Source organism: Benincasa hispida, chromosome 9, assembly GCF_009727055.1.
Source record: "Benincasa hispida cultivar B227 chromosome 9, ASM972705v1, whole genome shotgun sequence".
Taxonomy (NCBI): domain Eukaryota; kingdom Viridiplantae; phylum Streptophyta; class Magnoliopsida; order Cucurbitales; family Cucurbitaceae; genus Benincasa; species Benincasa hispida.
The window spans coordinates 82,110,223-82,182,311 of record NC_052357.1 but is presented as its reverse complement, the minus strand read 5'-3'; the positions used below and the strand labels follow the sequence as shown (position 1 = coordinate 82,182,311).

The window sequence follows — 72,089 nt, the reverse complement described above, 5'->3', positions numbered from 1 at the left end:
ATAATTCCCGATTAAACTACTTAGAATTCTCAGCAAAATACCTCAAAATAGTTCATTTACTAATGGAACTTCTATCACCAAAATCAGTATTACTAGCGAGAAATTCATCATGAGCGAGATCACCCACATGAGTGAGATCATCCCTATGAGCGAGATTTACCATTCCCAGCGAGATTTACCATTTCCAACGAGATTTGGCACTTTCCAGCGAGATTTAGCGCAAAGCCAACGAGATCCAGTGCAAACCAGCGAGATTTCCGTCCCTAGTGAGATCCACCTCTCGCTCTCGCTCTCGCTTCCTCTTGCTCTCTCTCACTCTCACTCACTCTCGCTCTGGCTCACTCTCACTCTCTCTCGCTCTCGCTCACTCTCGCTCTTGAGCTACTTGCTTAATCCTCCTAAGCAGTTGTCTGCTTATGCCCAAATCCTCTATTACAACTTCAAAAATTCATAACTCAGAATCCAACCCTCTTTTGAAGAAACTTCCTTCTACAAACATGTTTAGAATTGAGTTAGCAACATTAACTTAAAATTTCAGCTCAAAATTCTTCGTCATTTAATTGGATATTCAAAACATCATCATTGGCCCCAATTCAAACAGCTGCCTGCTTGTTCAACAATTTCCAGTTCAACTTTCAAAATTATATAACTCGATTTCCATGCCTTATCTTAAAAAGTTTCATTCTATAAAGTTGTTTATAACTGAGTTAACAATATTACCTCAAATTTTTAGCTCAAAATGCTTTGTAATTCGTCCTGGAGCTTCAATTTTTCACTGATGGCCTAGATTCACCCAAGAAACGAATCCTTCGTCTTTATTTTGCCCCTCTGGCTTTATTCCGGCGAGTTTTCATTCCAGCAGCCTAGCCATAGAAAATAAACACATAGAGCTTTCGAATGCCACTAGAATTATACAAATAGCCTAATTAGTCTATCCAAACCGACCCAATGAATTCGACCTTCTTGCTTATATTACCGCCCAAAATCCAGCATGAACCCTCCTTATGCCACCTGGCCCACTAATGGTGATGAAGGGCTAGGATTTAGCAAATTTCCTTTTGTAACTTCACTTACAATATTACTTCAGCACTACTCCCCATTAGATGGCATGGTCTCATTCATATGCTTATTATGCATTCCATATTCTATCCTTCCTGAGACATGGCATTATTTAGCTTATTAGAAGACATCACATTAATTAAAGTAATTAGGGTTCGGGTTTTACAGGGGGGCCCAAATCGATGAACATCAGACTCTTACCCTCTGTTCTTTGTGTTCTCTGACGATCCTCTCCTCAGAAAGCAACTTCCTCAGTAACCTGCCCATAAGCTCCAATTGACTTTGCTTTGTCTTTTTCTTCTCTGGTCGCCGCTAAGGTGGAACTTTTGTTGGGTTTTATGCTCTAAAACTCATAGATAGTAAGTGTTATTAATTGACCATCATCAATAAAGAGTTATGGATGTTAATTCAATAAATGTTATTGTATTGTTTTCTATTTTGTCTTAATAACTCTAAATCCAATAAATTAACATTCAAGGCTGCCTTATGAGTCTTGAACTATATGTGGAGACATATAGGGATCAATGTTCAAGATACAGCCTAAAAGGTCTATAGTATAGGGATAAGGTTGGGTACCTTATTCTGGTAACACTATGGATACGACCCACTTTGTATTTGATACAAACACAGTGATCCAACGCATTCGTATAGGTGACATGAGAGTGAGGGTATCTTATGCAATGAGTTTGCATAGATCGAACCACGAAATAGTAACTACTAGATATAACACCGTTGATTAGTTAGGTTTCTATTTCACTAGGATGACCTAGTCAACTTAGTCTTAATCCTGAGTATATTATGAACTCTTGTTCATGAGGGATTGTCCTTTGACTTGTATGGGTGAGAGTGGCCAGTTCGTCGACTCAATAAGCCTACCAGTTTGGGGAAAGACCGAGTGGGGAGCTAGGAACATAATAATACAAGATGGAATTCACTCTTTACTGTCTTCAGGGTAAGTAGACGAGTGTTCCCTTAAGTGGTGTCTTCGGGATTTGAACAAATGGCCCTACCATCTCATTGGTTCGAGAGGGGTTTCTATTTATTGGTTGAACCATAAACAGGTTGTTCATTAGAGAAGCACTGATACTTCAGAGGTAACCCAAGGTAAAAAAGATAATTTGACTCAATGGGAGTTACGAACACTTGTGAAGGACTAACTTGATGTTATTGGTCTATATCCATGGACACAAAATATATCTGTAGTGAGAAGAGTGTAGTTGTGGATCTTTAGTGGAATGTACCCACAATTAACGAATATTGATTAACTTGGTTAATAAGTTTAGTCAATTAATCTTATATCATTGAAGCTTCTAATCTACAGGTCCACCACATCCCATTGTTAGCTCACTAAAGGATGTTAAAGAGGAATGATTTGAATTGTTCAAATCAATTTGAGGAAATTATATACTAATATGATTAATATGTAATTGATTGTGGATGTGATCTATAATTCAAATTAAGTTGGAAAGAAACATTGAATGAGATTCAAATAATTAATTCAAGTGAATTAGATTCACAAAAAATTAATTAATAAATATAAAGGTGTTGCACATAGACATACGATGTTTATAATAATCAAATATATATAAGTTAAATTGGATTAAACGTATATGTAGTTATTTAATTAATGTGCTAATTAATTAAATAAGTATTATTTAATTAATTGTGCACAAGGAAAAATTGGAAAAAGACTTGGAGAAGAAGATTGACCTTTCTCTATATAGAGTCTTCCTTATGGTCGTTTTAGGGAAAACATTCACTGTGCAAAATTTTCCTTAAGCCACAACAAGAAATCCTCTCCACTCTCCCAAAGGATTTTTCTCCTCATTCTCTTCCAATATTTGGATACCATCTATCCTTCTATTAGAATCCTTGAGAATAACAAGGTTATTTCTCGTGGTTGGGTTCAAGATTCTTCGAGGAGACATTCGTGTTCAAGATCATTGGAGGAGTCGTTTGATGGAATATCGAGAGGATCGTTTTAGGAGCTTAAAAATCTACAAAGGTGAGAATGGTTCTTTCCTTTCACTAAAGCATGCTATTTTCCGTTTTAGTACATTTATTTTGTTTATGTAAAAATTGATTTGCAGAATGCAAGGCGTTCACACGCTTCCATTGGGATTTGAATCCCATCAATTGGTATACGAGTCCAATTTCTTGAATCTTTGTTCTTCGTATTTTTTGAAACAAAAATCAGTTTAAAGGTGGGTTATTAAATCTACATTTTGTAAAAAAGTTTGCAAGATTGGATTTTTTTTTTTTTTTTGCACTTAGATTACTGTTAATATTACTAAAATATAAGGGGTTGTTTTATTTTTGGGCAAATTTAGTTCTTTTTTCGAGTATGTACGTCCATATCGATTGATAGAGCAACTGTTGCTAAAGAGATTGAAAGAAACAGAGGTGTTTGGGGCAAGTTCGGAGACGAAAATGGGCAAAACAGAGGCATTCTGCCTTTCAGTGTTGCAACGCTGCTATCATCACGACGTTGCCCCTTGGCGTTGTGAAAGTACGAACTTTGACGGAATCATGGCGGCGTGCACGCGAGGAGTGATGCAGCTGCTGAAGCATTTGACCTAATTTTGCTTTTTTATTTAATTAATATCCATTAATTCAATTGATATAATAGTTATATTAATTTATTTAATTTTTTTTGCATTAGGGTGCCAAAATTGGTCTGATTTTTGTTGGTTAAATTAATTTAATTATGCATTGGATGCATATTTAAATTAATATTTGAATTCATATACATATTGTATGTCATATAGATTCAAAATACCCACTTTAGGATAAACATGTAAATGCATCATAATTAAATATAAGGGTTATTTTATGGATGCATGATTAAATTAGCATGCTCGTACATCATGATATATGCATCCTGCTATATTAAAATTTTTATAATACATAGCGAATGATGTATGTGAATGCTTGATTTTCATGTATGGTTTATATAAGTGTTATATTTATCAAATGAAAATGGAATTTGCATTGAGCATGACATTACTTAAATAAATATAATTATTGTATTTAATCAATGTCATTAGACACAAATTTATAGGTTTTAATAAAACATTAAAATATAAGTAAAACGGTTTAATGAGATAGTTTAAATTCTATAATCAAGAGTTACATACAAACATAGGTCTAAATTAATTTTTAAATTGTTTAAAATTGATCAACCTAGACTTATTTTGGAGTTATTTCTAATGCGATTAGAAATAGGTTAATCTTTTTAATTTATTTTAATAGGATTAAAATGAATTTAATCAAGATTAAATTTATAAAATAATTACCCATAAGGGATCTTTGTCTAAGAAACGTTCTGTCTAGATGTAGGTATTTAAGCTGAAGGAAATGGAACACTTTCACCTGGGAACCGACCTAAAAGGTGAATTGGGCAAATATTTTATAAGCATGCAATAAATGATTGGTTTTATTAAGAGTTTAATAAATGAAATAAAGTATTGATAAATCATTCAATATAAATGTTAAATTGAGCAAATTAAAAGGATTTAGATAAATTCATTAGCTGGTTTTTTTAAACTAAATATAATAAAACCCGAAAAATATTAGAATACTTTAGTGGGAGGAAATTGGTATATGTGATATATCAAACTTCAGCTCTCACGTCCCTAGGAGTTCACATCTTGAGATCCATGCTTTGCTTCGTGTCGCCCTGGGTGCGGCCTCCCTTCGAAAAGTGTTTGCATGGGTTAATAACAAGGTGAATAGGGAAGGTGTTCATAGTAAGTGGATAAGGGACACGTGTCAACATATCATATGGTCTTCTCCATTATGTTGCACCGTAAGATTCCTATGGTCTATCAACGTGTCATCCTGGAACGACCATCCCTTCGGAAGATCTAATCATAGAAGTCGGAACAACACAAACTTCAACAATGGATAAGGTTTTTTAGGTTAATCTTTAACAGTTGTCTTTCCTTTCAATAGCCCGTTGAAGCGTACCTCTGGGATCTGAAAATGAGAGGGTCACACTTATGGGATGAATTAAACTAGTTAATGAATTCTCGAACGAAAAAACGGTAGCTAAAAACTATAGGAATAAGAGTTATTCTGATATTAGTGATTGACTGAGATTGTCTCAATTTAGGGGAAAGTAGCTGATCACCTTTTGGTGGTTGTTACTCTAAGCCTCTGAAGTATCGTTGCAAAAACTAAAACCAATAGTTTAATTAGGGTTCTATGATTACATGTGTTTTTGCTAAATTTATTGGATAATTATGTAATGGTTAAGACAAATATAACTAATACAGTCAATTGATTGTCATTTGTTTCAGCATGTCTTCTACAATCATTTCCTTGCTTAAAAACGAAAAATTAACCGGTGAAAACTATGCGATGTGAAAACCTAACCTAAATAAAATTATGGTTATTGATGATCTACGATTCATCTTGATGAAGGAATGTCCTCCAGTCGTCATTCACAATGCATCCCAAGCCTTGAATGATGCTTATGACCGTTGGACAAAGGCCAATGACAAGGCCTAAGTCTATATCTTAGCAAGTCTGCCTGACGTTCTTACCAAGAAGCATGAGGTCATGATGTCTACGTGTCAGATCATGGAGTCCTTCCAGAAGATTTTTGGACAACCGCCCATTCAGATCCTGCACGAGGCCCTCAAATACATTTATAATGTGTGCATGAAGGAAGATCAATCAGTGAGAGAACATGTTCTCGACCTGATGGTCCAGTTCAATGTTGTCGAAATGAATGGAATGGTCATCGATGAGTAGAGTCAGATGTCCTTTATTTTAGAATCTCTTCTAAAGAGTTTTCTTCAATTCCGTAGGAATGCGGTTATGAACAAAATACAATACACTATGACTACCCTTTTTAGTGAGTTACAAACTTATAAGTCCCTTATGAAAGGTAAGGGATCACTAGAAGAAAAGACAAATGTTTTCTATTCCAGAAAGTTCCACAAGGGTTCATCCTCAGGAACTAAGTCTGTTCCTTCATACTCTAGTTCTAAGAAGATCCAGAAAAAGAAAGGAATGAAGGGGAAAGATCTCGCTACTGGGAAGGGTAAGGGCAAGGCTAAAGCTGACAAGGGCAAATACTTTCACTGCAATGTGGATGGTCACTGGAAACACAATTTCCTTAAGTACCTTGCTGAGAAAAAAAAAAGAGAAAGAAGATAAATATGATTTACTAGTTTTGGAAACTTGTTTAGTGGAAAATGACCATGATGCTTGGATACTTAATTCAGGAGCCACTAATCACGTTTGTTCTTTTTTATAGGGAATTGGTTCCTTCCAGCAGCTCGAGGAGGGTGAAATGACGATCAAGATTGGAATAGGAGACACCATTTCAACTCATACAGTGGGAGCTGCTTAGTTATTTTTTGGAAGTAGATTTCTGTTTTTAGAAAACTTATACATTGTTCCCAAAATGAGGAGGAACCTTGTTTTTATTTCCTTTTAATTGAAAAATCCTACTTTGTTTCTTTTTTTTTTCTTCTAGTGAAGCGTTCATTTTGAAAAATGGTGTGACTATTTGTTAAGATAAACTAGAAGACAACTTGTATGTGTTAAAACCAACTGAATCAAAAGCACTTTTAAATGATGAGATATTTAAAACTGCGAATATTCAAACAAAAAGGCGAAGAGTTTCTCCAAGTAATAATGATATGTACCTTTGGCATTTGAGATTAGATCACATAAATCTCGATAGGATCGAGAGGTTGGTAAAGAATGGACTTCTAAACAAGTTAGAAGATGACATTACCTCTATGTGAATCCTATCTTGAAGGAAAAATGACTAAAAGATATTTTAGTGGAAAAGGTTATAGTGCCAAAGAGCCCTTAGAGCTCATAAATTTGGATCTTTGTGATCCAATGAATTTAAAGGCTAGAGGAGGGTACGAATACTTCATTTCTTTTATAGATGATTACTCGAGACATGGTTACTTATACCTAATGGAATATAAGTCGGAAACCCTTGAAATGTTCAAAAAGTATAAGGGTGAAGTTGAAAACCTATTAGGTAAAACAATTAAAACACTTCGATCTGATCGGGGTGGATAGTACATGGATTTAGAATTTCAAGACTATATGATAGAACATGGAATTCAATCTCAACTTTCAGCACCTGGTACACCTCAGTAGAATGGTGTATCAGAGAGGAAAAATAAAACCTTATTAGATATGGTTTATTCTATGATGAGCTATGCTCAATTTCCTAACTCGTTTTGGGTGTATGTAGTAGAGACTGTTGTTCACATCTTGAACAATGTTCCCTCGAAGAGTGTTTCTAAAACACCTTTCGATGGAGGGGGCATAAACCGATTTACGTTACTTTAGAATCTGGGGTTATCCTACACGTGTGTTAGTGAAAAATCCTAAGAAGTTGGAACCTCGTGCAAGATTATGATGTAAGGAAACAAGAGGTGGTATGTTCTATGATTTAAGAAAATAAGATGTTTTTATTGACAAATGTTACATTTTTAGAGGAAGACCACACGAGAGATCATAAACCATGTAGCAAAATAGTATTAAGTGAAGCTACTGAAGCATCAACAAAGGTTGTTGATGCAGCTGGTCCTTCATCAATAGTTAATTAAGAAGTCAACACTTCAGGTCAGTCTCGTCATTCTCAATCGTTGAGAGTGCCTTGACGCAGTGGGAAGATTGTGATACAACCTGACTGTTACTTGGGTTTAACTAAAACTCAGGTTGTCATACCAAATGATGACATTGAGGATCTGTTGTCCTATAAATAGGCAATGAATGACGTAGACAAAGACCAATGAGTCAAAGTCATGGACCTTGAAATGAAGTCTATGTACTCCAATTCAGTATGGGAGCTTATAGATCCACCTGAAGGGGTCAAACTGATAGGGTGTAAATGGATCTATAAAAGAAAGAGAGATGTAGTTGGAAAGGTACATACCTTCAAAGCTAGACTATGAGGAAACTTTTTCCCATATTGCTATACTTAAGTCTATAAGAATTCTCTTATCCATAGCTACATATCCTCATCATTCATGTGGAGACATTGGAATGGGGGTATCCTATGTAAGGAGTTTGTATAAGATTGGACCACGAAATGACTAGTCTCATAATATAACGCCGTTAATAGTAGAGACTTACATTTCACTAGGATGACCATATGTGACATGACCTAAATCCTGAGTGAGTTGTGAATTCCTGCCTATGAAGGCGGTCCTTTGATTTGCATGGCTGAGAGTGGCCAAATCGCCGACTCAATATGCCTACCATTATAAGGATTCGTCTGATTGGGGAGCTGGGAACACAACTACACAAGATGGAATTCACTCCTTCCCTGATGTCGGGGTAAGTAGATAAATTTCTCTCTTAAGGGCTGAATCCAGGACTTGAATAATGTGGCCACACCCTCTCTTGGCTCGAGAAGGATTTGGTCATAGTTGGACTATGACTTATTGTTTATTAGAGAGTTTAGTGGTACTTAAGGAGTTAGATGTAACTATAGGGGCAAAATGGTAATTTTAGTCCAATTGTACTTACGAGCAATTTGTGAAGGGTCATCACACTATTGACTGATTATATCCAATGGATACAAAAATATATCTATAGTGCGAAGAGTGCAGCTGTCGGTCTTTAGTTGAGTGACCAATAGTTAATGAATGTTGGGTAATTTAATTAAAGTGTTTAATTAATTATCCAAGTACCATTGGAGCTTCAAACTACAAGTCCATAAGGTCCCCTATGTAACTCAACGAAGGATTATGAAGAATAATTTTTTAATTAATTTGAATTGTTTAAATTAATTGAGGAAATTAATTATATATGATATAGTTAATTAAATTAATTATATGTGATATAATTAATATAAAGCATTTGATACATTATAATATAAAGTTTATTTTGAGAGGAATTAAATATATTTGAATGTGATTCAAATACTAATTATATGGATGAGATTCATATAATTTAGTATAAATGTTGTTCATACATACTATCATGATTAATTGAGAAAAATATAAACTATAGGTTATATTGTATTTGATACAATATAAAAATTATAGGTATATGTTATATTTGATATAACATATAGTTTAATATATATTGTATGATAAGTTGATTATGATATAATATATATTTTTTTTATTAAATTTTGAATTTAATAAAAGGAGGGAGTTATAATTCCCTCCCCTTTTTCTCTCAATTAAGACATGTGACATTGTGGGGTTTATGATTTTTTGTCTTCCTTTTGCATTTGATGCAAAGATATTTTACGCTCTTCTCCCTCTTCCCAAAATTTCAACAAAGTCCATCACTCCTACTTATTCTCAAACCCTAACCGAGAATATAGGAGGTTCTCTTGTGGTGGTGGCCATTTGGGATCTCAGTTCTTGGAGATCGAGATCGAAGCATTCGTGATCAGATCGAGGGATTAAATGGAGAATTATTTGGCTTCAAGGGTAAGTCCTATTTTCTCCTTCTTCCTTCTTGAATTAAGCATGTTATAAATACCTTTTTTGAATGCATAATTTGGATATTTAATTTTCATTTCTGTGAAATATTGAAAACTGGGACGATCCCTGTTTCCGCTCAGGGCCTTCACAGGTTTCTGCATCTTGTATCTACAAGAAAATCATCAACGATAAAGTAGCTTTCTTAGTACTTTATGTGGATGATATCCTACTAATTGGAAATGATGTGGGTATCTTACTGACATTAAAGAAAGGCTGGCAGCCCAATTCCAAATGAAAGATTTAGGAGAGGCATAATATGTACTTGGGATCCAAATCATTAGAGATTGCAAGAATAAAACGTTGGCTATGTCCCAAACAACTTATATCGACAAAATGTTGACTCGATATTCAATGCAAAACTCCAAAAAGGATTTACTACCTTTCAGGCAAAGAGTTCACTTGTCTGAGGAACAGTGTCCTAAGACACCTCAAAAAGTTGAGGATATGAGACGTATTCCCTATGCCTTACCTGTGGGCAGCTTAATGTATGTTATGCTCTGTACTAGGCCAGGCATTTGTTATACAGTGGGAATAGTCAGTAGGTACCAGTCCAATCTAAGGTTATATCACTGGACTGCAGTTAAGAAGATCCTTAATTATCTTATGAGAATGAGGGTCTACAAGCTGGTGTATGGAGCTAAAGATTTGATCCTGACAGGATACACCGACTCTGATTTCCAAACTAACAAGGATTTTAGAAAATTTTCGTCAGGATCAGTATTTAACCTGAATGGGGGAGTTGTAGTATGGTATAGCATCAAGCAAGGATGCACTGCAAAATTCCACTATGGAAACTGCTTATTTAGCTGCTTGTGAAGTAGTAAAGAAAGCAGTTTGGCTCAGGAAGTTTCTAAGCAATTTGGAAGTAGTTCCAAATATGAACTTACCCATCACCTTATACTGTGACAACAGTGGATTGATAGCCAACTCTAAAGTACCTCACGGTCACAAATGAGGAAAGCATATTGAAAGGAAGTATCATCTGATACAGAAGATTGTGCAACGAGGAGATGTGATCGTCACAAAGATTGCCTTAAAGTACAACATTGTTGATCCATTTTCAAAGGCTCTCTCAGCTAAAGTGTTCGAGGGTCATGTAGAGAATCTAGGTCTACAAGACATGTACATTATATAATCTAGGACAAGTGGGAGATGTGTAATGGTTATATGGATACACTAGTTTATTATATTTATTTACCATAATCCCGACTTTTGAATTATGATATCATGTACAACCCACTGACTAGAGTTTTAGTTCAAGTGGGAGTTTGTTGGATTTTATGCTTTAAAACTCGTAGATAGTAAGTGTTATTAATTGACCGTCATCAATAAAGAGTTATAGATATTAATTCAATAAATGTTATTATGTTGTTTTCTATTTTGTCTTAGTAACCCTAAATCCAATGAACTAATATCCAATGTTCAAGATACAATCTAAAGGGACTATAGTATAGGGATAAGACTGGGTACGGAGACATACAGAGATCAATGTTCAAGATACAATCTAAAGGGACTATAGTATAGGGATAAGACTAGGTATCTTATTCTGGTAACACTATGGATACAACCCACTTTGTATTTAATATAAACACAATGATACAACATATTCATGTAGGTGACATGCGAGTGAGGGTATCCTATGCAATGAGTTTGCATAAGATCGGACTGCGAAATAGTAACTACTAGATGTAACTGTTGAGGTTGATGCCCTAAATATCGTGGGTCTTGTAGTTTTTAATTGTATTGTACAAATAGTTTATTTATTTAATAAAATTGAGGTATTTATTCGACATTTAGAAACATTAACCCACAAAACCAATAAACAAACATCCAAGGTTATCTTCTAAAGCTTAAACATGTATGTAGAGACATATAGGTGGATTGTATTTAAGTGATAACCTAAAGGGTCTGTAGTAGATGGATAAGGCTGAGTACCTTATCCTTGTGACACTACGAACATGACCCGCTTTATAGATGTTACAATTGTTGTAAAGTTCTACAAATGATCTAATCTTGATCATTCATATAGAGACATGTGAGTGAGAGTGTTCTATACAAAGAAGTTTGTATAAGACCGGGCCAAAAAAGGAATAGTTTCATTATATAACATCGTTTACATTTTACCAGGATGACCATAGGTGACATAACCTGAATCCTGATTGAGTTTTGAAGGTGGTCCTTTGATTTGCATGGGTGAGAATGGCCAGTTCGCTGACTCAATATGCCTATCATTTTGAAGATTCGTCTGATTGGGGATCTGGGAACACAGCTACACAAGATGGAATTCACTCCTTCCTTACTGTCAGGGTAAGTAGATAAATTACTTCTTTAAGGCTGATTCTGGAGCTTGAACAATGTGACGTTACTCTCTTGGCTCGAGAGAGGTTTGGTCATAGTTGAACTATGACTTATTGTTCATTAGAGGGATTAATAGTACTTAAGGAATTAGATGTAACTACAGGGGCAAAACAGTAATTTTGACCCAACTATACTTACGATCAATTTGTGAAAGGTCATCGTACTGTTGACTGGTTATATTCAATAGACACAAAAATATATTTGTAGTACGAAGAGTGCAGTTGAGTGAAATTCCCTTTTTGAATAATAGAGTTAGGTTAAGAAATGCTCTTCGTTGTGGCTCGATCTTTAGTTGAGTGACCGACAATTAATGGAAATTGATTGATTTAATTAAAAGGGTTTAATTAATTGATCAAGTACCATTGGAGCTTCGATCTACAGATCCATAAGGTCCACTTTGTGGCTCTACTAGGATTATTGAGAATTAATTTTTGATAAATTTGAACTGTTTAAATTAATTAAGGGAATTAATTATATATGATATAGTTAATATAATGTATTTGATACATTATAATATAAAGTTTATTTCGAGAGGAAATAAATATTTTAATATGATTCAAATATTAATTATATGGATTAGATTCATATAATTAAATTGAATATAAATTTGATTTATATTAAATACCGTAAATTATTGAGAGAATTCAAACTATAGGTTATATTGTATTTGATACAATATGAAAACTATAGGTTATGTGTTATATTCGATATAACATATAGTTTAATATATACTATATGATAAGTTGGTTATCATATATATATATATATATATATATATTAAATAATTTATTAAATTATTTTTTGAATTTAATTGAGGAGGGAGTTATAACTCCCTCCCCTTGTTTCTCTCTTTAGAAAATATGAAGAATGTGAGGTTACATAGATTATCCTCCTCCTAAAGCCACAGACGGTTTGTGATTCCAGTGAAGGTCTCTCCCGGTGAAAAATTACTCTCTTCTAAATTCTCTCCCACTTCCAAAATCAACAAAGCCCACACACTCCTGTAATTCTCAACCTGTAAAGGAGAATACAGAGGATTATCTATTGGTGGTGTCCATTTTGGTTTTTGTTGAAGAATTTCAATTGAAGAGTTTGTGACCAGTTACAAAGGATTTTTGTGAAAATATCAGGACTTCGAGGGTTAGTATCTTTGAACCCTAATCTCTTCTCCTCTGTTTAGCCTGCTGCAAATTTATTGAAAATGAATATTTTTTTTCTCTGTAATTTTTTTTTTTGTGTGAAAAATCAAACTTGGGACACAATTCCACTTTCACTTCAGACCTCATAGTTCTTCAGTAACACCATTGACTAGTTAGGTTTCTATTTCACTAGGATGACCTAGGCAACTTAGTTTTAGTCTTGAGTATATTATGAACTCATGTTCACAAGGGATTGTCATTTGATTCGTATGGGTGAGAGTGGCTAATTTGCCGACTCAATAAGGCTACTATTTTAGGGACAAGACCGAGTCGAGAGCTGGGAATATAATACTACAAGATGGAATTCACTCACTCCCATCTTCAAGGTAAGTAGATGAGTGTTCCCTTAAGCGGTATCTCCGGGACTTGAACAAAGAGCGCTACCCTCTCATTGGCCCGAGAGGAGTTTTTGTTTATTAGTTGAACCATAAACAGGTTGTTCATTAGAGGAGCACTGGTACTTAAGGAATCAGAGGTAACCTAAGGGTAAAATGGTAATTTTATCCAGTTGGAGTTACGAACACCCGTGAAGGACTAACTTGTTGTTATTGGTTTATATCTGTGGACACAAAAATATATCTGTAGTGAGAAGAGTGCAGTGGTGGGTCTTTAGTAGAGTGTACCCACAGTTAACGAATATTGATTAACTTGGTTAATGAGTTTAGCTAATTATTCTCATATTGTCGGAGCTTCTGGTCTACAGGTTCACCACGTCCCCTTGTTAGCTCATTGAAGGATATTAAAGAGGAATGATTTGAATTGTTCAAATCAATTTGAGGAAATTGTAAATTAATATGTTTAATATGTAATTGATTATGGATGTGATCTTAATTCAAATTAAGTTGCAAAGAAACATTTGAATGAGATTCAAATAATTAACTCAAGTGAATTAGATTCAGAAAGAATTAACTAATAAATAGAGAAGTGTTGCACATAGACATACAATGTTTATGATAATTGAATATATATACATTAAATTGAATTCAATGTATAAATAGTTATTAATTAATGTGCTAATTAATTAAATAAGTGTTATTTAATTAATTGTGTACAAGCAAATAGGAAAAGAACTTGGAGAAGGGGGTTGACCCTTCTTTATATAAAGTTTTCCTTGTGACCCTTTTGGGGAAAGCATTTATTGTGCAAATTTTTCCCCAAGCCACAAAAAGAAATTCTCTCTACTCTCCCAAAGGTTTTTTCTCCTCACCCTCTTCTAATAGTTGAATACCATCTATTCTTCTATTGGAATCCTTAAGAATACTAAGGTTATTCTCGTGGTTGTGTTCAAGATTGTTCGAGGAGACGTTCATGTTCAAGATCGTTGGAGGGATCATTCGTTGGAATATCGAGAGGATCGTTCTAGGAGCTTGGGAATCTACAAAGGTGAGAATGATTCTTTCCTTTCTCTAAAGCATGCTATTTTTTGTTTTAGTACACTGACTTTATTTATGTAAAAATCGATTTGCAGGATGTGAGACTTTCATATGCTTCGGCTCGGGATTCGAATCCCATCAACCTCAAACTCCAGCCGACCTACATTCTTAATCTCTTCCTCTTTCTCCCTCACTTTCGTTGTGGTTTGTCCTTTCATGTTAGCTTCCTTGTTAGTTCCCTCCTTTTCGATTTGGGTTTCTGCATCATCCCTTCACTTCTACTCACTCAAGTCATGGTCTTCATTAGCTCTCATCATCACTCATTCAACTCTATTCAGACTGGATCCTCTGTCTCTCCTTCTTCCCATAAGACTTGAATCTCTTGGCTTCTATTTTCATCCTTTGGAAATCCCGTTACTACTTTAAGTATTTCTAAGCCAAACTCCAAATTTTCGATCTTTCTCATTATGGGTGTTATAATGATCCGACAACCCGTACAACTTGGATTATCCAACTCCTTTTGTTGAGTTTGGTTTTTTTTAAAAAAAAAAATCGATGTGGTTGGATTGAATTTTTTATATTTTTTAGGGTGGGTATGGTCTGGATTACACTTTTAGAAATTCGAGTTGATCCAACCAAACTGAATTTCTAATATTATATATATATATATATATATATACAACTATGTAATATATATATAAAATAAAACTTATAAATATTGTAACTCATATATATTTTTATGCTGTTTGTATGAAGTTGTAATAGATATCTTAAATTTTGATATTTAACATTTGAGTTTTATGAATTTTAATTATTTGTATGTGTTGTATACAAATTAAGTATTTTAAGTTAATAAAAAAAATGTAATAAAATAATAAAAGAAAGAAAAAATAACCCGACAATCCAATCCAACCCAACCCGAATTTTAAGGGTTGGGTTGGGTTAAGTTGGAGACTCTATTTGGGTAGCCAACCCGACCAACCCCAATCTTCGGGTTGGTCCAAAACATCCCCCCAACCCAACCCAACCCTTATACACCTCTGTTCCTCGTTCCCATTGTCTTTTTGTTTGCATTCTTGGACCACATGTCCCAGCTTTCCACAGATGTAATAGAAGTTGGGGAGTTTTTCATAAGTGACTAAAATCTAAGTTTTATCTGCCATAACGCCTAATTTAATGTTTGTTCCACGCCTCAGAGAGAGCTGAACATCAACTTTCACTTTGACCCTCAAAGTTTCAACTCCATAATGTCTAAATTCGTTTTTTTCTAACATGTTCAAAAGCCCCTATGTAATTTGCTAAAGCAATAACATATTTTTTTTTTTTACTAAAACACACAAGAGACAGCTTATGGAAGTGAACCCAAAAGGAACAATACTTGAAGTTTATGTTTGTTAGTGTGTAGTTCCCTCTTGGGTGCTCAAAAAGAAGCAAAACGTTGTCAAAACACCATGGTCCTCCTTTAGTCACTCTACTTTTATCTCTAGCATTCTAGAATTTGCAAAGATGGAGGTTTCTTCCCGCTTTCTCAAAGGAGACATGTTCTCCAAGACCACAGATCTTTGGCATAACTCCTTTAAAAATATCACCATTAATGTGCCTAATCGTGAGGATTTTGCAAACAACTTCATTTTGAAGATATTTATCCAAGACATCGATGTCGTTGTCTTCAACCGCTACAAGCCTCTTTTTTCCTTCATCCATGAGGCTAAGATTTTCCAGCATTCTACTCATCGGATCCATCACGAACTGATCCCCTAAAACAATCACAGATGGATCCCCCAACTAAACTAGACCCAGCTTCTTAAACGCTCATGAAGCTCCCAACGAGAGAGACCAGAGCCAGATTTTTTAACACGTCTTACTTGGCTTAAAGATGATGATCAACTGATGCATTTGTTGATGCAAGATGATAGCTCCTAAAATGAGTTATCTTTTCCGATCTAAATTAGGTTAGTTTCTAGGAATTTAATGTTTATATAGGAAATCGGGTAAAATAGACTTTTGGGATGTTTCGAGTGCAAATACGGGCCAACATGGTGAATTTAGGAGTGAAATAGAGAATTCGAGCACGAAAGAGGACAAAATAACAAAATTTCCCTTACAAGATCTCGAGATGCAGCGCTAGGCAAAGCGTTGAAAACAGTAATTGTGCAAGGGGATGGCGCTGCAGTGCTATCATGTGGCATAGTAGTGCCAGGAAATTAAGGAAAATATCTTTGCGGAAGGAAAGCCCATAGAACCACACCGTCGCCCTATGGTTGTCACGATGCCAGTGAGACTTCTATATATATGTGTGATGTTTTCTTCAAGGGTTTTGAACAACTAGGAGAGGAGGAAGGTTTCTAAAGGAATTGAGTTCCTCATGGAAGTGTGTGAATGTCGTGCTATTGACAGTCAATTTTGTAAAACTTAAAACACAGAGAAACATAGGATGAACATCTATAACTATACTGCATGCTTTATGGAGAGGAAGAGGGAAAGAGAAAGACGTACCATTGTAGATCTTTCTTCACGTATTTACTCTCACAAAATGATCTCCGCACACGAATTCTTCGTATTGCAAAGCTTCCTTCAAGAACACGAACACAGGTACAGTGAACTTCTTTGGACACCACCACTTGGAGTTTTCACTATTCTCGGGTAAGGAATGAAATGGTGGATCATTTTTGTGTTTTGGAACAGAAGAGAGAATTTCAGAGAGATTGAGAGAATTTTGTTGCTTGAGAGAGATCTAATATTTTTCTCACTACCTTCAACCTTCTCTTTGTATTTTGAATAACAGATGATGAAGAAGAGGGAGGGGAGTTACCATAACTCCCCACCCCGTGTAGATACTAATTCCCCTACAATGAGAAGTTAAAATTAATATTATATTAAATGTAATATAAATAATAATTAATTAACTAACTAACCATTAATCTGCATTTTAATCATCTTAAAATGCAAATCTCTTTTATAACCTACATTTTGAATATGAATGTCATTCATTAACTTTAAACCTACACTATATATATGAATCTCATTCATATAATTAATATTCGAATCTCATTCAAACATATTACTCTCATAGTTTTAATTATAAATCATGTATAATTATCTATATACTATAATGTATCAATATACATCATACTTTATATTAATCATATAAATATAATTAATACCTTTATTTTCCTTAAATAATTTGAATAATTCAAATTGTTCTAAAACCATTTATTCCTTGTTTTATCCTTAATGAGCCAACGAAGAGACCTTATGAACCTATAGATTAGAAGCTTCGATGATAGAGATTAATTAGTTAAACTCTTTAATTGAATTAATCAACATTCATTAACTGCAGGTCTCTCCACTAAAGACCTACAGCTGCACTCTGTAGATATATTTGTGCTTCCATGGATATAACCAGTCAACTGTAAATCGACCATTCACGAATTTCCGTAACCACAGTTGGGTCAAATTACTATTTACTCTTGTAGTTATATCTAACTCCTTCCACTAATCCCTCTAATGAACAAACACTTTATAGTCCAACTATAAACTAATCCTTCTCGTGCCAGTAGAGGGTGAGGCCTCATTATTCAAAACCCGAAATCAGCTGTTAAGGAAGCAATTAATCTACTTTCTCTAAGACGGGAAGGAGTGAATATCATCTTGTGCAGTTGTATTCCTAGCCCTTTACTTGGACAAATCCCTAAAATGGTAGGTTTATTGTATTGGCAAATCTGGTCACTCTCACCCATATAGATCAAAGGACCACTCTCATAGATAGAAGTTCACAACTCACTCAAGATTAAGATTGCGTCACCTATAGTCATTCAATTGAAATATTAATCTATTGAATTAATAGCGTTATAAAGAGAAAATAATCATTTCGCGGTTCGATCTTATACAAACGCTTTGTATAGGATAACCCATTCACATGTTTTCACGTGAACGATTAGGATCACATCGTTTGTAACACTTTACAACTATTATAACAATTCCAAAGTGGGTCGTATCCATAGTGTCACCAAGATAAGGTACCCAACCTTATCCATATACTATAGATTATTTAGGTTATTACTTAAACATGATCTACCTGTATGTCAACCACATACATGTTTACATTACATAACACAACCTTGGATCTTAGTATATTGGATTGGGTTAATGCAAATTAAATGTCGAATAAAATAATTTCTTATTTCATTAAATAAATAGATCATATATAAAATTTACAAACTATGAGATCCATAAGATTTAAGGCACCAAACCCAACAATCTCCACTTGTCCTCAAATTAGTGGGATGTACAATACAAAGTATAAAACAAGTAAGGTACATAATACAATAAACTAGGGTATACACTATACCCTATAACATCTCCCGTTTGTCCTAGACAAGATGATGCATGTCCCATAGACCTAGAATCTGCAACATTGTGCTCCGATATACATGATCTCCCATATAAGATGGTATTTGCATTCTACGTGTTTTCCTCTCGTGTGGCTCCTAGGCTCCCTGAAATTTGCCACAACACCACTATTATCACAATAAAGGGTGATGGGCTTTGACATGTCAGGAACAACTTCAGGGTCTGTCAAAAACTTCCTGAGCAAGATAGCTTTCTTAGTAGCTTCACAAGCAGCTACATACTCTGCCTCCATGGTAGAGAGTCATCAATGTAGCCTGCTTTGTGCTTCTCAGACTGCAGCTCCTCTGTTAAGAACGAACACTGATCCTTATGAGGATTTCCTATAATCCTTATCAATTTGAAAATCAGAATCGGTGTATCTTGTAAGGATCAAATTTTTAGTACCATACACAAGCATATTGTCCCTCGTTCACTGAAGATACTCAAGGACGTTCTTAACTATGGTCCAATGATCAAATCTTGGATTGGACTAATATCTACTGACAATCCCTACTACATTGTCAGGCCTTGTATACCACATGGTATACATAAGGCTGCCTACAACCGATGCATAGGGAATTCGTCTCATTTTTTCAACCTTTTAAGGATTCTTAGGATACTGATTGATGCAAAATAGATGTCGTTAATTCTATCTTACCCAAATAAATGAAATTTATAATGCTCGAACAACTACTAAAACTAATACATAATTAAAGTGGAAGTAGGAGGTCGATCCCAAGGGAACCTCTATAATTGGTCGAGAATAACCTTTGAATTAAAAAAGATAGCAATTTGGAGGGGGGAGAAGGTTTGTTTTTTTTTTTAAAAAAAAAAAAAAAATCCTAGAATGAAGCATGAAAACAATTTGTAACTCAACTTACTATTTTTTAAAAGAGAGTTGATAGAAAAAGATTCTTGGAAATCTTGTTACTAGGTTTAATCTTACAATGATAAGGAAAACTCAATATTCCATAATCCAATAAGGAAAGACCCTTAAAGACCCATATAGCCAATTAACATGAATCATATCAATTAGTCCTAATATGAGTCAAAAACACTTCTATATAGAATTTATCATGTTCTTTGCTTAGATTGCTTTAAAGACATGGGTTATCATGATTATAACATTCAAGAAACACATTAAAGTAATTTTCGAGAATGATTGAATGAATGTTCTAAATTAAGAAATTCAAGAGTTAAATTTGCAAAAATTCCTATTTAACACAAGAAAACTTAATTTTTGTACCCTATCTCATCATTATGCAATAATGTCAAGCAAGAATTACATTCATGAAATCAATAGAATCAAAGCGTCAATTATCTTCCATTAATTTCTATTTAAATTCAAGAATGCTGACAATTCAAGAACATTCAAGAATGCTGACAATTCAAGAAAATATACAAAAGAACTCAAGAAATTAAACATAGAATTAAGATTTCCCAAGAAATAGAATTATCTAGCCATGGGAATGAGAAGTCTTGAAATAAATCTTTGAAGATATGATGAAATCCATGAAGCAATTCACTAGGGAATTGTCAATTTTGCAAGAAATCTCTCAATTCAAGAACAAATTTTGTGAAATTTTCTCTCTAATTTCAATCTAAGCTCTATATATCAACAAAAATAATGAGTTTTCCTTCTCTCGTTGTTCTGAAGAGGGTCGCAGTGTTGCAACTCTATGCTGAAGAAGTCCAATGCTGCGTTACGCAGGCACGCACGTGCGCTTCTATTTTTTTGTCAACTTCTGGAGCATTGCAATGCTGCCCTGTTTTGCAGACAAAATGGTGCATTCTGTTCTCCAACATCGAGCTTAGTGTTATGGGAGCATTGCGATGCTCCAAGCATTGCTGAAATGTGTTAACTTGTTCCTTTTGAGGGGCAAAGTGGTAATTTGTCTTGGCTATTCTTCTTAAGTGATTCTTCAGTGTCATTTGGCTTGATTTAGCTCCAAATTCTTCGAAGTAATTCCATTTGTATCGGGATTAAAATTTACCTATCAAAATAGACATTTTAAGGAAATAATTGAAGTAAAATTGAGGAAATTATTATATAAAACATAGCTCTTTACAAGTCCTATCAGATATTGTTCCTTAGACAATATAATTTCATGCTTGAATGGTAATAAACCACTCTTTGAATTTTGCATCAAATATCTGACAAGTATCTTGTTAATATACGATGCCTAAGACAAGGCCAACACTTTGTTTTTACGATCCATGATGATCTGGTTCCCTAGAACAAACTGTGTCACAACCAAATCTTTCATTTGAAATTGGACAGCTAACAATTATTTTTTATCGACCAAATGTATGAGAGGTAAAGTACTTCAGATGAGTGAGGTAAAGTACTAAAGTAACTTTAGTTTAATCAAGGCTGCAACTCGATGAAACCATAGGTAACTAAAAATAAATGGTGATGTGAATGGGTTAAAATGCAAAGAAACAATAAACAACGGTATCAAACAAGGGCCAATTGTGCTTCAACCCTTCAAACCTTACAGCAAAAGTGATATGGCTGCATCACACTAAGACAGTAAAATATACATGGGCAGAAATCTACTCCTATTCGATCTGGTGTACAACTCCTTTAGAAGGTCTAAGCAGATACTACCTAATGTTCCCATGGGTAGCTGAATCCTAGATTGATTAAAGTTCAAGTTTTTCATCCTATGGTGCCTCTTATTCCTAAGGTGGTGCGACCTTCCTATTTCTAGGCTTTCAGTCCCATATCTCTCTGTAAGTTCCGGTTACACTCTAGCCTTCTCAGTACTAAAGCTTTCACCTAATTATTAAATTAAGTGGCCAATTTAATTTATCAATACTAACTCTCCAGATTCAACAAAGAGAATTTATGATCAAGTTGATGTGAAGTGCAACTTTACTTAAGCCATAAAGACCGTTGGCCGTCCATATTGTTGAACCCCTAGAGGAATTTAGTTCATAATAGATGACAAAATAAACATCTTTATTAAATAAAAAATCATTGCAGCAATGTAGTGCGATTGGTAGACGGATGGGAAAGAAATTAACTACAAGAAGTAAATGAAAACTAAGCTAAACAATTATAACTCAAATGAACTTGGGTTTGATAGGATAAACATGTATAAACCAGAAGCAAACCAAATCATAAAGCACTCTAATTACACTTAATTTGAGTTCTAAAGCATGCTTAAAACATATTTAATAGAAATATGGTTTCATATATGCATATCTTTGTAGAATTCTTGTTGATTCTTGTCTAAACTCCACAAAATTGAACTCCAAATCTCTAGTAGACCACCAAGAGGAGTTTCTCTACTATTCTCAGCCTTGGAATGAGTGGTCAAAACTCTCAATTAAGCATAATAGAAGTTGGGATTAGAGAGAGTTTGAGAGAATTTCACAAATTCTCAAAAATTTTAATTAACCCAACATGCATCCCCTTTCAATTTCTAAAATTGAACTATTTATTCAATAAACACATGCAAGCATTAAGCTATCAGCCAATTTGACACTTCAAAAGGCAATAACATAGTGAGCTAGGTATTGATTTTGGGGTTAATACATTAAAACCATCAAAAGTTGGATAATTACACTATTTTCAATTTCAATTATAATTTAATTCAATTTTTAACTTAAATTAAATTAAACTAAAAATAAATTTCCAAAACAAAATTTTCTTAAAATCGAAATGAATTAATTTAAAAAATTAATCAAATAAATTTAATTAATTAATTAAAAATAATTTAATATCAAATATTAAATTAATAAAACACCTAATCCAAACATAAATTCCTATTCATGTAATCAATATTTAAATAAATATTTAAGTATTTTAAACTCTCCAATTACGTTTAATTTCAACAAATGTAAACATTACTTACATCGAATATAATTATCCAAACCCTAAAATTGAAATTGAACACTTCAAATTCCAAACCTGAATCGCCCTTCAATGCTCCAAAATGGTCTGAACCAGACCAATTTGGGTTGAACTGGACCCTTGGCAGCCAAAATCGGTCAAACCGGCCTACTCTAGCAAACTGGTCCTATTGCATGCGCATTTCCAAGTTGGGATGAGCAGCATTGTAACGCTCATCCCAGCATTGCAACACCTCGAGCTTCAAAGTGAATAGCGTCATGAAACTTTAAGAACAGCGTCACGACACTGCAAAGGCAGTAATTCTGCAGTTTTTGCTTTTGACCTTGCTTGCTTGAATCTTTAATTACAGCCTATTTTCAATTCTATTGACTCCAATAAAATTACAGACCCTTAAGTATACATTAAAGCTCCTCAACCAAGAGCCAATTACAAATTTAACAAATGAATCAAAGAGAATTCTAATGCCAAAGTTGAATTAAAAACCATATCAGTCACCATACATGCATTGCTAGAATTTCACCCACAAAACTCAAATTAACGTTAATTGAGTGCTTAAATCATGCTCTGATACAAATTGATAGGATAAACATGTAAGGAATGGGTCCTAATTCTCTTGGTAGTCTCGTAGTTTGTAAACTCTGTAAACATATTGTTATTAATAAAATAAGTGTTATTTTATGAGCATTTACTCAATCCAATAAACTAAGATCCGTGGTTATTTTATGTAACTTAAGCATGTATGTGGAGACATACAAGTGGATCGTGCCTTAAGTGATAACCTAAATGGTCTGTAGTATATGGATAAAGGAGGGATACCTTATCCTGGTGATACTACGAATGCAGCCCGCTTTGTAGATGTTACAAGTGTTGTAAAGTACTACAAATGATCTAATCTTGATAATTCATGTGCACACATGCGAGCGAGGGTCTTATACAGTTTTTATAAGACTGGACCATGAAATTATTAGTCTTTTTATATAACGTCGTTGATAATTGAGACTTACATTTCACTAGGATGACCATAGGTGACACGACCTGAATCCTGAGTGAGTTGAAAACTCCTGCCTATGAGGGTTGTCCTTTGATTTGTATGGATGAGAGAGGCCAGATTGCCAACTCAACAAATCTACCATTTTGGGGATTCGTTTGATTAGGGAGATGGGAGCTCAGTTATACAAGACAGAATTCACTCCTTCCCCGAAGTAGGGGTAAGTGGATAAATTTCTCCCTTAAGGTCTGATTCCGGGTCTTGAACATAGTGGCCACACCCTCTCTTGGGAAGAGAGGATTTAGTCATAGTTGGATTATGACTTATTGTTCATTAGAGAGATCAGTGGTACTTAAGGATTTAGATATAACTACAGGGATAGAATGGTAAATTGGCTCAGTTATACTTATGAGCGATTTGTGAAGGGTCATCGCGTTGTTGATTGGTTATATCCAATGAACACAGAAATATATCTGTAGTGCAAAGAGTGCAACTGTCGGTCTTTAGTGAAGTGTCCGGCAATTAACGGATGGTGGATATCGTGATTAAAGAGTTTAGTCAGTTATTCACGTACCATTGGAGCTTCAAGCTACAGGTCCATAAGGTCCCCTTGGTAGCTCGATGGGTTCAAGTTGAGAATCAGATTTTGGGTTAGTTTGAAGTGTTCAAATTAACAAGAGAGAATTTGATTATATATGATATAATTAAATTGATTCAATTATATATGATATAATTGATATAATGTATTTGATACATTATTTTGAGGAATTAATATAAATGTGATTTATATTACATGCCATAAAATAGAAAAAGAACTATGGTTTATATGTTGCATATGATGCAATATTAAAACTATAGGTTATAAATATAATATGATAAGTTAGTTATTATATTTATTTATAATTTATTAATTATATGATAATTAATTTTCTTTTTCTCAATAACTGACTTGAGTGGGTGGTTATTTGCAGTTTTATGGTAACTGTGAGATAAAAAGAATTTTTTTTTTTTCAAATCAGTTAGTGCAATTCCAGTCGAAAGAGCTCAGAAATCGCTATCGGAATCCTAATCGGTTGTCTATGCGATAGCACCAAGTATACTAGACGATAGCTTAAGATACTGCACAATCGAGTATCAAGTCTATGCAATATACTTCTTCTTCTACACGAGCGAGTATCAAGTCTATACGATAGGCTTCTTCTTCTACACGATCGTTTGATCGCATACTTGATCATTTACCTCCTCCATTCCTCTATCCAAAATCATACGGAGCCCACAACTCCTGGATTCTCACACTGAAAATACCAAAGTAATCTTGTGGTGGTGTCTTGTTACTCGTTGGTATTCGAGGATTGAGTTCAACTCGCTGGTGACCGAGGATCTTCCAGTTGATCGTTGCATTCATGTTGTTTGGACACGTTCGAGTTTGATCAAAGAAAATACATGAAGAAAGAGTTCTTCAAAGGTATTATACTCGATCCCCCTTTTATTTACTTAAAAAGCATGCTATAATTTATTCTCTATGCATAACTATGTTTGTTTCACTGTAAATGTATGTGTTCTTTCTCAATGGAACTTGGAACGATCCACTTCCGCTCATTGGTTCTTTAGTTTTAGAGTTCCTTCAAAACATGCATAAAGCAAAAGAAAATAGAATCATTAAGCACTCTAATTACACTTAATTTGAGTTCTAAAGCATGCTTAAAACATATTTAATAGAAAGAAGGTTTCATATGTGTATACCTTTGTAGAATTCTTGTTGATTCTTTGCTGAACTCCACGAAATTGAACTCCAAATCTCTAGTAGACCACCAAGAGGAGTTTTTCTACTATTCTCAACTTTGGATTGAGTGGTGGAAACTCTCAATTGAGCTTAATAGAAGTTGGGATTGGAGAGGGTTTGAGAGAATTTCACAATTCTCAGAATTTTCAATTAACTCAGCATGCATCCCCGTTCAATTTCTGAAATTGAACTATTTATTCAATAAACACATGCAAGCATTAAATTATCAGCAAATTTGATACTTCAAAAGGCAATAACATAGTGGGCTAGATGTTGATTTTGGGATTAATCCATTAAAACCATCAAAAGTTAGACAATTCCACTATTTGCAATTTCAAGTATAATTTAATTCAATTTTTAACTTAAATTAAATTAAACTGAAAATTAATTTCCAAAAATTAATTTTCTTAAAATATAAATGAATTAATTTAAATGATTAGTTAAACAAATTTAATTAATTAATTAATTAATGATTTAATATCAAATATTAAATTAATAAAACACCTAATCCAAACATGAATCCCTATTCATGTAATCAATATTTAAATATTTTAAACCTCCAATTACGTTTAATTTCGACAAATTTAAACGTTAATTATATCGAATATAATTATTCAAACCTTAAAATTGAAATTGAACATTTCAAATTTCAAACCCTAATTTCGAATTTGAACACTTCAAATTCGTTCAATTTTCTAATATAAGGTTTGATCTTTTACGAGCAAGTAGAGAGACTTTATGAACCTATAGATCATGAGCTCCAACGATTTGAGATTAATCGGTTAAACACTTTAACCCGAATTAATCAATATTCATTAACCACCGAGACACACCACTATAGCTCGATAGTTGCACTCTCCTCACTGTAGATATTTTTCTATTCACTTGATTTAACCATAACCAGTAAGTTGATCTTTCACAGGTCGTTAATATTTTATAGCTAGATCAAAATTATCGTTTTACCTCTATAAATACATCTTGCTTCTTAAGCTCCCACTGATCCTCTATTGAACAATTGATTTACATTCCAACTAATAAACCATGTCCCTCTTGGCCATGAGAGGGTGGGGGCCCTTGTTCAAGACCAGGAATCAGTACTTAAAGGAATAACCTATCTGCTAACCCTTAAAATGGGTAAGAGTGAATTCCATCTTGCAGGACTATGTCCCCAGCTATCTATTCGGTCTTATCCCAAAATGGGAGGCTTGTTGAGCAGTGTTGTTGAACTATTCTCACCTATGCATTGAAATAGTTAGTTTTAACAGTAAACAGTCATTATAAAGAAAAGTGACTATTTCATGGTCCGATCTTATGCAAAACTCTTTTGCATAGGATGCCCCCACTCGCATGTCTCCACATGAATAATTTTGGGATTATGTCGTTTGTATCAATATACAAAGTAGGCCACATCTATAGTGTCCCAGGACGAGGTACCCAATCTCATCCATATACTTATGGATCTTTTTGGCTATATACTATAACATGATCCTCTTTTATGTCTCTACATAAAGTCATAGTATTCATGCTATAGCCATGGATTCGTTTATTGGATTTTATAACATAATGCAATTTTAATTTCAATAATACTTTTATTAAATAAATAGAATATGTTTTCATGATTACGAACTACAAGTTCTAAGACATTCCCAACAGGGTTAGTTCTCATGCCTCAAATCTTTCCCTAGGATGATTTCCTCCTTTTTCAAGGTGAAAACGTGCCTCAACACACCTTTTGTGGGAAGAGAGATCCTAGAGTCGCTACGCCTCAGAGGAACTTTCGCTTTTGAATCTACTTGAAACTATTAGAAAAACCCAAGGGCTGCTGTGAAAATGGTTGTATCGGTGAGATATATGGAAAGGCAGGGATGGAGAGTTGATGTCAAAAAGTGGAGAGCTTTAATCCATTTTATAGACGAAAAATGGTTAGGGAGGGTCAGATTTCAAACTCTCAACAATTTTCAAGCGAAATTGTAGCTGGTTAACTGAATAGAACGTGAAAAACGGAACTGCCCATGACTGGTTTGAAATCTGGAATTTTAAGGCTTAGTGATGCGGGCACATCTGATCGAAGTGTTTTAATGATTTTATCTAATGAATACTCAACCCCAGCCTTATACTCTTTGAACTTTTCAAGAGCTTCAGACTTGCATTGTATTAGGTAAAGATACTCATATCTTGAATAATCATCTATGAAAGAGATGAAATATTCATGCCCTCCTATTACCTTAACATTCATCGAACCACAAAGGTCTGAATGTAGAAGTTCTAAGGCTCTTTGCCTCTATAACCTTTTTCAATTAAAGGCCTTTTTGTCATTGTGCCTTCAAGGCATGACTCACGTACATGTAAAGAGTTTTCTTCTAACTCGCTATTAGGTCTTGAAAAGAACCATGATTTATATGTTAATTCCCTAAATTCTAGTTCAATTCTTTGCATAAAATGTTATTTTATAGGTAAAATCTGATCTCGACATCAATGGAGTCATCATGAAGAATTTGGAGCTAAATTGAGCCAAAATAAGCCAAAAGAATCACTCAAGAAGAAGATCAAAGCCAAATTACCGATCTACTCCTCAGCCAAAGTAAAACAACAATTTCAGCAATACTCAGAGCGTTACAACGCTCCCAAATCAACATAGTCCAGCGCTGCCTCGATGCTACAAGACAGAAAGCACCATTTTGTTGCAAAATAGAGTAGCGTCACAACGCTTTACGCAACGTTGCAACACTCTGGAGAATGACTGAAAAGAAAAAGCGTGTGCGTGCCTGTGCAAGCCAGCGTCGACCTCGAATTTCGTAGGGTCACAACGCTGTGACCCTCTTTAGTATAAAAGCTTCAATTTTAGACTTCAACAATAAGAAGAAATTTATTTTTTTTAGAGAGATCTTTAATTCCCATGAACCCTAAGAGCTATTCTTTATAAATTTTAGAGAGATTTTGTCAAAATTACTTCATTCCTTGTACCAATCATGCAATTCTCAATGGAGTTCTTCAAGATTTTGCCAATTCATGAGTAGGTAATTTCTTAACCATGGAGAATTATGTAGATTAGCATTTTCTTGAGATTTTTTCTTTTAATTTCTTCATGTAATTACTTGTTCTTGAATGTTTTGGCTAAGATTTTGAATAAAATGATTAAAAATAAATTGACAACTCAAATTTGATCAATTTTTTTTTATGCAAAATTACATGGTTCTATAACAAAATTGTAATTAGGTTGCAAAATTAGTAATCTTGATAGAAAACTTGGACTTCTTTTCCTATTTTCTTGAAAGAACCTACTAATTTAGAACATTCATACAATCAACCTTGAATTTTTAGTCTTTTGATTTCAAGAATTGTCATAGTTGAGAAAACCCATGGGTTTAATGCAATTTAGGGACTAATTGTGGAATGTCTTTAGGAAGAAATTAAGAACTAAACTAAAGTTAATTGTTTAATTGGCTAATTAGAGCATTAGGGTATTTCCTTAATGAACTATGGAACAACTTAATTGCATGAATTTTATTAAAGTCCATGATGAAATTGCTAAATCTACATAAAAATCCCCAATATTCATTTTCCCGTTGAAATTTTCTTTTTTGTTAGTTTCTTTACAAACAACCCCCTCCCCCCCAATTGTTATCTTTTTTAATTCAAGGTTCAAGTTTGGCCAATTTATAGAGGTTCCCTTGGATCGACCTCTTACTCCACTATTGTTAGTGGTAGTTTTAGCCATAGTTTGAGTCTTATAAATTTCATTTGTTTGGGTTAGATAGAATTAATGACACATATTTTTAGCACCGAAAAAATTGGTGCCACTGCCCGAGAACCATGCAATTGACCTTTTAGAATTTTGAATTCCTTTTAAGAAAAAAAATAATAAGAAATATAAACACAAAAATAGTAAGTTTGATTAAGATTTCCTTTTGTGCATGACTCACTCCTCTCGGAGTGTACTTTATGATTTTGTTGTAGATATAATCCTTAAGGAAAGGAGATTACAAAGGGAAAGAGAAAGAAGAGAACGAGAAGAACTTGAAGAGTTGAACCAACATCAAGAAGAAAAACAACCTCAACCAAACATCATGGGCGAAGCTAGGGAATAAACCTTGTGAGGAGCCAGACTATAATCAACAACCTCTGTGCATAGTGTATTTGGAGATGACCATCCCATTTGAGCTCAAACCGGGGGTCGTTCATCTCCTACCTACTTTCAAAAAGCAACCCGGTGAAGACCCACACAAACATATGAAGGAGTTTCATCTAATATGTGATGGAATGTGCCCACATGAGGTAACCCAAGAACAACTTAATCTTAGGAAATTTTCCTTCTCTTTGAAGGATATGGCTAAAGATTTCTTGTACTACTTTCCGGCAAGATCCATCATTGCTTGGAACGGTTTGAAGAAGAAATTTTTAGAAAAATTCTTTCTGACATCTAAAGCTCATAACATAAGAAAAGAAATATATGGAATTAAGCAAAATGTTGGAGAATCTTTGTATGAATACTGGGAAAGATACAAACAATTATGTGCTTCTTTTCCATATTACCAAATATCTGAACAGTATCTAATCCAATGTTTTTACTCAGGTTTACTTCCATTGGAGAAGAGCAACATTGATGCGGCCACCAGTGGAGCTTTAGCGGACAAAATGCCGATTGAAGCAAGCCAACTCATATCAACCATGACAGAGAACTCTCAGAATTTTGGCACAAGGAGTTTTTATAACATTATTTCTCAATCTAGTAAAGTAAGTGAGCTAAGGATGCAAATATATAATCTAATTTCCCTTTTTACTCAAGTTGCCCAAGGAGGCCTTCCTCAAGTCAAAGCATGTGGAGCATGTGGATTAGCCGAACATACATCTAGGGCTTGTCCACAAGCCCAAGTCAATGCCATTGGAGGATTTCAGAGAAAGTATGACCCCCATGGGCAAACTTATAACCAAGGGTGGCAAGATCATCCCAATTTCAAATGGGGATCTCAAAGGCAATACGAGAACCGGAACCAATCTTCTTCAAGCTCCTCAAGTATGTCTCTAGAAGACGTAGTGAAATCCTTTGCTGATCACTCCTTAAAATTTCAACAGGAACTCCATAATTTGCAAAAGGACAATATCCAACTTCAACAAGAAACAAAGCAACTTCAATGAGACACCAAATCTTTTCAACAAGAGACTAGACAAGGCTTCTCAAACTTAGGCACACAAATCACACAACTTACAATTGTGGTAAGAAAATTGGAGAGTAAATCATCCGGTAAGCTCCCCGCTCAAATGAAGCATGCAAATGTAAGTGCAATCACTTTCAGAAGTGGTAAGAAAATTCCTTCCTCCTCTCAAGGTGCTAACCTAGTTCAATCATCTCCCAAGAAGCCAGAAAAGGTAAATGAGCATGAAAACAAGGTAAATGAATCTAAGGAAGTTTCCATCTTTCCAGAGGTATGTAACTATTCTCCCCCTAAGGTAGAACCGTATGTATCTAAAGCCCCCTTCTCCAGTAGACTAGCTAAGCTTAAGAAGAGGATGCCGATTTAGAACTAATGGAAATGTTTAAGAAGGTAAAAATTAATATCCCTTTACTGAATGTTATACAACAAATTCCTAGATATGCAAAGTTCTTAAAAGATTTGTATACAAAGAAAAGAAAAGGGAAAGAGGAGGAGAGAGTCGCTGTGAGTAAAAATGTGTCTGTTTTATTGAAAAAGGACATACCTCAAAAGTGTAGAGACCCTAGAATGTTTACTTTACCTTGCAAGATAGGAGAAAGGATTATTACTCATGCTATGCTAGATCTAGGTGCTTCAATAAATGTCATGCCTTTGCATGTTTATGAAGACCTAAAATTGAATGGCCTACAAAAAATGAATGTTTGCATACAATTAGCTGATAGGTTTTATATTCAACCCCTAGGCATAGTAGAGGATGTTTTGTTAAGAGTTGGTGAATTAATATTTCCAGTTGATTTTTATATTTTGAAAATGGATGAACCATACTCTACTTCTTCTTCTAATATTTTACTCGGTGGACCCTTCATGAAAACAACAAAAACTAGAATCGATGTAGATAAAGGGTCTTTATCAGTAGAATTTGATGGAGAGGTAAAGTCATTCAATATATATGATGCCATGAAATTTCCAGAAGAGTATTTGTCTCTTTGCTCCATAGATACATGTGATATTTTTTATGAATTGTTGTTTTCTGTTGATGAAAATTTGCCCTCCATTGATCTTGATGATGATGACTCTTCGATTGACTCTTTGTTTACTTCTAATGATTTTGATTTGAATGATTATTCTTCTAATAATGATGTTGTTAAATCTCAGGTACAAGGGATCGAGCTTAAGGCTCTCCCTTCACACCTCAAGTATGTTTTCCTAGGAGAAGAGAAAGTCTTTCCAATGATCATATCTAGAGAACTCACGTCTTCTAAAAAATGCTCACTAGTGGAAACATTGAAGAACTACAAGAAAGCAATTGGTTGGACTTTGGATGATACCAAAGAGATAAACCCTTCCCTTTGCATGCACAAAATTGTTCTAGAGGACGGATCCAAGGCAACCGTTCAACCTCAAAGAAGACTAAATCCAACCATGAAAGAAATTGTTCACAAGGAAATCCTCAAGCTCCTTGAAGTCGGAATAATATACCCAGTCCCAGATAACCAATGGGTAAGTCCGATACTTGTGGTACCGAAGAAAACCGAAATGACCATTGTAAAAAATGAAGAAGGTGAGATGATTCCAATGAGAGTACAAAACGATTGGAGAATGTGTATAAATTTCAGAAAACTCAACGAGGTAACAAAAAAAGATCACTTTCCTATACCTTTCATTGACCAAATGGTTAAACGGCTCGCCGGGAAACCATATTTTTGTTTTTCTTGACGATTTCTCTTGATTTTATCAAATACCAATAGCACAGGAAGATCAAGAAAAGACTACTTTTATATACACTTATGGTACATATGCATTTAGGAGAATTCCATTTGAGCTATGTAATGCCCCAAATATGTTTCAACGATGTATGATAAGTATTTTCTCTGACTATGTAGAAAAGTGCATAGAAATTTCCACGGATGACTTCACTATGCATGATAATTCTTTTGAAGATTGTTTAGATAATTTGAGTTTGATTTTAAAAAGATGCATAGAAACAAATTTAGTTTTGAATTATGAAAAATGTCACTTCATGGCTTCTCGTAGAATTTTTTTAGGACATCTTGTGTCATCAAAAGGCATAGAAGTAGACAAAAGAAAAATAAATATCATTGCTAACCTTCCCTATCCTAAAAACATTAGGGGAGTGCGCTCTTTTCTTGGTAGTGTAGGATTCTATAGGAGGTTCATTAAAAGACTTTTCAAAAATTGCACTTCCTTTTTCTAGCCTACTTCAAAAAGATGCCACAGTTGATTTCAACAATGAATGCAAGAAAGCCTTTGACACACTTAAAGAGAAGTTAACATCAACTCAAATTCTTCAACCACCTCGATGGGACTTGCCATTCGAGATCATGTGCGATGCTAGGAACCTAGCAGTTGGGTCGGTATTAGGAAAAAAAGTTGACAAAAAGTGCCATGTGATCTATTTCGCATCTAGAACTTGCAATTCATCTTAAATCAATTATTCAACCATAGAAAAGAAATTTCTTTCCATTATTTTTGCTTTAGATAAATTTAGATCTTACATTCCTAGTTTTCCAATAATTATTTACACTGACCACGTCGCTCTTAGGTACCTCATGATGAAGAAAGAATCCAAGCCCAGATTTGTAATATGGATCCTTCTTTTGCAACAAATTGACTATCAAAGACAGAAAAGGATCCGAGAATTCAGTGACCGATCACTTAAGCCAAATCATGCAAGAAGAAAAGTTAATTCCAATTAGAGAAGACTTTCCTGATGAACACCTTTTCAGGATATTTGCTTTCCTACCATGGTACGCCGACATGGTACATTACCTTGTGACAGGTAAGTTTCCCTTTAACATGTCTTCTTCATCTAGAAGGTCTAAACTCAAAAGTGACTCTAAATACTTTATATGAGATCCTCCTTATCTGTGAAAAATTTGCTCAGATCAAATAGGAGATGTGTCCCTAATGAAGAGTTTGAGTTTGTTTTGTCGTTTTGTCACGAGCATGCATGTGGAGGTCATTTTAGTCCAAAACAAACTGCTAGAAAAATTTTAGACTCTGGACTATTTTGGAATTCTCTTTTTTCCGATTCGTATGCATATTGCAAGTCTCGATCTTTGTCCATACGTCAAATATTGCATACGAATCGGCAAAAGAAGGATTCCAAAATAGTCCATACGTCAAATATAGAAAAATTTTAGAACTATCAGTGATAGACGTTGATAGACACTGATAGAAGTCTATCAGTGTCTATCAGCATCTATCATTGATAGTTCTAAAATTTTGTTATATTTTGTAAATATTTTGGTTCATTTGTCTATATTTAAAAACAGTCCTAATTAATATTCGCATCTCATTCATATATATTACTTTCATAGTTTTAATTATAAATCATATTTATAATTAACTATATACTATAGTGTATCAACATACATTATATTTTATATTAATTATATTAATATAATTAATACCTTTATTTTCCTTAAATAATTTAAACAATTCAAATTATTCTAAAATAATTTATTCTTTATTTTATACTTAATGAGCTAGTGAGGGGATCCTATGGACCTACAGATTAGAAGCTTCGAGGATACAAGATTAATTAACTAAACCCTTTAATTGAATTAATCAACATTCATTAACTGCAAGTCACTCCACTAAAGACCTACAGTTGCACTCTTCACAGTGTAGATATATTTATGTTTCCATGAATATAACCAATCAATAGTAAGTCGATCTTCATGAATTGCCCATAACTACAGCTAGGTCAAATTACCTTTATAGTTTCATCTAACTTTTTAAGTACTATCGATCCTTCTAATGAACAAACAGTTTATAGTCCAACATAAACTAATTCCTATTGGGCCAATGAGAGGGTGAGATCTCGTTGTTCAAGATTCAGAATCAACTATTAAGGGAGCGCTCATCTACTTTCCCTAGAGAAGGGAATGAGCGAATTCCATCTTATGTAGCTGTGTTTCCAGCTTCCTACTCTGAAAAATTCCCAAAATGATAAATTTATTGAATCGAGAATCTGGCCACTCTCATCCATACAGATCAAAGGATCGCTCCCACAGACAAATGTTCACAACTCACTCAGGATTAAGGTGATGGTCATCCTATTAAAATATTAATCTCTTCAAGTAAGATATTATAAAGAGAGACTAATCATTTCACGGTTCGGTCTTATAAAAACTCTTTGTAGAAGATACCTCCACTCACACGTCTCCACATGAACGATTAGGATCACATCATTTGTAACACTTTACAATTATTGTAACAGTTACAAAGTAGGTTGTATCCGTAGTATCACCAAGATAAGGCACCCAACCTTATCCATATACTACAAACCATTTAGGTTATTACTTAAACATGATCCACCCATATATCAACCACATACATGTTTAAATTACATAACATAATCTTGGATCTTAGTATATTAGATTGGGTTAATGCAAACTAAGTGTCGAATAAAATAACTTCTTATTTTATTAAATAAATAATTCGAGTATAAATTTTACAAACTACAAGACCCACAAGATCTAAGGCACCAATCCCAACAGTTTCCACCCAAGCTATGGAGCCTCCTTTAGGTCATTTTTAATTCTTTTCAGTCTTTTCTTAGTTTCAGATTGTATTCCTTTGATTGTATATGCCAGCTCAATGTCAACACGTATTGACTACTTCCTTTCGATATGTATTCTTGGCCAGTTATGTTTTAGTATAAGAAATTTTGGATGAATCCACTTGTAATTATGTGAGGATCCTAAGTTTAATGCATATTTTTATATTTCACAAGCATCTCTATTTGTTGCTTGTATTCTTTAGTCTGTTTGAATGGTTAGGAGTGACAAATCAAATCGTTTATGCATGTTAATTGCTCTAGACTTAACATGTAATCCATAATCATTATGTGTTGGTTACAAAAAGTAGCAAGATTCATCTCGTGGGTGTGCGGTCTTGTGGCATTTTTGGAGTCACATAATTGTCTTGAGTGGCTTAGAACTAGAGAATAAATCAAGTAGTTGACCGGCAATATCGCTAACTATCATCATGATTTAACCCTAAAACTTAATGCATGTTTTTGGTTGATTTTGAGATGCATTACATTCTTATTAGTTGGTACATAGTTTAAATTAGGATGCATATATTGATTAATAGTTTAGGACACTTAATACAGTATTATCGGTTAAGTTGAAGAATCAATTGCTTATATTTTATCTCACTTAATTCGATTTCAAATCAAACTCCATATTTATCATTTTCACTAAATAATTGGCTTTGTGAAACTAATTTTCATACTTTCCTACATATCGACCAGGTATTGTCACTTATATTACTCATTAGCATAAATTGTGTAGATTGGTATCATAAATTTTATTTGAATTGTTTGGAAAAGACTCTCAACAATTCCATTTTTCCGTCCACCACAAGAATCTGGTCATAGATCTACGCTACCACGTCAAGTACGACATCTGCCAAAAGAAGGTAATCAACTCTATAAATATCATAACCATTCGATTATATTATGAAGGTATGCAATATTATCTTAACTCAGCACACACAACCTCCATCTAAACAGTATTGTGTATAGCACCACAATTATATTTGAGCTCGATTATTTAACTATAATTAGTTTTTGTAAAAGTGTGATATATCACATTAATATTTAGTTTCATACTTGTAAATGTTATTTAATTTTAATTAAACTTGTTTTAAATGGTTAATGTTTGTTTTAAGGGTAGTTTTAGAATCATCAAAATATCTTTTAAAAAAATTTGATTTCAGATTGAAAAAAAAAAATAGAGACAGAGAAAATTATATATTGAAAAGTAAAAGTTCGAGAGAGAAACTAGAGAGCTAGAAACTAGTTTCAAAGAGAAAAAAGTGTTAAACATTAAGGAAAAAATTAGAGAGAGAAATTTAACAGAAAGAGTGAAAATTTGAAGATAAAGAAATAAAATTACAGACATAAAAAAAAGTAGGGAGGAATGAGAAAACAATTATGGAGAATAACTTTGAAGAGAGAGAAAAAAAGAAAAAATATAAGTCCTTCAATTTTAAGAAATAGATGCATTTGGTCTCTGGGTTTTTAAAGGGTCAATTTAATCCCTCAATTTTGAATAATAGGTTTAAAATGTCATCTTTCCATTAATTAGATTATTTTTATTTTTTAAATGAAATAATAATTATTAAAATAGTAATTAAAAAGAAAGAAAAAAAATATTCTCTCTCTCCTCTCCCTAACCAAGCCCCGATTGTCGTAACCTTTTCCCCCTCTCTCGTCCTCTTCTTCCTCATTCTCCTATCTTATTAATATCATTTTCAATTAAAAAACAATTTAGTTAATTCTAGTGTTGACAACTGGAGCAATGGTTAAATTCATCGCAACCAAGACAAATCTAAATGAAATCGTCAAGATTTATCACCAACTCAAATGAAATTAGATTTATCTCCAATTCATACGAAATTCATGGATTGTTTAGATAATTCCCTCAAAAAGAAAATGACTAAACTTTGGTAACTTTAATGAAAAATGTGGTGTGGCTTAAGCAAAATGGCCCTGATAGAGAGAAAATGATGAGAAACGTTTTTGTTTTTCTTGTAGTTTCTGTTTTTCCTCCCCTACTTTAGTGAATTATAGCATATTTTCCTATTCAAATTAGCTAATAAAGTAATTGTTTTGTAGGCAATTGATTTTCCTATTCATATTTTGTAGGAATTAACCTAAATATTTTTTTAATTGGAGAAAAGGTTAAAATAATAAAAATAATATAATTAATGAAAAGAGATCTTTTAAATCTATAATTCAAAATTAAAAGCTTAAATAGGCCAAATTGAAAAAAATGCATATATCTTAAAATTTAGGGGTTAAAAGGATTTTTTTTAAAGAAAGAAAAAAAACTTAGAATGGAGGGAAAAAACTCATAGAAAGAGGTAAAGAAAAAGGGGTAAAAGACAAACATGTAGAGAAAAAACTAGATAGAGCTAAAAAATATATATTGGAGAGGAAAAAGGTGAGGAAAATGATTAATTTTTTAAAAAAAATAAAATAAAACTAGAGATAAACTTTTAAAAAAATAAAATCATGGAGAGGGTAAAAATTAGAAGAAATAAAGATAAATGTGGACAAACTTTTTATTAAAAAATACAGGTTTTCTAAAAGTTAGACAAAATAAAGTGGAATAGAAGGATGGTTTTTAAATATGAAATAATGGTCTTTTAAAAAAGAAAACCACTCATTCTTCTAACAAATATGATATATAACTTCAAATTATATTAAATTAATTATCACAAAAACGTTCTTGGAACATTATATAAATCTTACAAATTCAACATATGTTATCTATGTATTTTCATATATCTTTAAAAATATTTCTGCAAAACAAAAATTGTTGTCTTAAGATATCGAACATTTGTAATTTTAGACATTTAAAGACTTTGGTTACCTACATTCCCCAAAAAAACAAACGGGCCTCTAAGTGATTTTCAATGTTTTCAAAATCACTTTTTTATCATTTCCAAACATCACAAATTTAGAAGAAAAATGATTTTAAGCATGTCAAAAGTGATTTCGATTATTCCAAAAGCATTCCAAATATGTCATGTCCTTTATTCTCAACTACACCTGATGGAATTTAAGAATGATGTGAAATCAATAGTATTAAGACATCGTTTGGTAACCATTTCATTTTTTATTTTTGGTTTTTGAAAATTAAACCTTTTTCATCCATATTTCTTACCATGATTTTCATCTTTCTTAAGTACAATGGTTAAATTCTTAGCCAAATTCCAAAAGTAAGAATAAATTTTTAAAAACTACTATTTTTAGTTTTGAAATTTGGCTTGTTTTTTAAACAATCGATAAAGTAGATAACAAATTATGAAATTTGGAGGGGGCGGGAGTAGTGTTTATAGACTTAATTTTCAAAAACAAAAACTAAAAACTAAAGCCCTGTTTGGTAACCATTTAATTTTAAATTTTTATTTCTAAAAATTAAGCATGTTGACTTTTTGAAAGCCACTTTTTTTTTTAGTTCTCTGCTTGATTTTTTAAACCATGGGTGAAAAGTTGATAAGAAAGAAAAAAATTTGGAGGTGGAAGTAATGTTTATAAACTTGATTTTTTTTAAAAAAAAATACAAAATAAAATAGTTACCAAATAAAACCTAAATGAGACAGATTTACAGGATGAAAGAAAATATATACACACACTATGGACCTACGAAAAAAAAAGTTCCATGATGCACTTAATTGTGTTTTTTTTAAAAGAAAGGATTATGCAAAAGATATATTACACTTAAAAGGCATCTCAAAGTACACACTGATAGTGTGAACAAGATATTCATCTCATCATTTCCTCTTCTTCTCGATTTTAAGTATTATAATACTGCTCTTTTCATTCACCATTTGACGTGTAATTCAACTATACATTATTTTATTTCATAAATCTTACTACTATCCAATTTAGTACCATTCATCTTCACTACCTTTACGAACTTCGTTAGATTTTTCATAGTTGTTTGGTTTAAATGTGTTGGATATATATAGTGGAAGAAAGTGAAACCATTAAATTTTAAAATATAAAAATAAATTTAATTGTATAGATTAAATTTATTATTTAGGAACTTTCAAATTGGATTGAAATTTCAAATTAAAATGATGTTTTATGTACAAATTTAATATGTATAAAAGTTAAATTTGTAACTTCTTCAATTTGAATGAGTTATATTTGATTTTTGTCAAGTAACAACGCAATTGAGTTAAAATTAACAAATATTTCAATTTTTGTATTTATTTGATTTGATTTTGTATTTTTTAGAGTTATTAAGTTGCTAGCCTATAAATAACAACTTGGTTCTTCATTGATAGCATCTCATTCCAAAGTGAAGAGTTCTCTCCTTCCTTTCTTCGGTTCTTGAGTTGAGTTGGAGTAAGTACCCAAAAGTTTTGCCAGATCCGTGTTGTTCGAAGTTGCAATTCTATTGAAGTTAGTTGTTGTATCCTGTTGAGACGACCGTTATAGTCTGTTTGCAGCCCGTACAGAACAAATGATTGTTTTCAGGATAACGCTTATTACAAGGGTGTCTCAACTACGGTTTGAGTCTCAAAAGATTTGTAGGTTATTTTAGGATTTTTGTTATTTTCATATCTAAGCATTGTCACACCATCTGACTTTTGTTGGAGTTTGAATATTATACATTGAGTGTATTATTTCTAATAATTGAGGTGTAATCAGTTTGTTAGTGTATTTAATTCGATATATATCCTTTTCCCTAACAAAATGTTATTACTTAGTCTTTTCTGAATCAAAATGTTGAAATGCTGCCTTTTAGTATTTATTTCTCCATTCAAGTTAATGGTAACTTCTAAGATAATTTTGTTGTATTCGTAGGAAAATAATGTCTCAGAATATAGGATCTTAGTAGAGTCGAAAAGAAATCCAAAAATGGGGTCAGGCCCAGAAGGAGAGGTGGTGATAGAAACAAACTCCCATCCTTTTCCACTTTATGACTGAACTGAAAATTAAACTTCAAAATTACACCACAAAAGGAAATTTGTTCTTATAGCCATTCATTATCTTGAAAAACTAAGAGTACCAAAAGATTTCTTCAGATTTCCATGTTAAATGAGATTCCTTACCTGAACCAAATGTCAACGCTAGATTGAAGATTTGATATCTCTTCCATTCCCCAATAGCTTTACTTCTAAAAGGCAACACCATGGCCTGAAAGAAATCTCAGATTCATGATAGGCATGACAGAACTTATCAATCTCAAACAGAACTCTCATAATCAAGAAGAAACACAGACTTCAAAAATCCACCAATGGCTTTTGGACCAGACACAAAATAGATAAGTTCTCTGTAGCCTTTCTTACAAAAACTAATACTACTGTACCTTTTTCTTTCTTTCTTTCTTATATCAGTTGATCAAATGGTCAGTTAATCATTGACCAAATGGAGCTGAGGCACCTGCATTGCTGTAATGAGATCTTCCGTATATCTCTGTTTTCATGTACAATGAAAGGAGTAAAGATTGAGAAGCCCACAGGTAAAGGCAAGCAATGATTAGACAGAAAAATGTACAAGAAAACAAAATGTCTACAAAAAAACAGCTAAGGCAATAACATTACATGGTGGCAGCAGTCCTTAGCAGTTAAATGGAAATATTTACCTAGTAATAGTTGCTCCTCAGTATCAGCTATCATTAATGGTCAATCTTTTCTTAGTCAGTTTCAAGGTTTTGATAAATCAGATTCTGACAGATAAGCTTTTTCTGATCTATCCATGATTTATTAATCTGCACCACATAATTCTATCTTCCAACTAAAAGTGAATTGCCTTCTCTAATTGTTATATGTTGTTCTTCTACTCTCCACTTGCATTTCAACCTCTCTTTTCCATAGCATCCATGACACCAAGATCACCATTGAGACAACTTCTGCAAGAGCAACAAGAACCTTTCGAGTTGGAGGATTACCTTTTTGAGAGAGACTACTACTCGAGAAAGAGCTTGAGTAGCGGCAGTGGTTTTGCCTGCAGCGGTGGAAAATTGGACAGCATTATGAGGTTTGGAAAGGGACTTGTAGAGATTAATAAGATGCTGAAGAATTCGTGTAAGAAGCTTGTTTCCATCAATAAGAAGCAGCAAACTAAGGATTTGGGAAAAAATGGTTGGATTTTTAGTGTTGGCTGCAAGAGAGTTGCAGAATCAGACAACTTTTCTTCTCCCTGTAGCTCCCAAAAGATGGTCTGTTCCGTTTCTGAAAAAGATAATGAAGAAACATCGCCTCCGACAAGAAGACAACATGCTAATTCATCAACTTCAAACACTTTCCAAGCTCCAGAACCCTGCAACTTTCAAGTACTGAAGGTACGGCCATTCTCCTTGAGTCTCGGTCCAAATCTGTTCACATAGTTTTCAGATTAAATTATGGCAACTTGTCCAAGACACCAAATTCATCAAATCTATTTGAACTGCGAGGCATTTTTGGATCATATGTACATTAACAGAAATACAAAATGAGCAGTCTATCATTTACAACTTTCTGTAAACATGAATGAACCATATAACATTTCTACAGTTCTTGAGGAAATTTAGTTTTCATTTGAACTAACGACACCAAACAGGCTGCGGCAGGAAAAGAGCTGGTATCTAGGAGTATGAAACCAAGTAAGCAACTCAGACCTGGATTAGACAATGATTTTCATCTTCCATGTCCATGAAGTTACCACCCTATATACATATACAGAGCCTCTAATGTCTTTCAATACTTCAACACGAATGAACAATGAACGAACATGAATCCATCCAATATTATCTCATTACCCCCTTCCCCAAGAAAAAAAAGCAGCTGTAACTGAATGATCTGAACTTGTTTAGGACATGAAAACAGGGAAGCGGAGTCTAATTCAAGCAAGACCAAACGATGATCGATTATGCAATGGCATTCCTCTACAGAAGAAAGTTCCAGAAGACTCAATTCTGTCAGCCACTCTCTGGGAATTACTTCTTTACTCTGCAGCAACGGAGAAAACAAGTGACATGGAGACTGCAGAACTGCAGGAACTTGTAACATCCAATCCTGCATCTCAGCTCCTGATATCAAAAAGAGTAATACATCAAACAAAGCAGCTACTTTTTAACTGTGTAAGGGAAGTGGTGAAGGCCCATTCCAAGCAAGGCAGTCGAATGGGTTCTGAAGAAGCTAGGAGGATCATCTGTGAGAAGGAAGCCATTGGGAAAGAAGCAAACTTATCAAATTTACTCTTCTCAGATTACTTCTTGTCAGCAGCAGAATGGAGGGATTTCAAGCCGCAAAAGCAGCTTATAGGAACAGAGATTGGAGAATTCATTCTCAAAGAGATCATTAATGAAGTTGTAACTGAACTAACCGATAATCTATGACCAACAACCCTCTGTCTTCAGCTAAACCAAGATTTCAATGCATATATTCTCCAGATTAAACATGCCAAAAAAGAAGAAAAGACAAAACAAGAAGCATTCTACATCATTTAGTATATAGAAGTTTCCCAATGTTCTAGCCAAAAAAAGAAGAGAGCGTATATGGCAACATCTATTTTGGGTCCAACAATCATGAGGTAAATTAGTGTCTTATCCACTAAGCTAAACTCAGATTGACGCGTATGACATCTGCTAGCCAAAATACTGATTTGTTGATTGCTATCAGATATCAATATGTAATGCAGCAGTTGAGATCTATATCCATGACACATTTGACACATGCATATGCGTGTGTATACTCACATCCTAGAAGCTTCACTCAACCACGTAGGGACAGAAATTTACACTTTAGGAAGAGAGGAGATACTAATCAATAGGCAATCTTAAATGAATTTGGATCTCTCAAATCATTTCATGAACCTACTGCTTTTCGGAAAAAAAAAAAGCCAAAACCATTTTACAAGCTCGTTAATATCTCTTGAATACTACAAAACCACCTATTCAGATATTAACTAAATCATTTCAAATAGAAGACACGTTGCACGACCTGAGATGTCTATTCAATAGGATTGTCGGCATAAAGTGATTCCTCCCGTTGTCCATTTCAGGTACAGTAATCCATCAAGCAATTCATTTGTCTTTCATCTTTTGCTTTTAGAAAGACCAGACAGGTACAAAATGTTAAAAATTATCGACAAAAAAGGTTGAAACTCTGACCAAAAAAAAAAAAAGAAAAGTATTAAGTTATATCAACCACAATGTGCTGTAAACACAATTTTGACGAACGATGTCACAAATTAGTACACTCTTCCTATTGTTTTCATTCTGGTTACGATTCCTGCTGTAAAATCATCTTTAAGATAGCCTCAATAATCGAACTTCTGTCTGTAAAAAGAACCGCAAATTTGCAGCATATGGATTTACTCTCTAACAGAATTACAAAAGATGTTAAGGGAAGATGCTGACTTACAAAACCAGCTCGCAAAATAAATAAAATGGCTTCCAATCAAATGGCTGGTTCATCATATACGTCACTAACTCCTATAAGGAAAACTACAAAAGTATGTATCCACTAACAGACAATGGAAGAATGATAACTGGGCCACCCTTCATCTCCTCTTCAAAAGAATCCTTTTCCGGAAGTTTATCACCACCACCACCACTGGCTCTTATAATCACATTGATCATGCCGGTGGACAGCTGACCCCTCCGAAACGTCGAAGGAAATTCCCGATATCGAGAACAAAGGACTATTGAATTTCACCATCCTCGCCAAGCTCCCCGTCTTCAAGTTCATCATGATTTCTACGGGAACTGTCTCGATGATCTCTCTTGTGCCTTCTGTGCCTACTCTCACTGTCTGATTCAGGTGAATATGCATGCTGCCAAGAAACATAGAGAGATTTAATTTATGTTATCATTAAAAAAAACAAAGTCACAAGCATCTACAAGGTCATTCACGTGCCTTCCTTGATTTTTTTCGGTCACTGCCATGTTTGCGGGACTTCTTAGACTCCTCTCTCTCATCTTTATCAGAAGCACCATCATCAGTGGCACTATGATGTCGCTTCCGATGTTTCCTATCTTTGTCTTTGTCCCTTTTCTTGTCTTCTCTGTAGACATGAGTATCACTCATATCTACATTTTCACTATCTGTTTCATCCTTCTTGACCCGGCCCTTTTCTTTTTCACGCTCCCTGTCCTTCTCCTTCCGCTCTTTTTCCTTCCGCTTCTCCTTTTCCTCTCGTTCTTTTTCCTTTTTAGCCTGTGAAAATAGTTCTCTTCTCAGGAGGAGAAAAACTTCCAAACAGTTGATCATTACACATTTGTTAAAGTTGTCAAAGAACCCATCTACTTTAACAGAGGAATTGGATTACCACGTACTTCTTTTTTTTTAAATAAATAATTACCGAGGACTTTGACTTCAAAAATAATAATAATTCCAATCCAAATAACAGTCATAACTTTTTTGTTAGAAACTTATTCGAAGGAAAAAGAACGGTCACCATTTCTTTCATTTAAGGAAACTTGGTTTCTTATATAAAATTAAATAAATAAAATCTAAGCTATAACAACCATACAAACCAAAAGGCATCGTCCAAAAGACATCTCTAAGCAAATACACTAAAAAGCCTTCACCCAACGACTCAAAAGTAGGACCTTCAAACTTATCGAGAATAAGAGGAAATGTACTACACCTTCTCCTCCTCACGCTTACGTTCCTTCTCTTTTGCCTTTTCTTGTAAATGCATGATGTATTCCTCAAAAACTTCCTTCGCGAAGCTCTCTTCCCCAATTGATCTAATCCACAACAGAAGAAAAAGAAAGTCCAAATAGAACAGAGATTTGAGTACTTAAAAACGCCATTATAATAAATAACAGAAATCTTTAAGAGCTACCTATACTCTTCACTCTCTTCAAAAAGCTGTTTGCTATCCTCCCAGTTGGAAGAAGTTGTAATCTCCTGCATCACAAATACAACCATTGTAGGTCAGCTTGCTGTAGAGAAAATAATCAGCCAAAATTGGGCTCACATCTCATCAACAGTTTAAAATACCTTGAATGACTGGAGCAGTCCTGAGAAGTCATCAGCTAGACGTTGGCGCCTTTTGACTTCTTTCTCCTCCTTCTCTTTGGCTCGTTCTAGTAAGTCCTCATATACAAGCTTCAACACGGTAGGAAGGGTATTATTAATATCCCAAAACACACATCATGTTCACTTATATGATGATTGCCAATACAAACCAAAGGATGCAAAATTAAAGATACAGACAAGGCAATGAAGTTTTTCAGAGAGGAGGATTTATGGGCCTAGAGTCAACAACGGGAATTTGGGAGTAGGAATGCATTCACAGACGCAAACTCAGCGTTCGGCTTTCCAGGACTAATTTAAAAACAACCCGATGTTTATTTTGGACGTGTCATCCCTGCATAGGGACCATGCTAATCTTCTCTGTATCATTCCAATTTTATCGGATGTCTCCAAAGGGACAAAACAACCATATATTTATAGGATCAAATATTGACATCCTAGTCAGATATTATGAGCATCGTAGTTATCTCAACTTATGAGATCAGAATGCAAATTTTGTTTCAGGAAAATAGAAAAATGAAACAATACAAAAATATTATACATGACACTAGTACAACAGCTAAAGTTAAGAATGTCGTAAATCTTTAAGTAAAACCATATAATCGGAGGGAGAGAGAGGTATAGTTAGTGGATAGAAGGGTTAAGTGGTACCTTAAAATTTATATCTGAAACTGCAAGAGAACCACCCTCTTCAATGGCAGCCTTAAAGTCATCAAATGTCCATGATGAAGTAATGGTTATCTGAAAAGCATTCCCTTAAAATTACAAATGGATTCAGCAGCAGAAACTGTTAATAAAGATTGTGATTATACTACCTTCGCTGCCTTCACCACATCTTTTATCTGAGTTTTTTCTTCATGATACTGCAAGTTTGGACAGATGGGTCGTAAATGTGAGCTTGAGAGTGAAATTTCAAAACCAACTAGGATTCAACAATAATACAACCGCAAACATTTGAACTAAGACATAAAGATGTGCCAAATTACGGAAATAAAATGAGAAATCCGTCAATGCACTTTGAAACTATTTGTTGGGAGTAACAAGAATGCGGCGGTCTTGGAATATTCTTTTCAGGTTAACATGTACCTTCAAGAGGATTCAAGCTGATGAACAGAGGAAAATTCACTGAGCAACAAAATTTGTAAATGCAATAACTCCTATCATCAGCTAAGTTTAACAGTTGGTCCCCCTTTCTCTAATGAGGTCTTTGTGGGCTTAGTTTATTTTGTATGCGCTTGTATCCTTTCATTCTTTATCAATGAGAACAGTCGTTTCTATCAGAGGAAAACTAAGATCAGTTAGACTAGGAACTTGCTGTCAAAAAAAAAACAACTGAATTACCATAAATCTGGATTCAATGTATTTAATTTGCCAGCCAAGAAGTCTGTAGCCAACTTCATTTGATACAATTTCACAACGTAGTTATGTATGCATAGCAAGCACCATTACTCAATTATATAGACCAAAGTTTTCATTCATTGTTTTGATTAGATGGGAAGATCCGAAGATGTTACTTCTTGAATGCTAAAGTTGCTGCAAGTTAAAATGTTGGAAACTAGACATTAAAAGGTCAGCAGAGGCCTTTCGACGAAAATCACACCTCTAAAAGGAAAATGCTCTATGGCTTTAGGAAGTTGGTGGTCTCATGTTATTCTCAATCATCAAAAGAATTTCTACCAGGGAAAAGACTCGAGGACAAAAGACATGCTAAATACCTTTATTCACAGTGCATTTCCTGGTATATTTACTCACACAGTATGTTAATTATTTTTTTGTATATAAGCGTTAGATACTGGAAAATATATTCCATGGAAGAAAGTTGCAAAGGAAATTGAGTGTGGAAAAGGGAGGAGAAAAAACAGCAAAACAGTAATATAAGATAATAACCTTATTCTCTAATTCCTCTATAACATCCTCAAATAAGTCCTTTGGTGTTGAGCCAGATATATTTGATGCAACGGCTTGATACTGAGGCAACTCCTTAACCTAGCAAAAAAAAGAAAAGAAAAATGAGGAAGGGGTGGAAAGATTCCTATCGAAATTTTCACGCTCTGCAGCAGATTAAGAAGTTCTGTACCTTCATACAGTAATCACGCCAGAAAGTTTTAGCTGTAAGAACACCGGCAGTAATGTGTTCTTCCATGAGTTTGCGGAACTCGTCACGGTTTTTTCTTTCAATTCGCCGCACGCGTTCCTTCAAGTGGTTAAACATGAATGTCAGTGTCTTATGCACTTAACAAGGGCGCAACTATCATAAATGATAAAATGACTTGTACAGTAAGACCTTTTGTATCTTCTTCTGCTCCTCCTCCTCCTTTTCCAAGTCACGTATATAGTCCTGTCCCAACCAAATTTGGCATAGAATTTAAGTTCGAATACACAACCAGCAAATCAAATCAAATAAAAAAGAAAGACATACCTGGAAAATAAGCAAGCGATCAAGTTTCTCAAGACGTGAGCATCTTTCGTCATCTTCCAACCGATCTTGTACTTTCCGCCACTGGCTGCTCACCTGAACACCAGAAGACAATCAAGAGAACACGCATAATAAGGAACAGGTAAATTTAATTTTGTACATCCCAAATCCTTGAGGAAAATACCTTTATGTAATCACATGACTCGAGAAATTTCCTATATTCAGCAATATTTTTCTTGTGCTCCTCTGCAGCCCTTTCTTTTTCCTGAATTTAAGAGAGAATGTCAATGTGAATGTTCCATTATCTGGAGAAGGGTAATTTCATAGACTTTCTACGTAAAAGAGGTTATAGTATCAGGTTATCAAGCTAAGAAACATGTTTTTCCAGTTCAGCTATTCGCCATTTTTGGTAAGTTCTTCATGCAGTCAATACAATTTCAATTTTTTTTATTAAAAGCAAAATTCTTTGTCACTTTTTAGTTTCCCTACACTACCACCGACTCACATACAAGCCTCCCTACATAAGGGAAATTTCTCATTGAATGGTGCACATGCACGTGCATGAATAACTAAATGATTCCTACCTTCCTCTCAAGTTCCACTATGTAGCTTTCGAAAAGATCCTCTCGGTCTCTAGAACGTTCAACAGCTTTGAACCGCTCATCATTCTCAAACATACTAACAGCTTTGCTGTCCCACAAAAAATTCAAAGGAAAAACTATAAAGTCAAACAGACTTTACAAGTAGTAAGATAGATAAATAATGACAACAAAAAATAATAACTATGCAACCAACCTCCATCTGGTAGACGATGTGAGTTCCTTGGACTCCTGAGAGATAAATGAATATGAAAGCAAAAATCAGCATCTTTAACAATATTATATAAGAATAGAAAGGACATGACAGAAGAAATTGTATGCACAAACTTACTTCCAACATCTTAGTGAACTCCTCACGAGCTTTTTTTTGTCTTATGCGTCTTTCTTCAGCATCCAATTTTTTCCTATGTCCCAAATACTAAAAACATAAAACTCATCAAAATAATCATAAGGTATGGTCTGCCTTTGTTGCAAAGAAAAACTGCTGGGGAAAAGGGTGAACCAGAGCACCAGAGCACTATTTCATCTCAGTCATTTCAATAAAACTTCATTATAGTCCAATCATATCAATACCTCATGGAATGCTTGCTTCCGCTCACCAAGAGTTTTCAAGGCGCCATATCTTTTGTCATTAATTATTTCTCGCATAGCCTGATCAGATTGAATTAGCATGCAATAAGATAAAAATTGAAAAAATGTACCATTAAACTTGAAAGAAGTCTAAACCAAACAAACCTGCTCCCACGTCCAATCAGACTGAACATTTACAGATTCCAGAAGAGCTTTAAATGCATTCTTTGCCTCCTAATGTTAAAAAATATATTTTTAAGAGAATAAATACACTAATAATGAAAAAAAATACATCTTCACTATTACACCCACGGGGCAGTCAATTTTTGTTTATCTAAAAGTATGACAAGAGAACATGTTTTTCAGAAAGTACCTGCTTGTTGGCAAATACTAACGGTTCATCATCAGCAGATTTTTCCTCTAAAACGGTCTCATTAACTTTTCCTGCAACTGCCATTCCCTTCCTTGCTTCCTATCATGACTCCAAAAAATTATACTGAAAGCTAGTAGACAACTATGAGCCAAATTCAGGAAGGTGAAAATAGTTGGTAGATGAACTAACCAACTTAACCTAGCTTATTTATTCAAATTTAGAAGTAGAAAGATCTTACTTAAAATAAAGTTTCAGAAAAGAAAATAAATCAATATCACTTATCAGGCAAGATGTTCTAGATTTTAATCTCCTAGAAATTACCTCAACGTCTTCCGTGGAAGTCCCATCAACATTATTTTTGACATCTTGAGATGCAAGACTTTCAAAAGGAGGCCTATTAAAAAAAAAAGAAAAAAGAAAAAAAAAACAAATAACACAGTCAACAATGAGCAGAACTAAATTTGTATAATACTCGCACTTGAAGCTGCTATCCAAAGGAAGAGTGGATGTGGAAACTATATCAGCAAGACTAGTGCATACACTGACGAAGCATTGGCATGGACCACAGCAGGAGGACCAGTACCTCCAGAAGCAGCAACAGGTTGAGAAGAAACTGTTCCAATCACACTAGTTGATGAAGCAATGGGTGTGCTGGTAATAGCTGATGATCCAGAAACCGCCACTGAAGGAGAATTGGATACAGAAACAAAAGGAGTGACTGGAACTGGACTCATTGCAACCCCAGGGACCGTTGGAGAAATGCTAGAGTTAACAGAAGAAATTGCTGGTATTTCAGCTTGGGAGAGACCAGCAGCAGGTGTAGGTTGAGGTGTCGTAACAGCTATATCTGTTTGTGTTCCTTGGGCAGCTTCTTTCTGAGCCTGCTCACGAGCCAACTGCGAGCAAATCTACGAAGTTAGATTGAAAGCCAAGAAATCCTTTTGAAAGAAAAAATGAGAAAGAGATATGAAAGTTGTAACCCATGGTTTCAACCTTCAATTCTTCTGGCATGGTCCACTTCGATTCCTTCGTCACCTTATTGTAATAGTACCTATTCCAACTCCATGGTAAACAATTTGAGTGCAAGCTTAATCATGAAGATCAAAGTATGAAACACACCAAAAAAAACTTGAATATGTGAACGCGACAATGCTAATGAAAAACTGGAAATATAGGAGCTGAGGACAGAGACAAAAGAACCCACTTTCTTCCATCTGGAGCAGTAAATTCCTTCCAGACAGTTGATGCATCAGCCCTCTGTAACAATTATTCGAATCTTAAACACGGTTATAGTTTCTTGGGAAAAGATATTTGAGCTAGTTGTACGACTAGGAAAATACAGAGTTGTAAAGATATAATACCAATTATAGAATACAAAAGAGGACAATAAAAAACAATAGTCAAACAAAATATCCAATAAAGAAAACCTTTACACCTTATTAGAGAATATATATACAGAAATAAACCGAAAGAAGCTAAACCAATAACTGATATAAACACATACCTAGAAAGATCATACATGATTCCTGGATTAACAGAAGTTCCAAAAAGTCATGATTTCAAATTATACATCCCAACCCCAAAGAATATTATTCCACGGAGTGACAGAGCCACTATACATCCCAAGATATTGAATATGAATGAAAAGAAAATATTAGAAGAGAATATCTATGACCGTGAATTTTGTCTAGAGAAGCCCTTTCTTCAACATTATAGGTACAAATAACAGATGATTAAAAAAAATGACGATTACCTCAAGTGGTGTCATAAGTTCCAATGGTTTCTCCCAACTAGACTGTTTGGTTTTTTTGTTGTAATAATATCTGGATAGAAAATCATTTTCGCAAGAGAAATCAAGAAAATTGCAAAGTGCTAGAAACAGTGGAAAAATTATACATACAACCTGCAGAATGACTATTAATAAATTAACTGTGTAGCCACAACATCAAGTTGACAAATACTTAAACTTGGATTTTAAGAAATCTAAAAGCTATAACCATGGTGATAAATACAACATCACCTTCTTCCATCAGTCGATGTATGCTCTTGCCAATCAGATGACGACTGCTGATTGAAGACTGGAGCATTGGCAGCCTGATGTTACAAATGGCATGAAAAAAAACCCATCAGGATTCAGAGATCAGCATCTTAATAGCACTGAGGAGTTAACATTAGAAATCTGTCTTAATTTCTCAAAGAAAAATATTGTGTTAGTCCTCTTTTAAGAAAAATAGACCTTTACTTTTTGCCCAATGTGGACGTTACATATAGAAGTGTGTGCGCCTTACAGGCTTATAAAAGAGCTACCATTTTGAACTAATTACAGACCTATAGTAATTACATGAAGATTTTGAAGGGGAACACCAAGAAGAATAATGTAATTTAGCGAAAGCACTCACTCTTTCCTTCTCGTATCACAGACCATAAATAATTGCTTTTATGACACTAAAACAAAGAATTTCAGCCCTTCTTTTGTATCAATGACTGAAAAGCAACTAGTTGTCAAAAAGAATAACAAGGAGGATTCTAAGATTTATATGTACATCCTATCAAAAACCTATCATTACTGAAAATTTCATACGTTTAATTCAAGCATAAATAATAAAGGCAATGAAAAAGTCAATGAAACAAGCGCACTATGAAACTGCCTGAAATCTACTATGGGGCTCACTTCTCCCAAAACATATGATACTATTCATAAAGCAATGCAGCTTTGGGAGACAAATTTTCAGCAGTTTCTACGGAGTCCTCAAAAGCCATAAATCACACACGTTGTGTGTAAACCATATTAAGCACCAATTAATTAGGCCAACACCCCCCCCCCCCCACTTCTCCGCCCATGCAATCTCTAGTTGTCTCCACAAATACTCACTCGGGGTCAAAACTTTCCCCAACTTATCATATACATCCCTACCTTCATCCATCCTTTCCTAAGACCATTTATCAAGGCCCTGATAAATAAGCCAACACTTGAAATGTGCTAAAAGAAGAGAAATGACAATTACAAATTACAATGAAAAGAATAGAAACAATAAATTGAAGTCCATCTCCTGCATGTTTTCATACAAAACCTATATCACCCCTCCAATCAATGAAGCAGACAAAAGTAAACAGGAAAAGCAGATCATACTGGGTTTAAAGCAGAAACAGAAGAATGCTGGTTAGCTTGATCGATTGGTGAGATAAGGTTTGTAGCCTGGCTTGCAGAAGACATCCAAGGTTGGCTATTAGCAACACCAACAGGTGCATGCATTTGTGACATTGGCTGGAACTGAGAAATGAAACCAACATCATTCGGTGTCAGTCAAAAATGGACAAAGAATATACTAGACAGAAAATAAAATAAAATACTGTCTTCTCGAATTAACAGAAAAGCAAGTAGACAACGTAATGAAAGTGAGGATTACAGTATATGGTGAAGAAAGAGGTAGTCCATGAGCACCCAAGCCATGCATATGATTATTTGGTGCAGGCACATTTTGCTGGGACTGAGGCGGGACAGAAGTAAGCGGCCTTGTCTGAACATAAGGCATTTGTATAGCCTGGGACGAAGGAGTGACATAGCTAGGATGGCCGGGTCTTGGCACTAACTGCGGCATTGATTGAGGATATTGATGTGGCTGGACTTGACCAGCTGGCCCTCCAACATTTGATGAAGATATATTCTGCCCTGCTAACTGGAACTGTTGGGCAGATGATGAAATGAATGTCTGGCCTGGTTGTGCAGGGTTAATTGGTCGATACTGCAGCAGAAAAATCTCAGAGACTCAGATCAACTCTACAGACGTAAAATAGAACATAGACTTCACCAAATATCATAACAAATAGAAAAAACCAAATAAAACCCGGCAAGAATCAGTGAACTAGAATTTTATAGTATGAACACCAATGGAAATAACCAAAAGAGCCAAACACTAATATGCCAAGAAGGAAGGGAAACAGTCCCAGGAATTTGTAAAATTATGATAATAATTGAACAAACGAACTAAATGTTTGATCTCAAGGCAGCAAGTGTAAGCAATAAAACGTATACAAGTACTTCTATATATAAACACACATACATACATATAACGAGCTAAAATCAGAGATGCCTAGTGAGAACTGAGAACTAAGAGAGAGTTCTGTTACCTGTCCACCTGAGGACTGAGACAGATTTTCCATTTCAGAGCATAACCGAGCGTCAAGCTTTGAGCATAAAAAAGGTAACTAGAGTTCACAAAACCAACAGATCAGGTTGCTAACTCCCAGATGAAGTCCACCAAAAGCAAGAAACAGAGACGAAACTGCAAACAACTTAGAAACGTTAGCTAATAAATAACTAATTGGATCCCAACGTATGTCCAATAAAAAAAATGTCTAATTTCAATTTTCAAAGGGTAGTTTCCTGGACGATGGAATCGGATCTTAGCCAACTTGTCAACTTCATACTCCACCCATGACTGGGTGGCTAAAGTAATCTACATTGCATGCCAGTAAATCACAAAATGTCATTCAACGTGCCCTACGAAAGTATTAAAGACGGCGGCAAGAGAACTTAGAATTATGTCAAATTTTCGTACAACTGAACGTCTCAATACGTCATTTATGACGCAAACGCCCGTATGGTTAGGCATGGAAATGAACAACGGTTAGACGGTCTAAATTCATGAAGAAGCAAGTAAACAATGGAACATATATCCCGTCCCGTCATCCTTCTTGTTTCCTATACATCCTAAACCTCCAAATTTCATAACAAGGTGTGAGGAAATACACCGACCGCATGCGGCACGAGTGAGAATATCACCGCACCCTTCACTCTCAAGATTAACAATCTCCAAGAAGCCACAATAATACCGTATAACCAGAAAATTGGCATGATGGAGATTTCAAGACGAGGGACACGGTCGAACAATGACAGACCGATTCCCAAGGGACATAAGTTTCCTATCAAATGAGTGGCGGAGAATCCAATTAGCTCCTCGATGCTTCTGCAAACCCGAATCCTTTCTTCCACTAGACTTCACTTCCTTGAGATAACCCGCGGTTATCTTTAAGAATATAAACAAATTTCAATACTTATGAAGAACCCACCTCCTCGTTAAACGTTTCTTTTTCAAATCCATTCCCTTTGCCCGATTGTTTATCGGAAACTAGATGGACGATGCAGAATCCAATGCACTAAAGAGCCTAAAGAAAAAGAGAGAAATAGATTACTCACAGTTAGGGTTGTTGTTTGAAGTAGCGGTGGGAGAATGGTGGCGCCAAAACCAATACTGGTAGCGGGAAAGGAACCGGAGTGGTCGGATCACGGTGGGTTCGATTGAGTTTTTAGGGTTTGGAAACTGATTGAGAGTACGGATTAGAGATTGAAAGAGGGGTTTTCGGCGGCTAAAAATTATTTACCACGTTCCGGAATTAACCCCTTAGAATTGGAATTGTGCATAATTCACATTCGCCGATCGTTATATAATGGCCTCCAACGGTCGGAGCCACCGTTCGCCGGTCAATCCTTTTGCAAGCTGTCTTTGACCGCGAGTTTGTGTTTTAAACATAAATTATGATTTAGAAAAAAATATATTAATTCTTTTTTCCAAAGATATTGATGATACAAGTAGTACAAGTGTACAACGGTTTGTCGGTTTCGGTATTGGGAGAAAACTAGCACCGAAAACCGACCAAAAAATTGGAATTGTGTAGTTTTGTGGTTTTTTTCATGTAAAGCCAAAGTGAACGAAAAGGAAAGATAATTTATGAAGTATTATCGTTGGATTAACATACTTTGCAACTTTTAAAAATTTAAATCAATCATTTTTTTATGAAAAAATTTAGATCAATACTTTTTTATTAAAAAATTAAAATCAATCAGGTAGTGAGTTTGAAAATTATGCCAACATAAAAAAGAAAATAATAAATCAATACAAAGGCAGTAGACTTGGACTTGGATTGATGGAAGTGAGCTTGATTTTATACACACATATATATATCGATCGGTCGATCGGTTTTCCAAATTTGTTATATAAAAATCGTAGACCGACCGACCTAGAGTCAACAAGAGGGTGGAGCCCCTTGTTCAAGACCCAGAGTCAACACTTAAAGGAACAACCTCTCTACTATCCCTGAAAAGCAGGTAGGAGTGAATTTCATCTTGCACCCTATGTCCCCAGCTATCTACCCGGTCTTACCTCTGAAATGGAGATTTATTGAACCGGCGTTGTTGAGCCAACCCTCACCTATGTAAATCTAAGGATAATCCCGAATAAACAGGATTTCATAGTTAACTCGGGGTTAAGGTTAAGTTACCTAAGTCATTGCTTTGAAATAGTCAGTCTTAAATAGTAAACAGAGTTATAAAGTAAAAGTGACTTATTTCGTGGTCCGATCTTGTGCAAACTCATTGCACAGGACGCCCTCACTCCTCATGTCTGACATGTACGAATCAGGATCACTTTGTATGTAGCACTTTACAACTCTTTGTAAAAACTACGGAGTGGGCCGCATCCGATAGTGTTACCAGAATAAGGCACCCAACCTTATTCATATACTATAGACCATTTTAACCATTTACTCGAACCTGATCCACTTTTATGTCTCCACATAAAGTTCAAGTATTCATGTAATAGTCATTTTAGTTTATTGGATTTATTTATAAAATGAAATAAACAATTCATATATTCAATTAGGGGTGTTTGTGGGTTGGGTTGGGTTGGGTTTAGGGATATTTTAGGCCCAACCCTATGGTTTGGTTTGTATATTTTTCTAACCCAAACTAACCCTTGCTAAATTATGAACCTGAACCAAACCAACCCATAAAAAATGGGTTGGGTTAGTTTGGTTCCATCGGTTCCCTTAAAAAAAAAAAACTTGGAATCACCAATAAAAAACACATAAGATTCCACAATCCAAGAACGATATCCAAAATCTATTATAACAAACAAGTCTCCAAAATTCACAAGAAAGACCATAATGTCTACAAAATTCAAAATATAGGCAACAATATTTTCAAATGTCTATTGTAACAACCCCACTTTCTAGGACTATTAAAAAGGGAATCGCTACTGCATGCATGCATAAATATTCTCATTGAAGAAAATAATCATAATCTTAAACAACATTAAGTATATACAAAAAATATTCTAACATATCTCAAAATCTTAAATTGTTCAACTCGTGCATCCCTTTTAACAAGAAACAATTTATAAAAAAAAAATGAATAAATAAATAGTTAAATTACTTAATTAAATTATGATAAATCCATGAATGGATAAAAACAAAACATGCGAAAACATAAACAGTCAAATGCGAAAGCGAATTCTGGTTCCTTTGGCACTTTCACGGATTCCTCTTGTTAGTCACCCGAGTGTCCTTGCCCTTACCTGAAAAAAAATAAGGATAAAGGTTGAGTATAAACTACTCAGTAAGTGATCCCATTACCGGGATCAGACTATGCATCAATGAGCAAAGAAAGAAAAAATAAAATTAGCCCGTGGCTCATACAGTTACATCGATTTTTGATGACGAAAGGAAAACCAAAAGACGTACTATCTTGCCTTGAAACGCATGTCTAGCGGCCCGTAGGCACACCGTCAAAACATGAAACATGAAAATAAAAGTAACATGAACGTAAACCTGTCGATTCATGCATATCTAGCGGCCCGTAGGCACACCGTCAAACATGATAATAACATGAACGTTATCCTGTCAGTTCACGCATGTCTAGCAGCCCATAGGCACACCGTCAAACATAGTAATAACACATGTCAAGGCAAGACAATAAACTGCTCTACTGGTCTATTCATGTATCACATACATAATATCAGTATTGATTATAATTTTAACATGCTCATAATACTTGTAACCACCATGCAACTAGCAAAACATAATATCAAACAAAATCATGCTCTAGAGTCAACCAAGTAACTTCATAAGTCTAATCTAGATCGTCTGGCACGAAGACACCAGTAATAGTATCACTTACCTCAACTTGGTCACAAAAGTCCACGCAAATAATTCTTTAAAACCTTTGAAAAACTTGAATCAACCCAAAGTTGTGGCTTGATCCAAGACAAATTCCAAAACTTGATTCAAGTAGCCAATCTGATTAAGAATTAATTCCAAAATCAATAACTTATTTTTTTTCCACTATTACTCTCAATCCAAAAGAATGACCAACCAGTTTACACAAAACTTACCAAAACTAAAACTCTTCGATGAAGAGAATGGTCCTTTCTTTGTTAGCAACGCCTCGAAATCCAAATCCTGAAAGTCGACACAATGGGTAACACTAAAATCGTTTCCAACACCAAGAGGCACTTAAAAAAAAGACTCAACACCAAACCTTGCCCAAAACAATCCAATCTTACCCAATCTAAAAAAGGCAGTGGCGGGCGAACGGTGGCAGAAGCAAAACTAGACGGCGGGGCTGACGTTGGCGAGGAGAGCGGCGAGACAGCGGTGCTTGCAGTGGAGACGGAACGGCGAGGCTGATGGCGCTGCTCGCAGCGTCGACGGAACGACAAGGTAAGGCTGGCATCGACGGAACGATAAGGTGAGACTGGCGGCGCTGCTCGCGGCTTCGACGGAACGACAAGTGAGGGCTGGAAGGCAGACGGCGGACGGTGTTGGCGGCTAGGGCTGGAAGGAAAAGAAGAAGAAGGAAGGAAAAAAACGTGCATGCGGGTTGAGGAGAGAGAGAGAAAAGTAAATTTTATTTACTTTTTTTTTCTTCTTTTTTTTTTTTTCATTCCTTTAACCCTTTCCACAAATATATATATATAACCAAATTAAACTCTTCCTTTTCCATTAAAAAAACAAATTCCTTAATTATCTCCCCAAAAATATATATACTTATATATATATTTTCCTTTCCAAAAAAAAAATCTAATATACACATTTAAATATCTCCATAGATAACCAAATCTCCCAAAATACAAGCCAAAATAAAACTCAATTAATTCCAAACAATTAAATCATATTTTAGCTTGGTAAAAAAAAAACATAAATCTCATATAATTTATCCAAGTAGCCAATAAAAAAAAAACTTAATTACAAAATAAAAATCAGGATGTTACATCTACAAAACCCATAAGTAAGACTATAATGTCTGAAGGGGTATTCATGGGTTGGGTTGAAAGGTTTTTTAGACCCAATTCAATTGTTCGGGTTGTAAATTTTTTCAACCCAAATAACCTTTATTAAAAAATGAACCCAACCCAACCCAACCCAACCTTTGGGTTGATCGGGTCATTTATTTAAAATTTTATTCTAAAAATAAGCAAAACATAAATATGTAAAAGTCTAATTTAATTATTTTCATATATTGAATTAAGATTAACAACTCAATTTCAATTTATATAGTGAAAATTTTCTTTTTAAAGTGTAAAGAAACTACTTCTAAGAGTTGTTGAAGAATAAATTATTCAAAAAATATTGGAATTAAATAAAATTAAAATCAATATATGTATAAATAATTGTGTTATAAGTTAAAAAAAAATATTTTAAAGTTAATAATAAATTCGGGTTGGTTTGGGTTATATTAGATAAACCCGTGAACCAACCCAACCCATACAATTTTCATTTATTTGAACCCAACCAAACCCAAATGAGTTGATAACCCAACCCAAACCGCACGGATTAAGTTGGGTTGATTGATTTTTTCGGGTCATCGGGTTTTTTGAACACCCCTATATTCAATAACCACTTATTAAATTTTCAGAATAAGTTTTATTGTTTACAAACCATGAGTTTTAGGACATAAACCCAACAATTTCAATAAATTTTATTGACAGTGTTGTATTTTATTTTGTCTTAATAACCCTAAATCCGATAAACTAACATCCTAGACTGTCTTATGTGTAACGACCCGACCCCCTAGCACTCAAGTTAGGTCGTTACTAAACACATGCATGCATGGAACTTAAAACGACACCATTTTTATAGTGAAATAAATGCTAAATAAATAAGTTGAACTCAAAAGACCTTCATTAAATTCAAATATTAAAAATAGACGATAGGGTACCCATAAATGATAATAAATAGGTCTGAACATAAATCTTAATAGTAAGTTTCAAACATTAAATTGAAAGTTGAAAAACAGGGAAAGAAATCTAAATATCATGAGCGGAAGTATAAAACTGGTCTCAGTGGCTCGATCATGGATTCTGCTTGTTAATCGCCGGTGCTTTTCTACCTTTACCTGAAACAACAACATGAGTATAAAATACTCAGTAAGTAACCCTACTATTGGGGTCAGGCTAGGCATATATGTCCTCTAGATGCCTACCTCTAGTGGAAACATATAAACTTCTCTAGTCCTCATGAGACACATACATACATGAAAAACTAATTCTTATTCTACTGTAGTTAAGTATGCCCACTACCTCTAATAAGTCTCGTAGGACCCACAACCTTTGGTGAATCCCGAAAGAAACACAACCTTTGGTGGATCCCGAAGGAAACCACCACCTCTAGTGAATCCTAAAGGAAACACAACCTCTAGTGAATCCTGGAAGAAACACAATCTCTGGTGAATCCCAAAGGAAACACAACCTCTGGTGAATCTCAAAGGATAACACCACATTTAGTGAATCCCGAAGGAGACACAATCTCTGGTGAATCCCGAAGGAGACACAACCTCTGGTGAATCCCGAAGGAGACACAACCTCTGGTGAATCCCGAAGGAAAACAACCTCTGGTGAATCTTAAAGGAAACACAGCCTCTAGTGAATCCCGAAGGATAAACCACCTCTATGAATCCCGAAGGAAACACAACATCTAGTGGGCATCTAACTAATCAGTGAGGACACTATCACAATCTCAACATCACAAGTATCACAACATGGTTTTATAACATATATATACACCTCAATATCATGACTCTACAACATACATATGTGCCTCAATAACCTCATATCAAATACAACCTTATGGAATCAAATATCATCTCATGCTAGCATTCAAGTATCTACATGCACAAATAATCTTTCAGATCCTCATACAAGAACATACATCGGTTATACTATACTATCCATCTATCATGCTATGGTTCTGTCATAATATTCATCTATCATGCTAGCATACATCTAGTGTCGGCCCGTGGACAGTTCCGGTAATAAGATTACTTACCTCGATGACAAGTCTAACAAAAAGTAATCCACACCCTCCTTTAACTTAGTAAAATTTTTGAATCACACCCTGAATCAATAGTCAAAATTAAGTCCGACATTTAGGACTAAATTTCAAATACAAAAATACCGCAAACTCCACAAACAACTTTCCTAAAAATATGTGTTGATCCAGAAATTTGTTCTAAGCTTAGCACGGAGATACCAATCTATTCATAACCCATAATTAGAAATTTAAAACAAAATTTCCAGCATATTAACCCCTTCCAAAGAGCTTCAAATTCACATTACTTACCAATCACGCTCCAAAATTCCCTAAAGCTGAACTGTAATCTTACTAAACAGCGGTTCTTAACACCTTGAAACTTCAATCTAAGTTTCACAACATAATCAGTATAAGTAAATTAAATCTAAACTCAATAGGTGACCAAACCCATCCAATAAAACACAAACTTTAGATCTTACCCCAGATTCCAAGTTTCTGGCAAAAACCCCATGGAATGACGGCGAAGATCGTATCGACGGCTGGCCAGACGGAGAAGCGGCAGTAGACGGCTGGACAGATTTGGCAACAACACATAACCCATGAACGGCGAAAGACGCGCGTGACTTTAAATCTAGAACCTGCGGATGATTGGGAGTCAACTGCGACCAACGCGATGTGAGCGGAGGAGTGCAAAACTCTAGTGCGTAGAGTCGGCGACGAGGAGAGGCACGAACATGCGACTGAGAAGGGAGAGATCGCACGGTTGGGGCGACTGGTGGCACGCGTTGCTCGCGGACGGAACCGTTAGGCGAGACGTGTGGAGAAGATCGGCTGAAGGGGGTGGGGTCGATGCGACGGCGAGCGGCGCGGTCACGAAGTTGCGTCAACGGTGGCTGGAGGTAATGCTTCGGTGAGGGTGCTAGAGAAAATGAAAATAGAAGGGAGTTGAGGTCTCGGGTGACGTGAGGAAAAAGAAGAAAATGGTTTTGTTTTGTATAATAATAATAATAATAACAACTTAAAAGGAAATAAAATAAACCTTGTATTTCATTATTTTCCTTATTATACTTTATTTTATTAAATTCATTTCCTTCCCAAATTGAAATTAATTCCTGCCATTAATTTTCAAATTGAATAATTTCAACGTCAATAATTAAATTCCCACAATTACACGTAAGTCCAAAAATTCCAAAAATGCCCTCAATTAATAAAAATTACTGAAATTACATAAATAATAAAAATTTGGAGTGTTACATTATGAATCTTGAATTGTATGTGGAGACATACAGGGATCAATGTTCAAGATACTGATAGCATGAACAAGCATAAAACACAAGCTAACAGAATCATTAGGCACTTTAATTACACTTAATTTGAGTTACAAAAGCATATTAAAAATAATTTTACAAAAAGAGGGTTTCATGAAAGTATACCTTTGTAGAATCACTTCAAATATTATTGAATTCCATGAATTAGTTCTCTAAAACTCTAGTAGACTACCAAAAGAGTCTTCTCTACTATTTTCAGCCTTGGATTGAGTAGTGGAAACTCAAGATTGAGATAGATTGGGCAAGGGATTGGATAGAGTTTTAGAGCTCAAGAATTTTTAAAGAAATTTCATCAAATTTCATAATGCATGCTTTCAAAATTCTGAATGATGAAGTATTTAACAAGTTGTAACATGCAAGCACTCAAACATTAAGCCATTGACACCTCAACTAGCACTAAGTGAGTGTTCAAGGTGTCAAAATGTGAAAAAAAATGGGATAATTCCACTGACTAAATTAAAATTAAAATTTCATTAATTAATTTATATAATAAACTCAATTTCTAAAACTAAATTTATTAAATTTGAAATTAATTTTATTTAAATAAATAATAATAATTTAATATCAAATATTAAATTAATAAAACACCTAATTTAGACATGAATCTTATTTATGTAATCAATATTTAAATATTTTCAACTCTCCAATTTACGTTTAATTTCGATAAATTTAAACATTAATTATATCGAATATATAATTATCCAAAACTTAAAATTGAATTTGAACATTTCAAATTCAAAGCCCTAATTTTGAATTTGAACACTTCAAATTCACTCAATTTTCTATCCAAAGTGTAATGTTTTATGAGCTAGTGGAGAACCTTATGGACCTACAGATCATGAGCTCCAACGATTCGAGATTAATCAGTTAAACTCTTTAATCTGAGTTAATCAATATTCGTTAACTACTAAGACATACCACTATAGCTCGATGGTTGTACTTTCCTCACTGTAGATATATTTTTATCCACTTGATTTAACCATAATCAGTAAGTCGATCCTTCACATGTTGTTCATATTTATAGCTGGGTCAAAATTATCATTTTATAAACTATGTCCCTCTCGACCATGAGAAGGCGGGGCCCATTTGTTCAAGACCATGAATTAGTACTTAAGAAAACAACCTATCTGCTAACCTTAAAATAGGTAGGAGTGAATTCCATCTTGCAGGACTATGTCCCCAACTATCTATCCGGTTTTATCCCCAAAATTGGAGGCTTGTTGAGCAGCATTGTTGAACTACTCTCACATATGCAGATTAAAGGATAATCCGAAATAAATAGGAGTTCATGATTAGCTCAGGATTAAGATCTAGTTACCCTAGGTCATCAAATTGAAATAGTCAGTTTTAACAGTAAGCAGTTGTATAAAGAAACAGTGACTATTTCGTGGTCCGATTTTATGCAAAACTCTTTCGCATAGGATGCCTCTACTCGCATGTCTCCATGTGAACAATTTCAAGATCACGTCACTTTTATCAATATACAAAGTAGACCACATCCATAGTTTCTCAGGACAAGGTATCCAATCTCATCCATATACTTGTAGACCTTTTTGGCTATATACTATAACTTGATCCACTTTTATGTGTCTACATAAAGTTACAGTATTCATATTATAGCTATGGATTCGTTTATTGGATTTTTATTACATAATGCAATTTTATAACACTTTCATTGAATAAATGCTTCAACAATACTTTTATTGATAAATAGAATATGTTTCCATGATTACGAACTACGAGTTTTAGGACATTCTCAACAATCTCCAACTTGGACTTAAACTTCAGTGGGTTACAATATATACATATATATACTATTGAGAAAAGAGAAAATACAATAAACTAGGGCATCTATATACCCTTTACATTCTCCCACTTGCTCTAGATTTATAAAGCTCGTAGTCCTAGTCCGACCAGGTGACCCTAAAAGACTTTAATCGTAAGGGCCTTTATAAACAGATTAGCATGATTATCTTCAGAGGCTATTTTCGTGACTATCACTTCTCCTCTATGTACTATCTTCCGGATGAGATGGTACTTTCTCTTGATGTGTTTCCAGCTTTATGGCTCCTCGGTTCCTTTGAGTTAGCAACAGCTCCATTGTTACCACAATACAGGGTGATCGACAGATGCATATTTGGAACTACTTCCAAATCTATCAGGAACTTTATGAGCTATACTGCTTCTTTTGCTGCTTCACATGCAGCTATATATTCAGCCTCCATCATGGAATCAGTAATACAACTTTGTTTGATGTTTCTCCACACTATTGCTCCTCCGTTAAGAGTAAATACTGATCCTGAAGTATATTTCTTAGAATCTACATCCGTCTAAAAATCAGAATCAGTATATCTCGTAAAGATCAAATCCTTAGGCCCATACATGAGCTTATAGTTCCTCGTTCTTCGAAGATACTTGAGGATGTTCTTAATAGCAGTCCAATGGTTTTATCTAGGGTTGGACTAAAACCTGCTAACGATTCCAACTGCAAAGCATATGTCGGGATGTATATATAACATAGCGTACATTAAGCTCCCGACTGTTGATGTATAAGGAATTCTTTTCATTTCCTTAACTTCTTGAGGTGTCTTAGGACACTGTTCCTTAGAAAAATGAATTCCGTGTCTAAAAGGTAGCATATTCTTTTTGGAATTTTGCATGTTATATCTTGACAACATCTTGTCAATATAAGATGTTTGAGATAGTGCTAGCATTCCATTATTCTGCAACTGAACAATTTGGATTCCAAGAACATATTATGCATCTCCCAAATATTTCGTTTGAAATTGCGATGCTAGCCATCTCTTTATGTTAGCAAGGAATCCTATCTCATTCCCAATGAGCAGGATATCATTAACATAAAGGACCAAGAAAGATATAGTTTTGTTGGCCATTTTCTTGTAAACACAAGGTTCGTCAACATTCTGTTCAAAGCCATCAGATTTGATTACAGTGTCAAACCTTATATTCTAGGGTCGAGATGCCTGTTTCAATCCATAAAGGATATATTAAGCTTGCAAACCTTTTGCTCTTGACATTGTTCAATAAACCCTTTTGGTTAAGACATGTAAATACTTTCGTCAAGATGACCATTCAAAAAGGTGGTCTTGACATCCATTTGCCAGATTTCATAATCATAGAAGGCAGCAATAGATAAAAGTATTCTAATCGATTTAATCATGATAATAGGACAAGGTTTCTTCATAGTTTACCTCATCTCTTTGGGTAAAACCTTTTGCCATGATTCTGGCTTTATAGGTTTTCACCTTACCAGTTTGGCCTCATTTTCTCTTGTAAATTCACTTACAACCAATAGGTTTAACCCCATCTGATTGATCTACAAATTTTCAGACATAATTGAAGTACATCGACTCCATTTCTAGGTCAATGGCTTTAGTCCATCGATCTCTATCTACATCTTCCATTGCCTATCTAAAGGTTAATGGATCCTTTGAGGCATCATCATATATGAAGACAAGAGTTTCTGCTAAACCCATATAGCGATCAGGCTATTGAACAATCCTCCCACTACGTCGAGGCATTCTGATCTCACGAGAAGGATGTGATGGAGCAACAATTCTTGTTGAAGGACCAGCTTGATCAACAACTTTTGTTGAATTATCTGTAGATTCTCTAGACATCTCATCTAATACTAGTTTACTACGAGGTTGATGATTTTTTTATGTGATCTTCTTCTAAGAATGTAGCATTTGTTGATATAAATACCTTATTTTCTTGAGGATCATAAAATAACCCACCTTTTGTTTTTTTAGGGTATCTTACAAATAGGCATATTTTTTAATGTCGTTTCAACTTCTTAAGGTTTTGCAACAACAGGCGTGTTGGGCATCCCCAAATTCTGAAGTGACATAAACTACCTTTACGTCTTCTCCATAGCTCATACGGTGTTTTTGAAACACTTTTTGAGGGAACCATGTTCAATATATGTACAACAACTTGTACTGCATACCCCCAAAAGGAGTGAGGTAATTGGACATAACTCATCATTGAACGAACCATGTCTACCAAGGTTCGATTTCTCCTTTTTGCTACACGATTCTGCTGTGGTGTACCAGGTGCTGTGAGTTGGAATTGAACTCCTTGTTCTACTACATAGTTCTGGAATTGTAAATCCATATACTCACCACCTCGATCTGATCAAAGTGTTTTTATCCTTTTACCTAATAGGTTCTCAACCTCAGTCTTATATTCTTTGAACTTTTCAAGAGTTTCAGACTTTTGATGCATTAGGTAAACATAGTCATGTCTAGAATAATTATCAACGAAACTGGCATAATATTCAGATCCTCCCCGAGCTTTGACATTCATCAGACCACAAAGGTTTGAATGCATAAGTTCTAGAGGTTCTTTAGCTTTGAGACCTTTTTCTGAAAAAGGTCTTTTAGTCATTTTCCCTCAAGGCATGATTCACATGGAGGTAAAGATCTGTCTTCTAACTGGTTTAGATGACCATTCTTTATCAATCTCTCAATTCTATTGAGATTTATGTGACCAAGTTTTAAGTGCCAAAGATAGGTATTAGGAGAAATCTTTCTTTTCCTATTTTGAGTTTTTGTTGTTTTGAACATCTCTATATTTAAAATGGTTTCTGCCTCAGTTGGTTTTAACACATACAAGTTATTTTCAAGTTTAGCTGTACACATTTGAAAACTTTTTGAAGTAATGAACACTTCATTTATATCAAAAGTGACTTTATACATATGTTCCAGCAAACAAGATACAAAGATTAAGTTCCTTTTCATTTTAGGTACATAATATGTTGGGGATGATGCCCTAAACTCTCGTTGGGTCCTGTAGTTTGTAAACATTATATTGAACAAACGCTTGTGATGTATTAATATATAATATTTTTCTTCACAGTTGTCTATGAAACATGAGATATTTTATTTGCTTTACCACAAACCAATAAACTAAGATCCCTGGTTGTCGTTGTAAATTAAGTATGTATGTGGAGACATATAGGTGGATCATGCCTTAAGTGATAACCAAAATGGTCTGTAGTATATGGATATAGAAGGGACACCTTATCCTGGTGACACTACAGATGCGGCCCGCTTTGTAGAAAAGTTACAAGTATTATGACTTGCTACAGATGGTCTGATCTTGATCATTCATGTGAAGACATGCGAGCGGGGGCGTCCTATACAAAGGAGTTTGTATAAGACCGGACCACGAAGTGTTATAGTCTCGTTATATAACATTGTTCATGACAGAGACTTCACTTCACTAGGATGACCATAGGTAACATGACTTAATCCTGAGTGAGTTGGGAACTCCTGCCTTTGAGGGCAGTTCTTTGATTTGCATGGGTGCGAGTGGCCAGATTGCCGACTCAACCACTTTGGGGATTCGTCTGATTGAGGAGCTGGGAACTCAACTACACAAGATGGAATTTACTCCTTTCGCGGAGCAGGGGTAAGTAGATAGATTTCTCCCTTAAGGGCTGATTTCAGGGCTTGAACGATGTGGTGCCACACACCTTCTCATGGCCCCAGAGGTGTCCACACATAGTAGGACTATGTTGTATTGTTTATTAAAGGGATTAGTGGTACTTAAGGAGTTAGATATAACTACAGGGACAAAACAATAAATTGGCCCAACTGTACTTAGGAGCATCTGTGAAGGGTTATAATACTGTTGACTGGTTATATCCGATGGACACATAAATATATCTGTGGTGAGAAGAGTGCAACTGTCAGTCTTTAGTGGAGTGCTTGGTAGTTAACGGATGGTGGATCTCGTGGCTAAAGAGTTTAATCAGCTATTCACATACCGTTGGAGCTTCAAGCCACAGGTCCATAAGGTCCCCTTGGTAGCTTAATGGATTCAAGTTGAGAATCAGTTTTTGGGTTTGTTTGAAATGTTCAAATTGACAAGAGGGGGTTTGATTATATATAATATGATTAAACTGGTCAATTATATATGATATAATTGACATGATGTATGAGATACATTAATTGGAGGAAAATGATATAAATATGATTTATATCTAGTGGAGGAGAAAATGACTATGGTTTATATGTTGTATATGATGTGATATTAAAACTATAGGTTATAAATATAATATGATAAGTTAGTTATTATATTTATTTATAATTAAACAATTATGAGATAATTGTTGGTGGTTTTCTCCATAACCGTATGTGAAAATGGGAGGTTGCATTCAATTTTCATAACTGAAGGATAAAATGAAAATAGTTTTCATTTTGCATAGAGATCGGACAATCGCTTCAGATTTGTACACTGCCCATTGTATAGTTAACGAAAGCCTACAGGATAGCTCAAGTTTTCCTAAACAATTGTGTACACGCGTAGTCGACCTAAACAATCGTGTAATGTTTTACTAAATGATCACACGCGAGAGCGATATTACCTAAACGATTAGACTCGATTTACTAAATGATCGTGCACCTGTTTCTAAACGATCAAGCACCCATCTATATGATAGACTCCAAATATCTCCTACTTGCTTGGTCGTTGAATACGATCGTAGTTTCCTCCTCCCCTCTACCAAATCCAATAAAGCCCACACCTCCTGGAATCTCACTCTGAGAATACCGAGGTTACTGAGTAGTAGTGTCCTTCTTGCTGCGTGTTCATGTAGAAGACCATTCGGTGGTGAGCGACAGTGAGATTTGGTAGACGATTGGCTTGGCGTGCACAGCGACAACGAGAGGTATTGTTCCAAGCGAGAGCGAGAGATAAAAAGAAGAAGAGTTCTTCAAGAGGTATGTATCTCGTTCCTTTGTATTTAAGTTTAAAAGCATGCCATAACTTGTTGTATGTTTGTGAATGCAATATTTCTATCACAATGAATTTGGAACGATCTTGCTTCCACTCATAGGTCCTCTTTGATAAGAGTTCCTTCATAATATACATTTTCAAGTAAAAATGTAGGAATCTCCAAAAAATAACTTGATATCTCCCACTGCTTCTACTGAAATGACTTCACCTATTCCCACCTTGAAAATCATTTCATTTTTTGATAGCTATTTTCAAGAACTAGTTTCCTGTAAGAAAGTGCGAATATGATTAGTGGCGCCTGAGTCCAATATCCAGGCTAAGTGAGAACTTTCCACTAAACATGTTTCTATTACAAGTAAATTGAATTTATCTTGATTTTGACTACTTATCTTTCTTTTTTGCAAGAAACTTAGGGTAGTTGCGTTTTCAATGCCCGTCGACGTTGGAATGGAAACATTTTCCTTTTGCAACTTCCATTTTGCTTTTATTGGTAGTAGACTGTTTCTTCCCTTTTCCCTTTTTCTTCATCTGGATACTCTTATCCTTCGAAGATCCAGATTTCTTTTCAAAGGGCCTTGAACAAGATAAAGCACCCTTTTGAAATTTCCTTTAGGAAACAATATTTGCTTCCCCTTCCTTATTTTTCATTAAAGATTGGTAAGTTTGGAGTTCATTGAGAAGAGTCATCAAGTTGTAATCAATCTTGTTTATTACAACATTCCTACGAAAAGTTAGAAAACTCTTCAGAAGAGATTCCATTATCATACTAACTTGGCTCTTCTCATCTATGACAACCATGTTTGCCTCAGTTATATTGAAGTGAACCATCATGTTCAGGAAATGTTCTCTAACAAAGGTCCCTTCCTTCATACGAGAATTATAAACGTATTTAATAGCATCAAGTCATGCTAAAGAGGACAGTTGTCCAAACATCCCTTGCAACGACTCCATGATCTATCTTGCAGTACCATGGTTTCGTACTTTTTGGTAAGCACATTAGATATGCTTGCCAAAATATAGGCTTAAGCCTTTTCATTTGCCTAGATCTATCTATCATAGATATCTCAAACATTTCGAGTTGCATTAGGATTGGGAAGAGGAGGATGTTCCTCCGTTAAAACAAATCTTAAATCATCAACTACTAGTATCATGTTTATGTTTGACTTCCAATTTGAATAATCCTGTCCATTGAATTTTTCGGAAGCTAAGAGTTGTATAATCAAGTTTGACATGCTGAAACATAAACAAATTCTATGAGTAAATTGCATCTAAATCCAATTTTAGCAAAAGTAGTAAAGTGCCCGTATTTCTTTATTTATTTGCAGCGATACTTTAGTGAGTTAGAATAAATGCTACCGAGCGGCAGTCAAATACTCCTTCACTAGAGCAAGACAACCTTAACCAAATACTATATCTAGAATAACTCTTATTCCTATAGTCATTTAGTTACCGTTTTCGGTCAAGAACTTACTAACACTTAGTAATTCTTGTAAGTGTGACCCTCCATTTTCAGATTTCATAGAACTTTATGAATATTCCCCCAAATTGGAAGACAATGTTCAAACTGAAACTAAGAAACCCTATTCATTTCTATGGTTTGGGTTGTTCGGAATCCTATGTTACAACCCTCCAAGGGGATCGCTGTAGAAACGACTAGCCAGTGCCACCTAAAAATGATAGCAGGTGCAACATAGGAATCTCATGGTTCAAACTAATGGAAGAGACCGTAGGATATGTTGACATATTTTTTGCACCCACTTATAATGAACTACTTCCCCTATTCCCCTTGATATTGACCTATACAAACAATTTCCGAATGGAGCAGTTGCGGTAAAAGCGACACGAAGCTGAGCATGGATCTCACGGTATGAACTCTTAGGGACGCGAGAGTAAAATAATATATCCTATATACTATTAATCTCCCACTGAAGTGTTTTATTTATTCGGGTATCTCTTGTACTTAGGTATATTTCGGCTAAAAAACATCCTAAGTTTTTGTGGTTTATTGATGTGTGGAAAATGGAGTAAATAAATATGCGTTTATCATTTGTTCTCCATACGTCGCTGGTCATGCGTTGGACTAAGGGATATGCAATATGCGTCTGATGACCATGCATTCCTGCCATAAGTTTTCTTGCTCTCTCGCTAGGTATAACAAGATCGCAAGTTTCTCGGGTGATTTGAGGTCGAACTCAGGGACTTGTAGCTAAATGTTATAAAGTAACGTGTTTGTGGCGAAGAATAAAAGAACATTGAAGATTATAGGCTATGCGCTACTCCTACTCCTAACTAATAGATTAAGCAGTGGAAGTATGACTATGAGAGATAGAAACACGGAAACTATTAATGCGTAATAAAATGCATGGGAAAATAGATAAAATGGCATGGATGACTTCACCGCATCACTAAGCTTGATCGCTAGGGTAACCCCAGCCAATGCAAGTTATGCGATTATTCTACACACACTTAACAAAGACACATGCGATGTATATGTGATAGTATCGAGAGGCCTTATGTCTAAGTCTCTATTCTTGCTCACGTGCTCCCATACATAAACAAGATGATCGTATACCACTAGATCCTACTTCTGGACACATGCGATATGACCGCATACTTTCATATCCTATCTATAGGGTGCACACGCTGTGTAATAGCAAATAGAGCTTATCACTAAGCCTCTATTCTTACTTATGCGATCCAAACTGACTCTCTCAAGCATAGATTTGGTTTTTAGACTACTCTCTCAAGTATGCCTAAATGATGAATGATGCGTTCATAAGACAAGGTATTCACATAAACATGATTGACATAAGATTATTCCTATCTCTAGGAACACTGCTTATTATGCTTAATGTGTTCCACCACTTACCCTCCCGGGCAGTTAGCTACCACTGATCAGCTCATATACAAGCATTGCTACAGTATCACATTAAGCAAATAGGATTTTCTCACAACACTCGCGTAACGCACACCTCTCGGTGGTTTGCTACTTACTTCATATATCTATGCCACATGATTGAGTATGCGATACTCTAGCAATCTTACTTAGTCTTTGCAGTGAAAGTAAAGGGTGATAAAAAAATGAAGATGGAATCGAAGAAAATAGAGAAATGCATTGATCGCAAAATGTATTAATCTCTTAACCCACAATGTAATACAATACAGAGATAGAAGAGATATGGAGGATTAGATGGGCAATGTCTTGCTTCCATCAGATGTGTGTCAAGGTTGCCGGTGGTGCTATGGATGGGCGATGGAGTAGTCTCTCTCGAGATCTATCTCCAGTGAAGCTCCGGTTGTCACCCGGAATGTTTAAAGGAATGAAGAACTCTAAAAAATGTATTCTCACGCTTTCATCTGGATCACAAGGGTCTGCCCGAAGGTAGAAGCTCGGATGCCTTCAGGCAGAAAACCCCGGATGCCTTGAAGTTGGGCTCTAAGGCTTCTGTTTATAGAGCTTGATCGCCGACAGCATTGATGGTCCTTTTCTGAATTTCTGCTACTAATGACATGATGGACCTGCTCTGAATCTCTGCTGCTAACGGCGTGGTAGGTGAAATGTCAACATCAACTTTTGGTACTCCCGAGGTATGCGTTCATGCTTGATTTCCGAAGTACCAACGTATTCCACCACTCTTGGATTCATCCCTCTATTACGGTTATTACTCTGTAGCCGCAACCTCTAAGCAATGGATGCATGCAGTTAATGGCCACAACATTCATGCGTTGAACGTATACGATCACCTCTGTGATGGTGAGATTCACCGCATGCAATCGATT

The 72,089-nt window shown here is 34.9% G+C and overlaps 3 protein-coding genes, 1 long non-coding RNA gene and 1 other non-coding gene across 7 annotated transcripts; 2 read left to right on the top strand and 3 right to left on the bottom strand.

Moving 5' to 3' along the window:
* The first annotated feature begins 29,640 nt into the window (after window positions 1-29,640).
* Window positions 29,641-30,633, top strand: LOC120084936. Its single transcript, XM_039040748.1, has one exon. It carries the CDS (start codon window positions 29,641-29,643, stop codon window positions 30,631-30,633), a length of 993 nt encoding a protein of 330 aa, XP_038896676.1.
* A 9,891-nt stretch (window positions 30,634-40,524) lies between these two features.
* On the top strand, window positions 40,525-42,674 carry LOC120085471. Of its 2 annotated transcripts, XM_039041449.1 has the most exons (4): window positions 40,525-40,666; window positions 41,022-41,488; window positions 41,746-41,788; window positions 42,012-42,674. In XM_039041449.1, exons 1-4 carry the CDS (start codon window positions 40,573-40,575, stop codon window positions 42,521-42,523), a joined length of 1,116 nt encoding a protein of 371 aa, XP_038897377.1. In that variant the 5' UTR covers window positions 40,525-40,572; the 3' UTR covers window positions 42,524-42,674. The 2 variants fall into 2 exon arrangements, with proteins under 2 accessions (XP_038897377.1, XP_038897378.1); XM_039041450.1 differs by lacking the exon at window positions 41,746-41,788 and having other exon boundaries at window positions 41,999-42,674.
* Window positions 42,675-43,441: 767 nt separating this feature from the next.
* LOC120085470 (pre-mRNA-processing protein 40A) lies at window positions 43,442-54,557 on the bottom strand. The gene is made up of 28 exons (XM_039041447.1): window positions 54,329-54,557; window positions 53,260-53,414; window positions 52,539-52,874; window positions 52,262-52,402; window positions 51,152-51,225; window positions 50,885-50,954; window positions 50,336-50,388; window positions 50,125-50,182; window positions 49,672-50,027; window positions 49,453-49,525; window positions 49,132-49,230; window positions 48,924-48,992; window positions 48,762-48,839; window positions 48,520-48,606; window positions 48,385-48,419; window positions 48,174-48,279; window positions 47,774-47,854; window positions 47,593-47,685; window positions 47,458-47,511; window positions 47,251-47,367; window positions 47,061-47,159; window positions 45,989-46,036; window positions 45,825-45,914; window positions 45,138-45,245; window positions 44,980-45,044; window positions 44,779-44,881; window positions 44,046-44,345; window positions 43,442-43,962 (listed from the first exon to the last, which is right to left on the bottom strand). Exons 2-28 carry the CDS (start codon window positions 53,290-53,292, stop codon window positions 43,831-43,833), a joined length of 2,958 nt encoding a protein of 985 aa, XP_038897375.1. The 5' UTR covers window positions 53,293-53,414; window positions 54,329-54,557; the 3' UTR covers window positions 43,442-43,830.
* On the bottom strand, window positions 45,471-45,572 carry LOC120087443. Its single transcript, XR_005484583.1, has one exon. It is a non-coding gene; the product is annotated as a U6 spliceosomal RNA (small nuclear RNA).
* Window positions 54,558-56,277: 1,720 nt separating the features above from the next.
* Window positions 56,278-57,863, bottom strand: LOC120086463. 2 transcript variants are annotated; one of them, XR_005484228.1, is made up of 3 exons: window positions 57,471-57,863; window positions 57,086-57,366; window positions 56,278-56,483 (listed from the first exon to the last, which is right to left on the bottom strand). It is a non-coding gene; the product is annotated as an uncharacterized LOC120086463 (long non-coding RNA). The 2 variants fall into 2 exon arrangements; XR_005484227.1 differs by lacking the exon at window positions 56,278-56,483 and having other exon boundaries at window positions 56,525-57,204; window positions 57,300-57,366.
* Between the last annotated feature and the right edge of the window lie 14,226 nt (window positions 57,864-72,089).

Coding starts and splice junctions, on each gene's coding strand:
- LOC120085471 (XM_039041449.1), top strand. CDS start 40,573: ATGGAGCTGAGGCACCTGCATTGCTGTAATGAGATCTTCCGTATATCT. Junction 40,667..41,021: donor AAAGATTGAGAAGCCCACAG/GTAAAGGCAAGC, acceptor TCTTTTCCATAG/CATCCATGACACCAAGATCA. Junction 41,489..41,745: donor GCAACTTTCAAGTACTGAAG/GTACGGCCATTC, acceptor GACACCAAACAG/GCTGCGGCAGGAAAAGAGCT.
- LOC120084936 (XM_039040748.1), top strand. CDS start 29,641: ATGACCATCCCATTTGAGCTCAAACCGGGGGTCGTTCATCTCCTACCT.
- LOC120085470 (XM_039041447.1), bottom strand. CDS start 53,292: ATGGAAAATCTGTCTCAGTCCTCAGGTGGACAG. Junction 48,840..48,923: donor CTGATTGGACGTGGGAGCAG/GTTTGTTTGGTT, acceptor CAATCTGATCAG/GCTATGCGAGAAATAATTAA. Junction 44,346..44,778: donor GTAAGCGTGAGGAGGAGAAG/GTGTAGTACATT, acceptor CTATTTTCACAG/GCTAAAAAGGAAAAAGAACG.